This window comes from Eubalaena glacialis, chromosome 12, assembly GCF_028564815.1.
Source record: "Eubalaena glacialis isolate mEubGla1 chromosome 12, mEubGla1.1.hap2.+ XY, whole genome shotgun sequence".
Taxonomy (NCBI): domain Eukaryota; kingdom Metazoa; phylum Chordata; class Mammalia; order Artiodactyla; family Balaenidae; genus Eubalaena; species Eubalaena glacialis.
This window is the reverse complement of record NC_083727.1, coordinates 65,697,767-65,769,855: the sequence shown is the minus strand read 5'-3', so window position 1 is coordinate 65,769,855 and position 72,089 is coordinate 65,697,767. Positions and strand designations below refer to the sequence as shown.

At 36.3% G+C, this 72,089-nt stretch overlaps 2 pseudogenes; both read left to right on the top strand.

The window, feature by feature from the left end:
• Positions 1–5,455: 5,455 nt before the first annotated feature.
• On the top strand, positions 5,456–5,568 carry LOC133102731 (U2 spliceosomal RNA; annotated as a pseudogene).
• Positions 5,569–40,686: 35,118 nt separating this feature from the next.
• On the top strand, positions 40,687–56,462 carry LOC133102247 (DNA replication complex GINS protein PSF2-like; annotated as a pseudogene).
• The last annotated feature ends 15,627 nt before the right edge of the window (positions 56,463–72,089 follow it).

The following is a 72,089-nucleotide window of genomic DNA, read 5'->3' as shown; positions in this document are numbered from 1 at the left end:
CTCTCTGATTTCCACAGTCCCTTGGGACCCAGAAATGCCAGCCCCTCAGTCACCAGAGCCAGGTGATCAAGGAGCATCTCCTGAGCAGGAACAACAAAAAACAGGGCACCAGACAGAAAAATCCGGATACCTGATGCATATGAAGCTCCCCTCCAGGAGACACTGGCACTCTGGAAGAAGGCAAAGGGTGACCTTGTAGATGGCTCCGCTCTCTGTGGTCTCTGCAAAGGATTACAGTCAGCCCCTAGATGAGTGTTTAATTAGAAGCCTGCCTCTCAGGCCACAGCCATGATAATTAGCTAATGGCCTCCCTCACAGAAAGACCAAACTCTTGTTCTGTTTCCTCTGATTGTGCCCTGGGGGTGGCAGCTATTTAAGAAATCTTTCTCTATTGGTTACAATCCTGTGGGACCCACAAGCATAAGCCCCACTGGCCACCAGAGACAGGTGATGTAGAGGTGACCTGTGGCACAAAAATCGGGGCACCAGGCAGAGGTATGAACTCCGTTTGGGTGACTCCAATTATTTCTTCCTTTTACTATTGATGAGCAATTGTATTTTCAGTTTTGTTCTGTTTTGGTTTTGCCATTAAAATTTTTGCTATGAAAATTCTTACGTCTTCTGGTTCATGTTTGAAAGAGTTTCTTTAGGTCTATAATTGGGAGTAGAATTGCTTTGTTTAGGGTTAGTTCATCTTCATATTTATTAAATAATGTGCAGTTGTTTTCCAAAGTGTTTGTACTAATTTACACCTTATGAGTATCAAATTAGAGTTTGTCATTGTGCTACATTTTTTCCGACATTTGATACTGTCAAGTGTATAATATTTTTGCAAATCTAGTGGACATGAAACTGTGTCTCATTGTAGACTTATTTTACATATTCCTAAGTACTAATGAAGTTAAGCATCTTTTTATAGGCTTATGTGCCATTTAAGTTTCATCCTGTGTGAAATGACTATTCAAGATTTTTTTTAACCGGGTTCTTTGTTTTGATTATATTGATTTGAAGAAGCTCTGCATGCTAATCCTTTGTCAGTTACATAGGTTGCAAATATCTTCTCACTTCATTGTATATTATTAATTTTTATGGTGTGTTTAGATGGAAAGAATTCTTAATTTTACTGAAGTAAATTTTATCAATTTTTCCTTAATGGCTTGTGTATTTTCTGTCTTGTAAATATTTTCCTACTCAGAAAATATGAAGATGTTCTCCTACATTGTATTCAAAAAGTTTTACAATTTTTCCTTTCTGTTGAAATTTTAATCTATTTATTATATATTTTTGTGTATGGTGTGAAGTAAGAATCTCCTTTAATGCATTTACATATGATTAATCAATTCTCCCAGGACTATATATTGACTAAGAAAGGTAGAAAAACCTGAATCTGTTCACCTTTTGTTTTTATGCTTTCTTTTTAAAAATTTTTATTTTACTGTGGTAAGAACAGTGAACATGAGATCTACCCTCTTAAAATGTTAACCATATAATACAGTATTGCTTACTATAAGTCGTATACTGTACAGAAGATCTCTAGAGCCTATTCATCTTGCCTAACTGAAACATTGTGCCCCTTGGTCAGTAACTTCCCATTTCCTCTTCCATCTAGCCCTTGGCAACCAACATTCCAGTTTTTGATTCTAAGAATTTGATTATTTTAGATGTGTCATGTAAGTGGAATCATGCAGTATTTATCCTTCTGTGAATGGTTTACTTCACTTAGCATAATATCCTGAAGTATCATCCATGTTGTTGCATATTGCATAATTTCCTTCTTTTTTGAGGCTGAAAAATATTCCATTGTACGTATAGACCACATTTTCTTTATCCATTCATCCATCAATGAACAGTTAGATTGGTTCCATGCCCTGGCTGTTGTGAATAGCTCTGCGATGAACATAGGAATTCTAATATCTCTTTGTGATCCTGATTTCAATTATTTTGGATAAATACTCAGGAATGGGATTGCTGGATCAATGGCAGTTCTTCTTTTTTTTTTTCCTGGCAGTGCTGCATGGCTTATGGGATCTTAGTCCCCTGACCAGGGATTGAACCCATGTCCCCTGCAGTGGAAGCATGGAGCCCTAACCACTGGACTGCCAAGGAATTCCCATGGCAGTTCTGTTTTATGGGCCTCCATACTGTTTTTCAAAGCAGCATACTTACTGTTAAATTTATTGGGTCTTTACTGCCATTTAATTTGTAAGTAATCCAGTTCCAAATCCATCCTGAGGGTCAAGATTTTAGGGTCACTTCTGGTACAACCTGGATTTCCCCAAAAGCAAAGCCTCGGAGAAAGCTATGTGCATGAGTAGTTTACGTAGAAGTGTGATTCTGGGGAAAAGGAAGGATGGAAAGAGAGATTGAGGCAAAAAACAAAGAATATCAATTTGACTGTAGTACCAGGCTACAAATTTATTGAAAAGTCTTTTGAAAAACATCTTGGGATCATCCAGCAGGGAAAGAGGAAAGCATCTGTCAGTTGGTGATTCTCTTCTACTAGTGATTAGATTGTGAGTTCCAAGATGGTAGAGAGAGATTTGTATCTGTTTTATTCACTGTTTCACTGTTATATACCCAGTACTAAGTTGATAGAATAAATATTTATGGAATGAATGAATTTCTTTGTAATTATAATCCATTATCTCCCAGATATTGTTTCTGCCCCATTCTCCCTCTCTTCTGATCACAGAATTTTAATTATATGCAAGTTAGACCTCATTCTTCTCATATCTTCATGTCTTTCAAAAACTCTTTCACATTTATCATATTTCCTTGCCACTGCATAAAGGAAAATTTCCTCAGATACATTTTTTTTAGTTCACTAATGTACTATTCAGCTACATCATAACTGAATTTTTTTATTTCAATGATTGTATTTCATTAATAGAATCTATGATTTTTCTTCAAACCTACATGGTTATGTTACATCATCTTTTTGGTTTTTACTCATATTTTCAATTTGTTTATTTCCTTAAACAAACTAATCCAATTATATTCTATATCTGCTAAATTCTAATATTAATTTTCAGTTCTGAATCTTCTCTCTGTTTTTTTTTTTCTGCTGGCTAAAACTCATCATATATTATTTCCTTGTGTATTTTTGCTTTTTGGTTATGTGCTTCTATTTCATGTAACACCTTCTACCGAAATAACTTGAGAATTTTGTGAAGGCAAATTTCTGCAAACAAGATTTGCATTTGTTTCTGTAAGTCCACTGGTAGCATCAGTCAGCAGGAACAACTAGTTCTTTTTTTTTTTTTTTAAATATTGTTGTATAGATGATTAACAATGTTGTGTTAGCTTCAGGTGTACAGCAAAGTGATTCAGTTATACATATACATATATATAGTTCTAAGCTAAATTAAAAGACTTTCAATGTGGAGTCATATGAATAGAGGTTAGAGGTCATGTTAAGGTTATTTGAGTTCTGGTATTGATAGGGGAGAGCTCTTTTTGTTGCAACTCATTTCTAAGGTTTTAATAAGCAATCTTCTGTTTCATGCTTTTGGAAAGTAAGTTTGGTCAAGTTTACTCTTACATTGGTTATGATGCCATTTTGACTCTCAGATTTACGCAAATACTTCTTCAGTTGGACTCCATAACTTTGGCCATTTTGGACTTTGAATTCTACACCTCATTTTCCATATATGACCAGAAAAATAAAAGCTCAAGTTCACCTGTTTGGCTCCTAACAAAAAATTCAGATTTAGTAGTTGTTTACCACTTCAGGGTACTAAATTCACTAAATTTTTGGCTTCTCAATATTCTTTGACTTCTGGTCAGCTATTGATGCATCTAAAATGATTAAAATTTTTGTCAGTAGATTTAGATATTTTCAAGGAGAGATTTTAGTGATGCTATCTTGTCTGACCCACTGCTAGAAATAAAGATTAATATGTAATTCCTTATGACCTGCTAAAAATAATTAAATTAATAAATAATGATAAAATTTAACAATGAATATTCATTTATTGCATATATTCTATATACCTGGCCTATACCAGGTCCTTTATATATACCATCTCAATAAATGCCACTACCACAGAGTGAAGTAAGTCAAAAAGAGAAAAACAAATACCATATGCTAACACATATATATGGAATCTAAAAAAAAAAATGGTTCTGAAGAACCTAGGGGCAGGACAGGAATAAAGACGCAGATGTAGAGAATGGACTTGAGGACACGGGCAGGGGGAAGGGTAAGCTGGGACGAAGTGAGAGAATAGCCTTGACATATATACACTACCAAATGTAAAATAGATAGCTAGTGGGAAGCAGCCGCATAGCACAGGGAGATCAGCTCGGTGCTTTGTGACCACCTAGAGGAGTGGGATAGGGAGGGTGGGAGGGAGGTGCAAGAGGGAGGAGATATGGGGATATATGTATACGTATAGCTGATTCAATTTGTTATACAGCAGAAACTAACACAACAATGTAAAGCAATTATACTCCAAGAAAGATGTTAAAAAAATAAAATAAAATAAAAAAATAAATGCCACTACTAATCTACCAACATCAGAAGAGGGTATTTATGAGGATTCTCAGCTCTGAAAGGTATGTAATAAAATGGTGAATATCACACAGACTGCAAACAGTGAAGTCTGCCTAGAAGACTGACTTCAAAAAATGGAACTATAACTGCAGATTTATTCTTTTGGAAATGATTTATGCTTTCAAGAATACTGTTAAATATTTTCTAGGAAATATGAATTTATAAGCCATCAAGAAAGAGCATAGGCCAATTTTAGATGGACAATGAGCACATATCACTTTGATGCTGCTGTCCAATTGTTGTCCTCATCACTACTAAGCAATGACCCCAGAAATCCAATCACATTTCATTTTGCATCAGTCCACAGGACAAGTCTATTATACCCCAAGAAGTAACTCCTCAAATCTTGTTTCCCAAAACAAGTTGTAGTGAACATTCATTCATCAGTGATACCAAACTATTATACAATTCTAGGAAACTAGTTACCAAATGATGTTTCAAAGAAAAAATTAAAATAAAGTGAATAACAAATAAAAAATAAAATTCATAATCAGTTTTATAAACATTTTTTTAAATGTCAAAGCAAAATTTCATATACTTTGCAATAATTTACTATTATTCTTTATAAAGATAAATTGCCTGACATGATGGAAATAATTTAATTGGTCCTCATTACTTATCTGAAGTATAGTGTCAACAGACCCAGAAATTCAACAAAAACGATAACCCCTTCAGAAAAAAGCTTTTGAGGTACAAAACTCTATTTCATAAAAGACATATCCTTCATTCAGAAACTGAATGCTTTTATTTTAAAACTCAAAAATATCCACTGAAACTCTCAATGGAAGCATAAAATAAAAACATATTTTTGATAGTCAATAAACAGACAATGTTTAAAAATCAGGTACAAGAAGTGGTGAATTTTAAGGAAGGAACAAAACACCTTAATATTCCCTGGATATTACTTCTAGGCCTTTTGGCTAAGATCAAGTTTAGTATCTGTTCTTATCAGTTTAATATTCCCTGAATATATCAGTAAAAAAAAAAAAAAAAAATGTTCCCTGTCACATCTTACGTCACTACGAATCTTTTTAAATGAGAATTTATAAATGGTTAAATTCCATTTAAATGAAAAATTCACAAAGAATCTTATTATTGATCTTGAAAAATTAAAACAATATTATTTGTGGCACTGTTGATCTTCTTTAAATATAAGTATATATAAGATACTTAGATTGAAGCTATCAATCAGGTGCTCTAGAAATATCCTTTTTAATTTTGTCTACTTAGCATGCCTGTCTTTTTCAGAAATAGCATCTCATTTCATCTGAGTACTGCTTCTTTTTTCACTCTAAACTTAATCATCAACTTGTCACACAATTTCTCACCAACAACATTGAATATTAGAAGGTAATAGTGCAATATCTTTCAAAATCCAAAATAATATGATTTTTCTACATGAAATCCTATACCAACCCAACAATCAACCAAATCTGACCACTTCTCCCCATATCTCCCAATTCCCTACCATCCTTTCTCATTCACACTACTGAGATCTCTTCCTAACTCTTCTACCTGCCTCCGTTACAGCTCCTGTCCAGATTGTCCTTCAAAAAGGAGCCAGAGTGTTTCTTTTTTTTCAGAGTGATATTTTTGAAATACAAATCCAAACATGAACACCCTCTGCTGTATGTAATCTGATGGCTTCTCATTGTACTTAGAATAAAGAGAAAATTCCCTACCTGCCCTCTATGCTCTGCAATGGTTTGGCGCCAACCTGTCTCCTTTAATCTCAGTCTCTCCCTCCCTTCCTCTCTGCCACAGGTGTGCTGCCCTCACACCCTTAACCTTACCAAGTTTCTTCATGCTCCAAGACTTTTATACTATATTATTCAGGGAGCAAACTCTTCAGTTCCTTCTTCTAGTAGTAAATTCATACTTATCCTTCAGTTTCAGCTCAATAATCCCTTTCTCAAAAAAGGTTTCCTCCATCTTATGTATTAGGTAACTCCTCCCCCATCAGACAGCCTAATGGTATTGAGCACCTCATATGTGAGGCTCTTAAACACAGCTGCAATTTTATATTTTTTGTGTAACTAGTTGGGTATTTTTTGATACAGTATAATAAGTGCCATGAGAATAGAGGCCTTGTCAATTGTCATATTTCCGATACATAGCAGAATATCTAAATAGATATTTTTCCAAAGAAGACATACAAATGGCCAACAGGTACATCAATAGGTGCTCAACATCACTAATAATTAGGGAAACACAAATCAAAATCACAATAAAATATCACCTCTCAACTGTTTGAATGGCTATCATTAAAAAGTCTGGAGATAACAAATGTTAGTGAGGATAGGGAAAAAAGAGAACCTTTGTGCACTGTTGGTGGGACTGTAAATTGGTGCCACCAACATTATGGAGGCTCCTCAAGAAATTAAAAATAGAACCATATGATCTAGCAACTCCACTTCTGGGTATATATACCAAGGAAATGAAGACAGGGTCTCAAAAAGATATCTGCATTCCCATGTTCATTGCAGCATTATTCTCAATAGCTAAGACATGGAAACAACCTAAGTGTCTGTCAACAAATGAATGGATGAGGATGTGGTGTATATATATATACATAACCACATATAATATATAATGGAATATTACTCAGCCATGAGAAAGAAGGACATCTTGACCTTTGCAGCTACAATGGGTGGACCTTGAGGACCTTCATTACGGCAAATGAACTTAGTCAGATGGAGAAAGACAAATACTGTATGATTCGCTTACACGTGGAATCACAAAAGCCAAACTTGTAGAAACAGGGACTAGAGTGGTGGTTACCAGGGATTGGAGGGTGGGGGAAAAAGAGACATTTTGGTCAAAGAGTACAAACTTCTACTTAAAAGATGAATAAGTTCTGGTTATTTAATGTATAGCATAGGGATTATTGTTAATAATACTGTATTATATACTGGAAAGTTGCTAAGAGAGTAGACCTTATGGGGCCAGGTCTAGAAGTAGCATATATCATTTCCACCCACATTACAGTGACCCGAATGTAGGCACATCATCTCACCCAACTTCAAGAAAGTCCGGGAATATCTCTGCACCAAAACAAGAAGTAAACTTGATTATCTAGGCACGTAGCATAATTTCTACAGCTTAAGATAAACAACTTTTTATTTTGGTGTGTGTTTTTATAAGGGGCTTTTTGTGGCTTTAAATCGTACACTCTAGTTAAAATAGACTTTACAGTAAGCAGTCTTCTAGAGGATCAGAATATCTTATTGATAGGAATGTAATAATTTTTCAATAATATATGGGCTATTCTGTTTTAATACTTTATCTCTAAAGAGATACTATTTATTTTTTCTGCAAATTTACACAATAGAATTACAGAAAAAGCACATCAGATTTGAAACAGGTCCACTTCCCCTAGGCTATACAGGAAATACCCCAGGAGGAAGTAAACCCTTTTGAAAAACTACATGGAACACACTTTTTAATTGTGTTGAACAATACTATTTAAATTTTTTAAACAAATTGAAAAAGGCTTTATCTATGCACCCAGATACAGGTTACATTGATTGATCAACCACTGCCCTTCTTTTAGAAAGTAGATAAACCACAAATCATAAAATGGTTAATCAAACAATGATTTTCAATTTTGGTGGGTACTATTTACTATTTAGCATGTCCTATTTACTTTGTCCAAGTACTATTTTTGGTAGAAGTTTATATGCTAGAGGCAGTTTCTTATACCTTGTATATAAACCAAACAAAATGAAGAAGTCACCTTTCATGCTGAAAATTCTATTTGCACATTTTATACACTGATAACACAGTTATTCTAATTATAGGAACACTATTTTCTAGAATTCAGCATAAGCTTCCAAGAGGCCTAAAATATTCAGATCTTTGTCCCAACTCTCAACTTCCTTTGTCTGTGCAACTGTAGACTCACTAGAATGCCTAACTCTGAAGAATTACTTCAGCAATACCCACAGAATAATTTATGAAGTTACCATTCCTTTTGGGCCTTGTGTCTAACCAGTAAAATGATCTTCCTAGTTCTTTTTCCTCTAGGCCATTTCCTAAGGTGGCAGAATAGCTCTGTTATTGTTTTATTGTAGCTGTTTAAAAAAAATCTAGGCCCTCAGGATCTCATTCAAACTTTTGTTCCCAAGTACTTTAGATGAAATCAAATATCATGAAATATTTACAATTTGTACTCAAGCTATGAAAGAACACTTTGGGAGGGGAATAGGGATATAAAGACTGGAGATAAGAGAGCATAGCATGGTAAACACTTCTGGAAAGTTTATGCTCTGCTTGGTAGAAATTATCTGTATAGGTTAGATACTCGTTTTTGGCAGTTTCTGTTTCATGTCATGCTCTTTTTCAGGACCTGATTGCCAATGGCTGAGTGGAAGATTCCTGGTGCCAGTAGGCATTTCTGCTGTTGTTTCTGTTTGGAGGACAATTTAGGAAAAGAGAGTTGATAACAAACAGAGCAAGGCTTGTTGAATTGGAGCTGATACACATTATGTTTGTGGCTCCCTATGGAAATGCCTATGTTGAAATAATCTTTATGAGGGAGAAAAAGAGAATAGTACATTTATGCCATCCTCATGAAATAAGAATATGGTGAGCTCACTACTGCATTGTCAGATTACAGAAGAGTCCAAATATAAATAATTGCAACCACAAAAACAGAAAAAAGTACTTAGACATCATTGAGCAAGGCATATAATTTTTTTAAATGATGAGGAGTTAGAGGTCATGCCTATACGCATTCAAGAGATTTGGACAAATACTTAATGTATGCGCAAAACAGCCCTGTATAGGTATATGTAGACTGATCCTATTCCCACTCTAGCTACTAATTTTATTTTGATGTCTCTGAACGCTCATTATTTTATGGTTGATCAAACTAAGTTCCCATCAAGTTCCAAAACAAGGATTCTGTGAAAGTTTTATTTCAGCTCTTTATAGATCAGGATTATACACTAGAAATATGATGTGGGCCACAAATCCAAACCACATACGTGATTAAACTCTTTAGTAGCCTCATTAAAGAAAGTGAAAAGAAACAGGTGAAAATAATTTTATTAATATATTTTCTTTCACTTAATAGATTCAAAATATTATTATTTCAATATATAATCAATATTTTAAAGTATCAATATGATACTTTACACTCCTTTTTTTAGCATTAAGTCTTTAAAACTCTGTATTTTTTAGAGAGCACATCTCAATTCAGACTAGCCACACTTCAAGAGCTCAATAACCACACGTGGCTATTGGCTGTCATTTTAGACAGCACAACTGTATAATACCTTGATAGTTTTGAAAAAAAAAATATCATTTATCATTTCATAGCCATATGAATGGATCAAGAACATCAAATCTGGTGCTTTCATTTACACAGGTTTCAAAGTTCTCACAATTTCATCAATGGCATTTTAATATGTTTCAAGAATACACATTATATTTTATAGCTGGCCATTCCTTTCTCTTTTACTAGGAATATTTTCTGCAATATCCTGGGATCTTATAGATGTGCAGCACAATTTCCAAATGCTGTTATTTCTTCTTTTAAGAATACCAACACTTCCAACACGAGGCTTAGATGGACTAAACATTTTAATGGGATAACTTGTCTCACAAGATGTGTATATTGATAGAAAAACAACAAAAAATATGATCTAATGAAACTACTATTTAAAATTATGTTCCTGGAAGAAAACACTAGACTAGGTATTGTTTCTCTTACAACTGATATTTACCAAGAAGAAGAGGAGGAGGAGTAAAACTGGGAGGAGGATAAAAAGGAAGAACGGGAGGAAGAAGAGGAAGAGGATGGGGGCAAAGAAGAAGGAGGAGGAGGAGGAGGGAAAGAATGACAACAATGTTCAACAGCAACAAGGAGGAGGAGGGAGAAGAGGTAGAGAGGAGAAGGAAGAGAAAGAAAATCATCAAAGGCATATGCCTTTGACTAGGAATGAGTTTGACATCCTTTCACTGACAGAAAGGTGTTTCTGAAGGCACCCTATTCCTTTCATTCAACCCACAGTTACTACACATTCAACACCTTGGAGAAGGCATGGCTCTTGCTGAGAGCAATTGCCGACAAAAAGAACAGGTAGCTGGAGCTAGAAAAGACTTTGAGATCCATACAACACTGAGAAATTCCCCCTGCTGCACCCTGACAGATGTTATCTGCTTAAATACTTCCAATAAACAAGAATCGACTACCTCTGAGGCACCACATTTTATTTGTAGACTATGGCATTCATTGGAAAGTTCCCTCGTGAGGCTACGGTCGATCATTCCTGGGCTCATTGTGTTGGGCTGTCCTCTGGGGACAACATAAATCTGTCCATCTACCTTATAAGAGAATCTTGAAAATAGTTTAAAATGTTTTTCTTGTTACCAGAATCATTTTATTTATTTATTTCTTCCTTCTCATAAAACATAATTTTAGCCCCCTTGCCATGTTAATCTTTGTACTTTAAATGTGCGTTTGGTGAATTCTAGTTTTAAATGTTTTACTTAGAGCTAAATATTCTAGATACAGTCAGTGATAAATTTATTTGATCATAATTTTTCATGATCTGGGAATTATAAATCTATTAAAGTAGCCTAAGAATAGGCTTACTATTTTATTAACCACATTATAAATTCAGTTCATTCCTTAGAGATATTCATTGAAAAGCTACCATGTATTGGACTAAGTGCTGTGTTTACAAAATAAATAAAACACAGTCTCTTCTTCAAGTAGCTTCTGGTCCAATGGGACAGACAGCAGCTACTATAGACACATGGGTGGTGTAGGTACAGAGGAGGAAGGCGCAGACTAGTCTGGAAAAACATTGAACATATATTAACTGAGCAGTTAAAATCATCGTACTTTTTCATCTATAATGTCACCAAGCCAGATTGCTCTGGTACACAGTATAACTTGTACAAACTATTCACATGACTCTACATGAAGAAATTATATTTATTCTAGTGAAAATTCATCCTTTTTCATTCATTTCCAACATAGTTTGGAATGTGAATTTTGTCAGACATCTTTTCGGATTTTTCTTTATCTGCAAAGTGGGTACCATGTGTTTCACTCAAGTCATCAATACAATTCTCAAAAAGTACTGGGAGTGGCACACTACTAGTACCCCATCTTTAGGCAGAAACCAAATCGCGAATTACCACTTATTAAACCAGCTGTTCACACACGTCTGAATCTACATCATGAGTTTCTCATCCAGTTCTTACTTTATCATCTTATTCACAAGGATGGAAAAGAATGCTGTCTCCATATATTTCTGGAAATAACATAATACTCACGCCATTCCTCTGTGCACCAAGCAGTCATATGTAAAGTAGACTTGGATTTGGTTTGCCATCAGTCTTCTTAATGAATATATGCTCCATTCTGAAGAATGACTGGCAGAAACAGTGTTGGCTGGCTATGAAGCCCTAAGGCTTAACTCATAGAGGTGACAGCCCTTTGCTGTCTTCTCTATATAATTAGAAAGGCAGAAAGAAGATTTTAATATAATATATAATAGACATATAATACAATCAAGTTATATATTTATTTGTATTTATTTTAATTTTTATATATAGCATTATATTATAAAGCATTAATATAATAATTCACCTCAGTCTCCAGTGACTCCCAGCTGTGGGAACAATATCCATGTCCAAAAGAAAAAAAAATGTGTTTTCACGTCTAAAACAAGGGATTAGGAGGTATTTTCCTATCAAAAACTGTTATATAATGGTCAAATATATTCAGAATGGCTCAACTAACACAATATTTTAGAAACATGATAGGTTAAAAGACTTTTTAGACCTGGTCAGGGAGTTTCACTACAATTTATAGCATTATTTCAAAGAGAAAATGGATTCTAAAATCCCAATAATGGATTTTTCAAAATAACTCTTTAAAACACAATCCAATTACAGGATTAAATTGCCTGGAGTGTAGTTTCAGTTTCAAAAATTCCAAATGCATATGTGGGTGTGTATTATGAATACTAGTTTGCTTTATATAAATTTCTGTAAAACATAGAAATGAATGAACTTTGTACCTTTATCAGTGCACATAAATGCGTGTAAAGGTAAACGCAATTACAATTTTAAAAGATTATTATTTTAACCAAAACTACACATTTGAATTTATTTTCAATCTGATCCATAATATAAAATAAACTTTGATTATTTAGAGATTATCATTGATAAAAGATAAAAGATAATTTTCATTACACATTGGGGTATCATTACCACTACTTTCAAAAGTTCAGATTTACAAAAATAATTTCATGTCCTCCAGACATTTTAAAGATGCCCTAAGGAGTAAACTAGAGATAAATTTTAGGGCCACTTACAGTTAATAAATTCTATTAAAACCATCCAAGTTAGCACTAATTTAAACTATCTCTAGATGAGGTAAGGGATATTTTTCTGTCACATACAAAATATAACTAGGTAGTTCTAACATTTTAATAACACTCAAGATACTGAGTATAAGTATCATAAATGTATAGATTTTTTATTCTTTTGAGGAAATTTTCATAAGCAACATTAAAAAAAAGTGCTTCTTTCTACAATTATCAATAACACTGTTTACTGAATATTTCTGTACGCCTGACCCTATATAATAATATTTTTACTAATACTGTCCTAATACTAATACTAATCCTGTACTAATACTGTCCATATTATTTTTCTTATTTAATCCTTAGAACAAAACTATTGGTAAGTATCATTAGTCCCATTTTACAGATGAGAAATTGTGGCTCAGGGCACCATTTTCTAAGTTCGCATAACTAGAAGGAACAGAGTGAAGATCTGATCCTGATTCTCCTTGATTCCAAAGCCTTTGCACTTAACCACTATGATATACTACCTTTTAAAAATAACATTTGGTGAGAGAGGAAGAATTTCATTACGGTGGTTATGATAATTATTTGATTGTTACTCTGACATGGAGCTACATTATTAGAAAGGGTGTTTGTCACTTCTTTAGCACTAGGCACTTAGAATTTGATTGCTGGGGTCAAGAGGCATTTCATAGATAGAAGTTATAATCATTTAATGATTGAATCCATAGAGGACAATTATTTTGATCACTTCCCTTAGCCAATGACAGTTGTTCTTTTGCTCAGTTATTTCTATTTTTCTAAGCCCTCTAACAGGCACTTGCCCATCACTAATTCCCATTAGGAGCACTAGTGGCATTGCAGGTTTTCAAGACTTTTCAAGTCTCCCGGATTCTATGCATGACATATGGTTTCGGTAGGGAACTACTGATAGCATGGTGAAGCCTGTTATTTCTTCCACTTTTCATGGCTTTTCTCACAGCGTGCTGGCAGCTGAGCTGCGAATAGGATTTTAAGGTTCAGCATGAGATCCAGGAGCCCTGAAACAACAACAATAATAAAAGTGGGCTCTGGTTTTGTGCTGGAGGCAAGCTCTGCTTTCTGTATTCAGAACTTTTTGAAAGGGAGTACTGGAAGTCAAAGAGACAGGAAATGAAAATGTTACCCAGACCCCAGCTTCTACAAGGAAAAACTCTTGCTCCTTTAAAACTGGAATTTTTTTCTAGGTACTGATGTAAGCAAACTACAATACAGCTTTATTTCCTTTTCTCTGATGTGAAATGCCACAATCCCAGCCAAAGTTTTAAGAAATGCCATGACACACATAAAAACGGTCAGTTATGTTGCTGAAATAATCCAGGCCCATGTTTCTCTCCAAAAACACTCTGCTATATTTTACATGAGAAATGACTACAAATGTATGTGTCAGAAGTCCTCCTCAGTGTGAACCCTGGGTCTTGTGACATCGATGGATTAACACTTGTATCCTTCAGTTCTAATTGGAATAAAGTCAATGTCTGCCTTAAAAAAAAAAATGATTTCAAGAAAACCAGTGTGCTTTTAACAACAAAGGCCAAGTTCTTTATTGTTACATGAACATGAGAAGGTTCATGTGGGTCTCTGTTTATGTTGGCTGCGTGAAATGATCTTACTCATTTGTTTAAGGTGTAACACTGACACTTAGAAACAACCCAAAACAATCAAAAGCAGTAAATTCTTGATGACTGGGCCTACAGCTAAGGTAGAAACAATTTCTGATTCCTAAATATGTGTGATATAACAGAGGAGGAGAGTAGGGCTGGGCTACTAGCCATCTTCATGAGCAATAAGTAGTAATGATCCAAGAGGTAGATGACCAAGTGAAAAGACCTGGAGTCACAGGACATGAGGTCACACTATGTCTTTGCTACTTACAAGTTGTTTGATATGAGATAGGCTTCCTAAATTTTCTGAAATATAGCTTCCTCATTCATAACTTAGGGCTTAAAATTATCTATGTCATCTTGGAAAATAACTCTCCATGGGTCTCTCATATTTCTGTACATCTTTTGAGCAAAGGCAGTGGCAACATGTGTTCTGGATTACCTTTTTAGTAATGTTTGTATAGCAAATAGCATTGGAAGTTAAAAAAAAATCCTGTCTTTCTCTGGGGAAGAGGGAAGATTTGTTTGCTGTCCAGGATAATAAAGATAATGTCTCCCACCGGGGCCAGTGTTAGACAGTTTTGCCCCCAGCTTTCTTACAAAAGTTTGGTTTTTTTCTGAAACTTGCGGTTCTCCTGTAATGCAACTCACTGAGTGTGAAGATGTCACCTGGCCCTCGTTGCATTGTCCTGTAGGAACTGGGGCTCAAGAAACTGGCACAAGTCATGTTACTCTGGCAACTGCTATTGTTTGACAATTACACTGACCTTTGTCTCTGAGCCAGAAACTATGGCCAGTATCCATGAAACTATGGAAGATTAACTTGTTAGCTTGTAAGTGGAGTGAAATCTCAGACCCTTCATAGTTCTTGACATTCATAAAATTTCTGTGAACAATTAAAAATGAAAATGTTTGGAAAGATTTAAAGAAGTGTCTTACAAAATAGAAAGTATTCAATTAATCTTGGTTATCATTATTGCTATCAATATGATGATAACAGTGATTTTTATTTTGAATACATTGTTATTACAAGAAACAAATGAAATAACACACATGCATATTTAATCACTTTAGAAACTTTCTAGAAAAATAGATTGAGTTGTATGTTTATATCAAGAAACATTATTAAACATCTTTGATACAAGTTACCATATAAAGGCAATGTAAGCAATTTGCAGCCTACAGAATGAAAAAAAAATTTGTAATCTATCTATCTGATAAGGAGTTAATATTCAAAATATATAAGTAAGTCATATAACCCAATAGCAAAAAAAATCTGATTTAAAAATGAGCAGAGGACTTGAATAGACATTTTTCCAAAGAAGACATACAAATAGCCAATAGGTATATGAAAAGGTCTTCAACATCTAAAAATCTAATAATCAAAAAAAATGCCAATCAAAACCAAAATGAGATGTGACTTCATATCTGTTAGTATGACTATTATCAATAAGATAGTAACTAACAAGTGTTGGCAAAGTTGTGGAGAAAAGGGAACCCTTTTGCACTGTTGGTGAAAATGTAAACTCTGCAGCCACTATGGAAAACAATATTTTTCAAAATATTTTCAAAAAGAACTACCATATGATCCAGCAACCCCACTTCTGGATATATATCTGAAAGAAATGAAATCAGTATCTGGAAGAGATGTCTGCATCCTCATGTTCATTCTAACATTATTCGCAATAAACAAGATATGGAAACAATCTAAGTGTCCACTAATGGATGAATTAATAAAGAAAATGTGTTTGTGTGTGTGTGCATGTGTGTGTGTGAAATGGAACATTATTCATCCATACAAAAGAAGGAAATCCTGCCATCTGTGACAACATGGATGAACTTTGAAGCCATTATGATAAGTAAAATAAGTCAGACAGAAAAACAAACACTGTATGATCCCATTTATATGTGGAATCTAAAAAAGCCAAACTCGTAGAAATAGAGAGTAGCATGGTGGTTGTCATGGAGTTAGCAGGTGAGGGAAATGGGGAGATGTTGGTCAAAGGATACAAACTTCCAGCCATAAGATGGATAAGTTCTGAGGATCTAATGTATAGCATAGTGACTAATGTATAGCATGGTGACTATATATGTGTATTTATATACATATATATCAAAAAAGCATTTAAAAATTCTCTGCCCTCAAAGATCTAAGAGTCTAGTTTGAGAAACAAGACCTAAACCTATGAAAAATGATGTAATAATATAAAATTTGACCTACAATAAAGAAGAGAGTGGATATCATAAAATGATTTGTCATTAATTTGCCAAATAAGTGATATACATAGTGTTTCGGAATTTAGACAAAAGAGAAATCTGAATGCTTGCTATTCCCAAAGTCTCTCTTCATGGTAGATATTTCTTTATGTCAGGCATTTTATTGATGACCATAATCTCAGTATCTTGGCCATGGATGTTTAAAAACCTATGGTACTTGAGTCAAAGTCTTACAGGTCCTAGACAGTACCCCAAATTACTGTCTTCTTGATGGTGATATATGAACTCAATCAAATCTTCTCTCTGGAGGAGTTTTATTGTGATATTACAGAGAGAGTCACTATATCAAAGTGTGATTCAAAATAGAAAATATACATAAATAGAGAAATAAGTAGAAATAATGATTCAGAAAATCCAGAAATCAGAGGCATGATGTTGAAAAAAATAGAGTCAAGAATCAAGAACAGGGGGGACCTTCAAGATGGCAGAGGAGTAAGATGTGGAGATCACCTTCCTCCCCACAAATACATCAAAAATACATCTACATGTGGAACAACTCCTACAGAACACCTACTGAATGCTGGCAGAAGACCTCAGACTTCCCAAAAGGCAAGAAACTCCCCACGTACCTGGGTAGGGCAAAAGAAAAAACAGAGAAAAAAGAATAGGGACAGCACCTGCATCTCTGGGAGGGAGCTGTGAAGGAGGAAAAGTTTCCACACACTAGGAAGCCCCTTCACTGGTGGAGATGGGGGTGGGGGGGGGGGGGAAGCTTCGGAGCCACAGAGGAGAGCGCAGCAACAGGGGTGCAGAGGGCAAAGCAGAGAGATTCCCGCACAGAGGATCAGTGCCAACCAGCACTCACCAGCCTGAGAGGCTTGTCTGCTCACCCGCCGGGGCGGGCGGGGGCTGGGAGCTGAGGCTCGGGCTTCGGAGGTCAGACCCCACGGAGAGGACTGGGGTTGGCTACGTGAACACAGCCTGAAGGGGGCTAGTGCATCACAGATAGCCGGGAGGGAGTCCAGTCAGTCTGGAACTGCCTAAGAGGCACGAGACCATTGTTTCAGGGTGCGCAAGGAGACGGGATTCAGAGCACCACCTAAACAAGCTCCAGAGACGGGTGCAATCCGCGGCTATCAGTGCAGACACCAGAGACAGGCATGAGACGCTAAGGCTGCTGCTGCTGCCGCCACCAAGAAGCCTGTGTGCAAGCACAGGTCACTATCCACACCTCCCCTCCTGGGATCCTGTGCAGCCCACCACTGCCAGGGTCCCATGATCCAGGGACAACTTCCCCAGGAGAACACACGGCGCGCCTCAGGCTGTTGCAACGTCACGCCGGCCTCACCGGTGTTCTGTACCCCTCCCTCCCCCCGGCCTGAGTGAGGCAGAGCCCGTGAATCAGCCGTTCCTTTAACCCCCTCCAGTCTGGGCAGGGAACAGATGCCCTCAGGTGACCTACACACAGAGGCCAAAATTTAAATTTGGGGCCACATCCAAAGCTGAACACCAAGAGCTGTGCGAACAAAGAAGAGAAAGGGAAATTTCTCCCAACAGCCTCAGGAGCAGCAGATTAAATCTCCACAGTCAACCTGATGTACCCCGCACCTCTGGAATACCTGAATACACAACAAATCACCCCAAAATTGAGGCAGCGGACTTTGGGAGGAACTGTAGACTTGGGGTTTGCTTTCTGCATCTAATTTGTTTCTGGTTTTATGTTTATCTTAGTTTAGTATTTAGAGCTTATGAACATTGGTAGATATGTATATTGATTTGGTTTCGCTCTTCCTTTTTTCTTAAATATATATATATTTTTTTCCTTTTTCTCTTTCTGTGACTGTGTATGTGTATGCTTCTTTGTGTAATTTTGTCTCTATACCTTTGTTTTTACCAGTTGTCCTATGGTTCTGTCTGTCCATTTTTTGGGTTTTTTTATAGTTTTTAGTACTTGTTGTCATTGGTGGATTGCTTTTTTGATTTGGTTGCGCTCTTCTTTCTTACTTTTTTGTTTTTTATTACTTTTTTATTTTTAATAATAATTTTCTTTATTTTTTATTGTAATAACTTTATTTTATTTTTTTCTTTCTTTCTTTCTTCCTTTTTTCTCCCTTTTCTTCTGAGGCATGTGGCTGACAGGGTCTTGGTGCTCTGGCTGGGTGTCAGGCCTGAGCCTCTGAGGTGGGAGAGCTGAGTTCAAGACATTGGTCCACCAGAAACCTCCCAGCCCCATATAATATCAAACAGCGAAAGCTCTCCCAGAGATCTCCATCTCAACGCTAAGACCCAGCTACAGTCAACAACCAGCAAGCTACAGTGCTGGACAACCTATGCCAAACAACTAGCAAGACAGGAACACAACCCCACCCATTAGCAGACAGACTGCCTAAAATCATAATAAGTTCACAGACACCCCAAAACACACCACTAGACTCGGTCCTGCCGACCAGAAAGACAAGATCCAGCCTCATCCACCAGAACACAAGCACCAGTCCCCTTCACCAGGAAGCCTACACAACCCACAGAACAAACCTTACCCACTGGGGGCACACACCAAAAATAACAGGAACTATGAACCTGCAGCCTTCAAAGTAGAGACCCCCAAACACAGTAACTTAAGCAAAATGAGAAGACAGGGAAATAGACAGCAGATGAAGGAGCAAGGTAAAAACCCACCAGACTAAACAAATGAAGAGGAAATAGGCAGCCTACCTGAAAAACAATTCAAAGTAATGATAGTAAAGAGGATATAAAATCTTGGAAATAGAATGGAGAAAATACAAAAAATGTTTAACAACGACCTGGAGGAACTAAAGAACAAACAAGCAATGATGAACAACACAATAAATGAAATAAAAAATTCTCTAGAAGAATTCAATAGCAGAATAACTGAGGCAGAAGAACGGATAAGAGACCTGGAAGATAAAATAGGGGTAATAACTAATGAAGAGCAGAATAAAGAAAAAAGAATGAAAAGAATTGAGGACAGTCTCAGAGACCTCTCGGACAACATTAAACACACCAACATTTGAATTATAGGGGTCCCAGAACAAGAAGAGAAAAAAAAATGGACTGAGAAGATATTTGAAGAGATTATAGTTGGGAACTTTCCTAATATGGGAAAGGAAATAGTCAGTAAAGTTCAGGAAGCGCAGAGAGTCCCATACAGGATAAATCCAAGGAGAAACACGCCAAGACACATATCAATCAAACTATCAAAAATTAAATATAAAGAAAAAATATTAAAAGCAGCAAGGGAAAATCAACAAATAACATACAAGGGAATCCCCATAAGGTTAACAGCTGATCTGTCAGCAAAAACTCTACAAGCCAGAAGGGAGTGGCAGGACATATTTAAAGTGAAGAACGGGAAAAACCTACAACCAAGATTAATCTACTCAGCAAGAATCTCATTCAGATTCGACCGTGAAATTAAAACGTTTACAGACAAGCAAAAGCTAAGAGAATTCAGCACCACCAAACGAGCTTTACAAAAAGTGCTAAAGGAACTTCTCTAGGCAGGAAACACAAGAGAACGGAAAGACCTACAAAAACAAACCCAAAACAATTAGGAAAATGGTAATAGGAACATACATATTGATAACTACCTTAAATGTAAATGGATTAAATGCGCCAAGCAAAAGACATAGACTGGCTGAATGGATACAAAAACAAGACCCATATACATGCTGTCTACAAGAGATCCACTTCAGACCTAGGGATACATACAGACTGAAAGTGAGGGGATGGAAAAAGATATTCCATGCAAATGGAAATCAACAGAAAGCTGGAGTAGCAATTCTCATATCAGACAAAATAGACTTTAAAATAAAGACTATTACAAGAGACAAAGAAGGACACTACATAATGATCAAGAGATCAATCCAAGAAGAAGATATAACAATTGTAAATATTTATGGACCCAACATACGAGCACTTCAATACATAAGGCAAATGTTAACAGCCATGAAAGGGGAAATCAACAGTAACACAATAATAGTAGGGGACTTTAAGACCCCACTTCCACCAATGGACAGATCATCCAAAATGAAAATAAATAAGGAAACACAAGCTTTAAATGATACAGTAAACAAGATGGACTTAATTGATATTTATAGGACATTCCATCCAAAAATAACAGAATACACTTTCTTCTCAAGTGCTCATGGAACATTCTCCAGGATAGATGATATCCTGGGTCAAAAATCAAGCCTTGGTAAATTTAAGAAAATTGAAATCGTATCAAGTATCTTTTCCGACCACAACACTATGAGACTAGATATCAATTACAGGAAAAAAACTTTAAAAAATACAAACACATGGAGGCTAAACATTACACTACTGAATAACCAAGAGATCACTGAAGAAATCAAAGAAGAAATCAAAAAATACCTAGAAACAAATGACAATGAAAACACGATGGCCCAAAACCGATGGGATGCAGCAAAAGCAGTTCTAAAATGGAAGTTTATAGCAATAGCATCCTACCTCAAGAAACAAGAAACAGCTCAAATAAACAACCTAACCTTACACCTAAAGCAATTAGAGAAAGAAGAACAAAAAAACCCCAACGTTGGCAGAAGGAAAGAAATCATAAAGTTCAGATCAGAAATAAATGAAAAAGAAAGGAAGAAAATGATAGCAAAACTGGTTCTTTGAGAAGATAAACAAAATTGATAAACCATTAGCCAGACTCATCAAGAAAAAAAAGGGACAAGACTCAAATCAACAGAATTAGAAATCAAAAAGGAGAAGTAATAACTGACACTGCAGAAATACAAAGGATCATGAGAGATGACTACAAGCAACTATATGCCAACAAAATGGACAACCTGGAAGAAATGGACAAATTCTTAGAAAAGCACAATCTTCTGAGACTGAACCAGGAAGAAACAGAAAATATAAGCAGACCAATCACAAGCACTGAAATTGAGACTGTGATTAAAAATCTTGCAACAAACAAAAGCCCAGGACAAGATGGCTTCACAGGCGAATTCTATCAAACATTTAGAGAAGCGCTAACACCTATCCTTCTCAAACTCTTCCAAAATATAGCAAAGGGAGGAACACTCCCAAACTCATTCTACGAGGCCACCATCACCCTGATGCCAAAACTAGACAAAGATGTCACAAAAAAAGAAACTACAGGCCAATATCACTGATGAACATAGATGCAAAAATCCTCAACAAAATACTAGCAAACAGAATCCAACAGTATATTAAAAGGATCATACACCATGATCAAGTGGGTTTTATCCTAGGAGTGCAAGGATTCTTCAATATAGGCAAATCAATCAATGTGATAATCCATATTAACAAATTGAAGGAGAAAAACCATATGATCATCTCAATAGATGGAGAAAAAGCTTTTGACAAAATTCAGCACCCATTTATGATAAAAACCCTCCAGAAAGTGGGCATAGAGGGAACTTACCTCAACATAGTAAAGGTCATATATGACAAACCCACAGCCAACATCATTCCCAATGGTGGAAAACTATAACCATTTCCACTAAGGTCAGGAACAAGACAAGGTTGCCCACTCTCACCACTATTATTCAACATAGTTTTGGAAGTTACAGCCACAGCAATCAGAGACAAAAAAGAAATAAAAGGAATACAAATCAGAAAAGAAGAAGTAAAGCTGTCACTGTTTGGAGATGACATAATACTATACATAGAGGAACCTAAAGATGCTACCAGAAAGCTACTAGAGCTAATCAATGAATTTGGTAAAGTAGCAGGATGCAAAATTAATGCATAGAAATCTCTTGCATTCCTATACACTAGTGCTGAAAAATCTGAAAGAGAAATTAAGGAAACACTCCCATTTACCACTGCAACAAAAAGAATAAAATACCTAGGAATAAACCTGCCTAAGGAGACAAAAGAACTGTATGCAGAAAACTATAAGACACTGATGAAAGAAATTAAAGATGATATAAACAGATGGAGAGATATACCATGTTCTTGGATTGGAAGAATCAACATTGTGAAAATGACTATACTACCCAAAGCAATCTACAGATTCAATGCAATCCCTATCAAACTACCAATAGCATTTTTCACAGAACTAGAACAAAAATTTTCACAATTTGTATGGAAACACAAAAGACCCCGAATAGCCAAAGCAATCTTGAGAAAGAAAAACGGAGCTGGAGGAATCAGGCTCCCTGACTTCAGACTATACTAGAAAGTTACAGTAATCAGGACAGTATGGTACTGGCACAAAAACAGAAATATAGATCAATGAACAGGATAGAAAGCCCAGAGATAAACCCATGCACATATGGTCACCTTATTTTTGATAAAGGAGGCAAGAATATACAATGGAGAAAAGACAGCCTCTTCAATAAGTGCTGCTGGGAAAGCTGGACAGCTACATGTAAAAGAATGAAATTAGAACACTCCATAACACCATACACAAAAATAAACTCAAAATGAATTAAAGACCTAAATGTAAGGGCAGACACTATAAAACTCTTAGAGGAAAGCATAGGCAGAACACTCTATGACATAAATCACAGCAAGATCCTTTTTGACCCACCTCCTAGAGAAATGGAAGTAAAAACAAAAATAAACAATGGGACCTAATGAAACTTAAAAGCTTTTGTACAGCAAAGGAAAACATAAAGAAGACGAAAAGACAACCCTCAGAATGGGAGAAAATATTTGCAAACGAAGCAACTGACAAAGGATTAATCTCCCAAATATACAAGCGGCTCATGCAGCCTAATATCAAAAATACAAACAACCCAATCCAAAAATGGGCAGAAGACCTAAATAGACATTTCTCCAAAGAAGATATACAGATTGCCAACAGACACATGAAAGGATGCTTAACATCACTAATCATTAGAGAAATGCAAATCAAAACTACAATGAGGTATCACCTCACACTGGTCAGAATGGCCATCATCAAAATATCTACATGCAATAAATGCTGGAGAGGGTGTGGAGAAAAGGGAAACCTCTTGCACTGTTGGTGGGAATGTAAATTGATACAGCCACTATGGAGAACAGTATGGAGGTTCCTTAAAAAACTAAAAATAGAACTACCATATGACCCAGCAATCCCACTACTGGGCATATACCCTGAGAAAACCGTAATTCAAAGAGTCATGTACCACAATGTTCATTGCAGCTCTATTTACAATTGCCAGGACATGGAAGCAACCTAAGTGTCCATTGACAGATGAATGGATAAAGAAGATGTGGCACATATATACAATGGAATATTACTCAGCCATATAAAGAAACAAAATTGAGTTATTTGTAGTGAGGTGGATGGACCTAGAGACTGTCATACAGAGTGAAGAATGTCAGAAAGAGAAAAACAAATACCGTATGCTATCATATATATATATATGGAATCTAAAAAAAAAAAATGGTTCTGAAGAACCTAGGTGCAGGACAGGAATAAAGATGCAGACGTAGAAAGTGGACTTGAGGACACAGGGAGGGGGAAGGGTAAGCTGGGTGAAGTGAGAGAGTGGCATGGACATATATACACTGCCAAATGTAAAACAGATAGCTAGTGGGAAGCAGCTGCATGCCACAGGGAGATCAGCTTGGTGCTTTGTGTCCACCTAGAGGGGTGGGATAGGGAGGGTGGGAGGGAGATGCAAGAGGCGGGAGATATGTGGATATATGTATATGTATAGCTGATTCACTTTGTTATATAGCAGTAACTAACACACCATTGTAAAGCAATTATATTCCAATAACCATGTTAAAAAAAAAAAAAGAGTCAAGAAGAAATGGAGGCAAGACAATGGTGGGACATTAAATCAGGACACCGCTTTTTCAGGACACAAATCAACAACATTGCTGCTTTGTTATCTGAGATCTTTCCAGGCTGAGTTGCTGCCGTTATATCCGGAAAGTATCAGTTATCAATGAGCTCTTGTTCTGAATCTGCTGGGATTTCTTTGTGCCTCCAATACCTGTCCATTCGCTCTTATAAAGTCATCATTAATGAAAGTAATTACTGAATTACCAGCCTGTAGCAATCTGAAAAAGTCTAACACATGGGTGCTGGGAATAGCAAAGCCCTCAAAAAGACTTCCCATGCAGGACATAAGCCCCAAATAAGCAAAAACATGCCCAGAGGACAGTGAGGAGACTCATTTGTCTGGAGCAGAGCTTCAGAAGAGATACAACTCTGTACCAAGGTAATGAAGAGCTTTGAGAGCAAGGCTAATAATTCCGAATATTTTTCAATTTATAATTAAGAATATGAGATATGTTCTACTTTTTATGCAGAAAAAAAGAAAAGATCAAAGTCTGTTTTTCAATAGGAGTCATGAGGGCACTAACTTCGTGCAGATCCATGAGTGAAAGCGATGATGCTGACAAGCTACTGCAAACCCTGAAAAGCAGGGGTGTAGCCCAGGTTCACTCCACACTAAAAGCAGTGTCTTCTTTCCCTCCCTATTTTCCCTTCTCCTAAGTTTTATATCTATTTGCGTCTTCCTGCCTCTGCATACTCTCACTCGTACATGCTCCCCATCCCCTCCCACCCTCAAATGTAGGAATGAAGGCACTTTCAATTTAAGTTCCCTAGTGTTCATTTATATAACGCTAACAATTTTATATTTCTTTCTTTTAAACTCATTTATATTGAGTTGCTTTTTAATTTTATGTGTCCTAGATCAAAGCTTCTGCTATAAAAGTTTCCGTGGCTCCCGCAGGCTTACCTGAGCACTCTAATTTTTAAAAGGAACCTCCATATTTCCATCGTTGCTTTGCTTTAATATAATTTCCCCATCTATCTTGGCTGCTAATCTATAAACTGTTTTAGGTTAAAATTGTTTTTTAATCATCTCTATTTTCTCAGAGACTGGCACAGTGCCTGCCATGTTAAAGGTACTAAATAATTGTTGAATAAATGAAGTAAATCCTTCACCTCTAGTTTAGCATAAAATTTAAGATATTCACATGTAGAAATCTATAAGAGGCTATGTCATTTGCCAGAATCAATAATCATCATCATTTTTGTTTCTGTCACATTAAATGAGATTGCACTGTCTAGTATTGTTCCTTCTTGATTTATATCTTCCCACACGTCATTGTCTCATAGCAGCTAGAGCAGTACAAGAGATTTATGTCTTTTCCAAAGGCATAAAAATTAATCTGATTTTTAATTATTTTTCCCAATAGTATAGAAGCTTCAATTTAGTTTCTACTTAGGATTAATATTGATTTAAGTTACTTTAGTAGTTTCACCTTTTTTAAAAAGAAGCCATGTCACAGCCAACCTCATAAGATTATGGCCTAGTGCTCATTAATATTAATCACAAGCATTAAATTTGATTTCCTCTTTGGGGTTAGGAAGGTATAGGTATAAGCAGAGGAAACAAGTCCTTCTTCCCTGAATTAAATTGAGATCACTACCTAGTGGTCAGAATGGCCCACATTCAATCGCGACGTACTTTCTATTCTATTCCTAACAAACAAATTCTATGGGTGCTCAATCTTACTGTTTACCATGGAGTGTAGTTGGATGCCTTATGCAAATCTTTGGAAGGGCTAGGATGGTTTTAGTACAAGAATAAGGACACCTTGCTATCTTTTTATATGGAAAACCAGCCTGACGCTCATTGTTCAACTGGGCAGTAGAAGATGCAGAAGACTTCAATCTTCCATAAGGTGAACAAGGCAATTCCTGGGGACACAAATGGCAAACCTGTAGCATTCATGCCACCAGTCCTCTGTTCTGCATCTATGACCAACAAGCTCTTCTTTCCTGCGTCTGGACTTAGTTCAAAACCCTCCACAAACAATAACTCCAGGCACTATGACTAGTCACCAGAATTAGAACAAGTACATAAACCTCTTTACATACCTGCCCTACAGCATCATATGTGCAAAATCTCACTCAACAAAGATTAAAACTCTCCCACTTTAACTCTAGGCTATAGGACATTATCACTGGATGTGACCATGTCTCTGATTTGCTCATGCAGTAGTGTATCATCGTAATCACTTACCTTATTTCCTTGATCTCAATATATATGTGTTCAGACTTTAATGTTTCTGAAATTGAGGTTTGTATATATAACATGATAGTGTTTGTTGTGTATGATTATATTGTATTCTGTTTTTGTTTTGTTTGATTTGATGTGATTTCACTTGAAAATGTGTTATTATGTTAATGATCATTTATATAATAGAATAATATCAAATTTGTGAGTTTTCAATCCTTTTTTTAGGGTAGATAATTTGTTGTGATATTTCATCAGAAGTATACATTTTGAAATACATAATGTCAGACATTAACTCACAAGAAAATAAGCTTTATTATAATTAACCAATCAGATTTCAGGAGCATCGTGATGATTTCCAATTTTGTTTGCCTCTGACAGACATTATAACTTAGCAACTAAACCAAAGTAGAAATTGATGTGGCATAACTCTGTAAACGTAGGTCAATCGCAAAGTCACAGAGCTCATAGTTTAACATATAATGAACTATAATATTATCTCTAGCATAAAAATAACTAATAATAAGAAGGTATGTGACAAAAGTAGAACATATGAAGTAGGTTTTACGAAATAATAGAGGTAAGTAACTTTGGAAGAATACAACTTGCCTCATTTTTACATTTGCCTAAGGCCTTGCTAGCAGGAGAGGTACCTACGTTTGGGGAATATATAGACCTTTTCTGCTTTTATCAATAGGTGTATAGAAATATATACATAAATACATATATATACATATATGTGTCACTTTGCTGAATAAAATGTGCATTTTTTATAGTATTCTAAACAAAGACTATAAGCTAAATCTCTTGTCCACATAATTATTGTTTTATTTGAAGTGATAGAAAAGTTAAGTTTATTCTTTCCCGCAGAGAAGTTTTCAATCAAATCAGCCTGGAATATTTATAGAAAGGGAGAAATCCATATAGCTATAGTACATCCTCTGGCTACTAAGAATAAATTAGATAATGCATTTGAAAAAATAGAGGGGAAGTATGCAGGCTAGACTAGATATCCTGTAAAATCTTCCTACAACAAAGCACTGAGAAACTCTAAATAAAACATTACAAAATATTATTGCAAATGCATATTTGTACTCACAAAACAGAAACTCCATAGGCACCAAACATATAAAGTGTAAAGCACACTGATAAACAGTCTTTCAAGTCACAGTGACCAAGGAGGGCTTGTTGATATCAAAAATTTAGAGCTTTGGGTTTCATGGCTGGTTGGGTCAGGAGATAAGCCCTTGGATCCCATAATTTAGGGAACTGTGACGGAGACTTCTGTATGAAGTCAGGACACTTGAAAGTATACACCTTTAGGAAAAGAGAATATTGGATAAAATATCACTCATGAGCAAAGGGAGATTTATTTTCTCTATCTGAGAAAGCCTCTGAAAATTTATTACCACAGTTTTGCTCTCACACAGATGCTAGCTTTTAATATATTCTACCTGAATGTTGGTCTTAGATATCTCAAGAGAAACATTAAATTAAATTAAATTGATCCTGGATTGGTAAAGTTTCTATATACATGACAGAAAGAAGTTCACATTCTTCCTGGATGGATATACCCTCACAACAAGCCTTGGTATTCCCAAACATAAACTCAGTCAAACCTGAATTCACAACCCAAAATTGCAAAATACCTAAGAAAACAAGTCACCATAAAGTAGAGGTGGGAAAAATCAATTAAATAAAAGCAGATTTTCACTCCCCATGACTGAAGATATTAGAATTCCTATATCTTGAATATAAAATCATGTTTAATATGTTTAATAGAAAGAAAATATGTATTTTAAATGAGCAAGAAAGAAGATAGCACTGAAAAAATAGGCAATTTTTCAAAAAACCAAGTAGAAATCCTACAAATTAAAAAATTCAACATAGAAAAATGCAGTGGATCAGATAAATAACCATTTAGACTAAAGCTAAAGACAATTTGTGATCTGGAAAAGAGATCTGAGGAAATCAACTAGAATACAACATAGAAAGACTAAGAGGTAAAAGATTTGAAAATATATTAATGAACTAAAGAGACAAAATAAAATATAACAAAAATCAAATAGGAATTAAAAATAATTGAATAGAAAAATAAAGGAGATATATATTCAATGCTATAATGCTTAAAGCCTTACAATACTTGATGTAAGATATGAATACTCAGAGTCAGAACATATGTAAAGTAGAATTAAGTAGAAAAAAGAAAATAGAAAATTATAATGAGACCTGTCACAGTAACACTGTAGACCACCAAAGACAAAAAGAAGAGCTCAAAGCTTCCAAAACGAAAAAAGCTTCCCTTCAAAGACAATGAAAATTATTTTCAAGGTGTTAAGAGGAAATAATCATCAACCAGCTATGTTTCATTTTCATTAAAGGATAAGTGCTAAATATATAGGATTTCAAAAAATCGATATTTTTATCACTAATGTATCATTAATAAAAGCTATAATTTAGGAAGGAAAATAATTGTGGAAGGGATGTCTTAGAGTAGAAAGACAAGCAAATAAATTGGGGTATCAAAACTAATATCAACAACATGTAAAACAATGATAATATGTACTTTGCGATGTTAAAACAGATAAAACTACTATACTGGACAACAATGTAAGATGAAGAAGATATTTAATCAAAGAGAAGACGTTTCATGCCTTTGGATCATTCAAGGGGAAGCTCCAGTAATTGATTTACCTTAAGCATTATTAAAGTAAGATTTGTGTATTAATATTTTTAGGTAATTACCCTATAAAAATAGTCTGTATAATTCTACACCAGTGCATGAAAAAAATGGAACTAAAAATTCAGTTAATTCATAAAGAGGAAAAACAGGTGAAATGCAAAAGAAGCAGAGAACAAAGCAGGACAAATAAAAAACATAAAATACTATAGTAGAAATGAATTCACACATATCATTGAGCTCAATAAATAGAAGGGTTTAAAATAGACACACTCAAGATAATATATTATGGTTGAAAGTAAAATAACGAAAGTAGATCTAAAAGGAAAAAACAAAAGAAAAATTATTTTAGCATATTATTACCATATAAATATACTTTAAGGAAAAATGCATTATTAATCACAAATAGGATAAATATATAATGATAAAATTTGAGTTTAATAGAAAAACAGACATTGTAACATTGATGCATGAAATAATATAACTGAAGTATGTATAAATAAAAAGTTGACATAATTACAAGAAGAAATAGAAAAATTCATCCTATATAATTAAAATTTAACTCTTTCAGGTAATTGATAGGCCAAGCAGAAAACAAATTTATAAGGCAATAGAAGATTTAAGTCGCACTGTTAGTAAACTTGACTTAGTGAATCTACAACCCCAAATCCAACAATTCTCCCATCTGTAAACACACACGGAGCATTTTTTTTAAATGACCAAATATCCTAGACCTACCCTTTCCAATATGATAGCTACTAGCCACAGGTGGATATTTAAATTTAAATATAAATTGATTAAAATTATATAAAATAAAAAATTAAGTGCTTCAGTCACATTAGTCACATTTCAAGGGCTCAATAACCACATGTGGCTATTGGCCACTATACAGGGCAGCAAAGACACAGAATATTGACATCACTGCAGACAGTTCCACTGTACAACACTGCTCTGGAAAAATATTAAAATATTTCTGCAATGCTAACCAGAGGAAATTACTGCAAGTTCAAATAAATATCAACTTTGAAGAAGCACGTGTCCTGTTATATCCAAGCCAATTTAAAAAAATAATATCTTTAGTGTAGAAGTTATTTTGTGGGTTTCAAATGAAACAAAAAATAAATGAGAGAATTGAGAAAAGTATTGCATTATGCATAAAATCCAATAAACAAATGATCAAATGATTAAGTAAGTCACAAAGGATTAGAGAGAAATGGTAAAGAGACACTCACCAACTAGCATTGCTTAAAGAAGAAAAAGCATGATCTTAACCTGTTGGACTTTGGGAAGTCCAAATAAACAGGAGGCCTGTTCTAGATATTCTTGGCTAAAATATACAGATCAGATCACTTTTCTATTCTTTAACAGTATCCTATACCCAGAAATAAACCCACACATATATGTTCAACTGATCTTCAACATGGATGCCAAGAATATCCCAACGGGGAAAAGATAGTGTCTTCAACAAATAATGTTAGAAAAACTAGATATCCACATGCAAAAGAATGAAATTGGACCATACACAAAAATCAACTCAAAATGGATTAGAGAGTTAAACATTAGACCTGAAACTATAAAGCTCCTAAAAGGAAACATAGGGGAAAAGCTTCATGACAATGGTTTTGGCGATAATTTCATGACACCAAAATCACAGGCAACAAATGCAAAAATGGACTACATCAAACTAGAAAGCTTCTGCAAAGCAAAGCAAACAGTCAAAAGAGGGAGAGGCAAATTAGGGAATAGGAGAAAATATTTGCAAACCATATGTCTGATAAGGGGTAATTTTCCAAAACATATAAGGAACACCTTCAACTCAATAGCAAACTAATACTTGATTAATAAATGAGGTAAGTACTTAAATGGACATTTCTCCTAAGAAGACATATGAATTGCTAGAAGGTATATAAAAAGATGTTCAACATCACTAAGCATCAGGGAATACAAATCAAAACTACAAAGAGATATCCCTCATGCCGGTCAGGATAGCCATTATTAGGAAAAAAAAAAGAAAAAAAGACAAGTGTTAGTGAGGATGTGGAGAATTTTGAACCTTTGCACACTGTTGGTGGGAATGCAAAATGGTGCAGTCACTATGGAAAACAGTATGGAGCTTCCTCAAAAACTTAAAAATAGAACTCCTATGTAATCCAGCAATCCAACTCCTGGGTATATATTCAAGGGAGTTAAAATCAAGATATTGAAGACACATTAGTACTCCCATATTCACTGAAGCACTATTTACAACACTTAACAGGTGGAAACAACCTAAATGTCCATCAATGGATAAATGGATTTTAAAAATATGGTATATATGTACAAAGGAATATTATTCAGCCTTTAAAAAGAAGGAAATCCTGCAATATGTGATAACAACAATGTGGATGAACCTTGGGGACACCATGCTAAGTGAAATAAGCCAGTTACAGAAGGACAAATACTGCATTATTTCACTTATATGAAGTATCTAAAGTGGTCGAATTCATAGAAGCAAAGAATAAAATGATGGTTGCTAGAGATTGGGGGGGAAGAGCCCATGGGGAGTTGCTAATCAAGAGGTATAAAATTTCAGTTATGTAAGATGAATAAGTTCTAGAGATCTGCTGTACAGCATCGTGCCTATAGATAACAATGCTGTATTATACACTTAAAAATCTGTTAAGGGGATAGATCTCATATTAAGTGTTTTATGCAATAAACAATAATTAAAAAATACTACAGATGAATCAAATATACAGTGAACCAATGTAGCCTAAACTAAAGCTGATCCCAATTCCATGGTTTGGCCACAGACTGTGGTCCTCTTAAAGGCTGAATACACATCTGGATGATATCTCATCTAACTCTTCACCTTATTAACTCCTGAACTCCTCTTTCAGGTCTCAGAAAAAATAATTAAAAATTTCTCTGCATCCCTAGGTCCTAGAACAGGGTCTGCCACATAGTTGGGGCTCGGAGAATAATGGTTGAGTATAGAAAGGTATAGATGAATGGGTAGAAGATTCCAAATCTAACATGATACCATGTTCTATTTTCAGTGTCAAAGTATAAGAGGTTATAGGTGGTAGAAGGTGATGAATTTCTGGACATAACCAATCATACTTTCATGTCTCCTCCTGGGGGAATTCTCATTCCCTTTCCTCTCTAGACACCCAGAGTCCTGGAATTAACCCCTATTGAACTAGAGAAACTTTAGCTGCATATCCAATGCAACCACTATGTTTTTCAACAGAAAACTGCATTCTATTTTTAAACAAGAAAGATAGTTGCCTATTGAGACTCTCTTCATCACAAGTAAGAGAAATCCAACTAAAACAAGCTTAAACTAAAATGCTAATATATTTACAAATATTCAGGTCTTATGCATGGAGAATAGGAGTGCAGTTGATTAACAGGGTTTCCAGTACCACCAGAGCTACCTTTCCTTTTGCTTCGTTCCCTCTGTCTTGTTTGCCATAGCATGTTTACCTAGGGGAGAATTTGGCCAAGCTTCAGTGATGTGCCCTTGGCCAACTTTGGTGAATTGCCAATGCCTGCGCCAATTAATTGTGGCCAAAAGAGAGTGTGTGTGGTGGAGGGGGGCGGCGGGGAGGGCGGATGATCTGTAAGGAAAAGGAAGCTCCTCTGCAACTATGTTGAATGGGAGGGGGAGTTTGCCTGGAAACGGGACAGGACAGAACACTGGGCAGACAAAAGCAATAGGTGCCTAACATCTGCTTGGAGGTGTTGTCTGACTATTCTTCTAGGTGCATTGATATAGAGACAAACTGAGCCTGGATAAAACAGTCCATATGCATTTTGCACTGTATCTTCACATTAAAAACAACTAAAACGACATTTTGCAATATGCATTGAAAAGTGTTTGGTTCTGACACATGTAGGAATACCTCTTACATTACTCAAATATTCCACATGTCCAGAGTTTCCCTAACTGCTTTGACCTGCTTCAGTATTTTCACATTTGACAGCTATGCAATGTTGTAGAATCAGCTTGGTATTTGTACTGGGTTCCTAAAATCCATTCATCTAGCATTGATATTACGAGCCCCAGCCTTCAACATTGTGGTGATCTACCAAAATTCCTGCTTCAAATTTCCATAAAGCTATAAGAAAGGGAGTTGGAGTTATATAACTGCCGCAAAGACCATTGCTACAACCACAGGGTTCATATCAAGTGCCCCAGGGCATAAATAATGAAATTAAAGCAGATAATATGAAAAAATAATAAATTCAATAAATAAAGTATGCATGGGCCAGAACAATACTAAGGACAATCTGTAAAATGCTTTTAACAACCATGACTCTTGGATGCAAACAGAATCTGATTTGTCTGAAAGATATTTTTTTCCCTGTAATGATGAAGCAACACTGAGTAAATCCTCGCTTACTCACTCAATATTTTTTGTATAAGTAGAACATTTAAAGAACATTGCTTTCCAGATATAATATGCAAGGAAATGCTTGCATCATAGGAGCATGTCCTTAGTGACCTGGGGATATTTATTCACTTCAAAAATAAATTTACTACAGTAAGGAATAGGTCCCAAATTATTCAATAAAAAGGAAATTATCTTCACTAAATTTTTTGATCAATATATACCCTTTGCTTATTCCTCATTATAATGCTGTCAATATTCAGAGGGAAAAGATGAACACAAAACAAACTGCAGGATCTGCAGCTTCAGGAGGATATTTGCCATTTGGAGACAATGCATCACTCATAGTAGATTGGTATGTTTCCCTCTAGTGGTTAAAAGGCATTTAACTCTATCAACCAAGTCACCTTTTGAGAAACAAATCGGGAATCAAGAACAAGGCAGCATTTAGCGAGGCAAAAATTAACATGGGCCTTAAATTAAATGATGTGCAAGTAGAATCAAGTCTGGTTATTATGAAAAAACTAATTCATAGTTTAAATACCTGATCAATTTCCACAGGATGAACAAGGACTCGGGCTGATGAGAGAGGCTGATGATGAGTAAGGAAATGAAAAATCAGAAGGGGAAACAATTAAAATACTTAGTACAACCAATTCATTTCAGTGTGGCACGAGATTAGTAAGGAAGCAAGATTAGCAATTTTTAATAACATGTTGCATTACTTATTTAAAAATCCCTATTAAAATAATTTCATTTTTGAAAATCAGAATTCATATACTGGCTTCATTCCAATGATGACTGATTGCATTTCTCTTGGGACCCTGTCGCCTTAGGGTGGGCAGGGTTATACTTCACAAGGAAGAGAAGCGGTGACACTCTAATCACAGCAATCACTTGCCGAAACATATCACCAGGCCTAAAATATTCCACTAGGTGAGACAAAGTAGTAGTTTGTGACACTGGTTGCATTTAACTCTTTAAAATGCAAGACAATTACACAAAAGACTGTCTCTCCCTTCTTCTAAATACTATGAGCCTTTTAGGATATTGACAATCAACTCAACAGCAAATGCCACACCAGCTCCAAATATGCACGCTAGGGTTTCTTGAGCAATCAAACTTGCTGAAATTAAGGGTCAAAAGATCAGCACTGTAACTTTAGGCAACCCAGGGGAAGACAACAATCTTCCACCTTTGTTGTATTCTGTGAACTGGCCATGATCACAGAATGTGAAAAACAGCTATCAGATCACAGGATCATTTCTGCACCAGAAAGCACCTGCAGTTATTATGTACAAAAGAGGCTCACAATGCCAGGCTTTCAGAAGTATATAAAGCTAGCTGGCCTTCCAATTTCTCCTAGGGAAATATGTGCACGATATAGAGCAAAGAAAATGCCCATGATACAGACACACACATACAAATCCTTCCCAACTCAACTATTCAGAGTTTGGTTTACACTGTGAATTATTGAAGGAGCGTGAAAAAGAGAAGCTAAAAACAGAAGCTTGAAATTATCAGCTCATCACCCATAAGGAGGCTAGAGATCCCAAGGAGGAAGGCTGAACAAAAATGAAACAATTATTCTACAAATCCTCTTTGTGTTTAACAGGTTATAAACAACGCGGCCAATAAATTTATCTTGCCTTTCTAAGACAAATTAACAGAGGGAAATAGAACTGCATTAAATTGTTGATCATTTACTTCATATATTTAGCCATTGTCCACAATGAGCTGTAGAAAAAATACAAGGGGTCCCAGCCTTCTAGAAAATGGAATCAATAAGACAGATACACAAATATGCTATTTTAATTTATATTTTGTTTCTCTTTAGCAGCAACTGTACAAAGCTACAGGAGATTAAACAGAGATTTCTTGGTTCTTTTAGAAACCTTAGAGAAGGTTATCAGTTGTGAAATCCAAGCTATGAAAATTCAAAATACACCTCTTTTTCCATATTGTGGTCAGCTAAAATAGATTAGTCACAAAATACGTTAATTACTGAGTCATGTCAGAACAAGGCAAAGGTGTGTATAAAATCTTAATCAAATCTTGTGCAAAAGGTAATGTGTAAAAGGCTTCGACCAATAATATAGCACCTTAACAAGTTGAAGTTATTTTGACCTTATTTTGATTTATTTCTTATTTTCCATCAAGTTTAGGGAAATTTATAAAATCTGAAACTTTTTTTTTGAACTCTTTAGCATAGATGAGGTTACAGGATGGGAAGAAATTCATGTAATGCATTCTGATATCTATTTAATAAGCTATTTCAGTGATCTGAAATATCATCTGGCCTTTCTAGTTGACGTGACATTAAAAATGAAGCTTGTGTTTTGCATGCAGCATGCTTAATTTAGTCATTGCCATTGCATAGAATTTGATGGGTATATATAAACAGAAGTCATCAGTGTGTACATCGTAATTATCCTGGGAGAAATCCTATACTATGCTTGAAAAATGGAGCTTTAAATCTCTATTTTGATTGTAATATTGAGGTCTCTCTTTTGACTGCAATATTGAGCCAAGCCAGATCTGGAGCTTAAGTTTCTTGACATAGTCCTGTTAAAATGAAAAAAATAAAATAAATAAGGAGATCTTGGTAAAATGCTATCTCACTGGAAGACAGAAGATGGGTGATGAGAAAGGAGGAAGCTGTGGGAAAGGGAAGGTAAAGATGAAAGAAATAAAAGGCCAGCAAATGAAAAATGGAAAATGGATGGCAGGCTCACAGCACTTCTAGAATATCCTTCATGAAAAGAAAAGACCAATTGTCAAGAATACATATTAGAACTGTATCATGTTTTTTTCTCCCACAGTATACTAATTTCATTTTTTGAAGGATGTGGGAGGACCTTCTCTCTCTTCACATCCTAGAAATTATTCTATACTGAGAGCTGCCTTACGGACAAACAAAGGCATACAAAGAAGCAGGGGCATTAGTATTTCCCAGGATGTACACGGGATGATGCCTCATAGAGGTAAGGAGTGTCCTGGCCAGGAGCCAGGATGACAAGCTCCAGCCACCAAGCAGTGAGTCAAGTGCAAGACAACCACACAGACAAATGCAGAAGCCAACCAATTATTTTTGCTAAACAGAAATGTTTATGCCACAGTAACCAGTTAGCTTATTTTCCCCCTGCTAGATGGCTATTTCCTGGGCAATTCCCTGGGTGGGGTGGGGGCACTGAAATGCCTTCTATCATAGAATGGAAAAGTGAGATTGAAGGTTTTTAAGTGCTCTTATATGAAGTCAAAAAGAGAAAGCAGAAGAGCCTTCCTTTCTAATTGCGGCAAGAGGCTGCTTTTGGCCCCTGCCTTTTTATGTTGAGATTGGAAGGACTCTAAAGGATTTTCAGTATGTCAAATGTACCTCTAAAATGTCCCCCAGCACTGATGTGCTGATTAATTCTTCACAAGTACCAGTAAATAGCATGATGATTATGAAAGTGAGGAAGCATTTATTTACTTATCTCTATGACTTCTAATGGAACTTAGGTTGTGGAGTATTGTACTGTTTAATAGGATATCTATTTTAAAATATTACCCAATCTTCTCATCAATATGTTTTTTCTTTCATACATTCTAAAGCACTCTCTCTTCCTCTCCCTCTCTTCTTTCCCTCCTTTTCCTCCTCCTTCTCCTTCCCTTTCTTCTTCTTCTTTCTCTCTCTCTCTCATTCCCTCCCTTTTTCTCTTTCTACCTTTCTCCCTCTCCCTTTCCCTCTCCCTCTCTTATACAGCAGCACAGGTAGAGAATCAAAATGTCATCCCAACTAAGTAGATGACATACCAGTGAACCATACACCAGACACAAGACATGGGCATGCTCCTGCTTTATCTACACTTTCATCATCAAAACTGAAGAATTCAATAAACTGGAAAAAATGCTTTTGAAAGTTTATAAAGAAAAGCTATTCCTCACATTTTACAGGATTGGCCTAAAATAGCTACATTAGGTACCCATATTAAGTACATAGTCCACCTAATTAACAATGCACACCTCAACTACCCTAAATATAATTTAGAGAAATTCATTTATCCACGGTTTTACTAGTGAATTCAGAAACCTCCCCATAAGTTCCTTCTAACACAAATTTGGGAAGCACTGTGGCCTTTACCTATAAACCTAATACAGTGTTGCAATATTTTACTACAAGTCTGAGAAGGCGGCTCTAATTGATGAAGTACAGTTCCTAGACTATGTAATCGGGCCACAGATCAATTTTCTGTCCAAAAGATAACAGGACATAAAGAACACACAAAAACAAGATGGCTCTTTCCAAGGAAAGGGATCAATACTACAGTCTACTTCCTCCCACCCCATCTTATTTCTGAACCACTGCAGAAGAATAGAAATTCCTAATGATGTTTCTGCCCATAGCATCCTCACGGCTTGGGTATAAGGTGCACTAGAACAGGCTACATTTAGAGCAGAGAGGGTTTCCCAGGCTGTGAGGAGATCACAGATGGGCATTACCTGGGAGGCAGAAGCAGCATTATTAGCTCAGTGGGTAAAGAGAGGTGGCATTTCAATTCAAGAACAATGAAAAGGGAAATCCCAGCCTCCTTCAAGATTCTACATGGGCAGTTAACATTCCGGAAGGGTCAAGGATGCTAAACCCAAAGTCTCCTGTATCCACGCAGCAAAAGGAACAAAGCATTAAGAGCCATAAGAGAAGTCAATAGGCCAGGCTGACTACAGTCCTCATGGAGATCTCGGTGTCCCTATACAATCTGCGTACCCAATGTTGGATTATACGTGCTATCTATTTTCTGTGAATTAAACCTCTTAGTATAACTTTCTGGCAGAACTATATGTCCTACAATTCACATATTTCCCAGAGCGCTGCAAGGTAGCAAGAGTTGAATATGTCACCCAGCAATATTGCTGTAAACTAATGACCTGGGGGAATTCATGAAAGATTGCATAGATTACTATGCCTCAACAATAAAGTAATGAGACCGGTCTCTACAAAGCATACATAAAAATCCCATCTATCTGGATCTATCTGGTGTGTATTGACTTATGCACACATTTTAGAAGATGCATGCAAATCTTACCTGGCTCAATTCTTTCCTCTTTACAAAGCCTTCCCTTACAACAGAGCTGAACATCATGTTTCTCTCCTCTGGACTTATTTTGCATGCCACTCATTTAGAAGCTAGTATTTATGCAGCTACTAGCTGTTATCTTGTTATGTGCGTATGTATTACCCATTCACAACTGCCTTCCCATTATTAATCTATTATTGCATAAAAAATTACCCCAAAACCTAGCAGCTTAAAACAATATTTATTATTTCACCCAGTTTTTGAGAGTCAGGCATCTGGTCATGGCTTAGCTGGGTGGCTAACTCAGCGTGGCACATGGCGGTTCTGCAGAGCTGTCAGTCAGGGATCTAGTCATCGGAAGTCATTACCTGGGCTGGTTTAGTTCCTCACTAGCCGGAGACCTCAATTCTTCACCATGTGGACCACTGCATATGGTGGCTCATGACAAAAGGAGCTTCATCTAGAGCAAGCTGCTGAAAGAGGGAGAGAGGGGGGTATAACCAAGAGGGAAGCCATGGTTTGTTTTATAACGCAGTCTCAGAAAAGACAGGATCATCACTTCTACCATAGTCTATTATTTACATAAACCATGTGGGAAGAGATTACACAACTGTGTGAATCCAGGCGACAGGGATTGTTGGGAACCATTTAGCAATCAGCTACCACAAAAACGGTTTCTTTCTACCACTCCCCCTGTCAGAGATTCTAACATGAGGCCTTACTTGGAATGAGTCAATTAATATTTGTTATATACATGATTATCCCCCACATCCTCAAAATATATTATTCAGTTACTCTTTTATTCTTCACCAAGTGTCACTGCATTTAAGCACATTGATAATATAACATAATAATATTCTCAATCTGTTTATTAACAATTACAATAATTTGACTAGAACTGAAATGATAGAGGTACATTTTTACCATGAACAAATGACTTTTAGTTAAATTATTCAGTCTCATTTTGTCTTTATTTCTCAATATTTATTCCTACAAGAAATATTTATTGACCATTTACTAGCTGCCAGGGACATGAAACTACTATACACTTTGATGAATATTATGGTAAGGAAAATAAAGAGTCATGTGGACTCATGAATCAGAGAATACTTTTCTCTGTAATATTTAGCAAAATTGAAAAATATGAAATGTAAGATAAAAAACAAGCCTATAAATATGCTATCATTTCAAAGAAAATTAAATTATGTTTCTACAAGCTTGCGATGGTGTTGATTGTACTAAAATTCTTGACAATTGGATCTCCTAGTAGAAACATAGATACAAGTTCCCACATATACTATTATTAAAAGGGAAAAAAATGAGCATAGAGTAACATGAAGAAGCTGTACTAGCAGATGCTGTTCATAATCCTCCAACTATTCATCTCATTTTCTTTCATAAGAGATCTCAATACTGCTCAGATTTCTACCTTTCTCCACACAATTCAGAGCCTTAAGGATTGTACTGATAAGTTTTATTTGAGTGCTTAGTTCAAATTATCAGTTTTCCATTTAGCCTGAAAATTTCATGGATACAGTGGTAAGGTTGGTCTTAGGAAAAATTTGGAATTAAGTGTGACCCTTACCCTCTGTAGTGGATTAAACAGAGGTCTCCAGAAGATATGTTTATGTCCTCATCCCTGGCATCAGTAAATGTGACATTATTTGGAAAAAGACCTTGCCAATGTAATAATTAGGTTTAAGATGTTGAGGTGAGATCATCCTGGATAACTGAGCCCAAAATCCAATGACAGTTTCCTTATAAGAGACACAAAGGAGAGACACACAGAGAAAAAAGGAAAAGTTATGTGAAGATAGAGGCAGAGACTGAAGTTATGAAGCCATGGAAGTTAAGAAACTCCTGGAGCCACCAGAAGCTGGAAGAGGTAAGAAAAGTTTCTCTCCTGGAGACTTCAGGAGAGAACAAAGCTCTGTGATAACAGAACACAAATCTACCAGTTTCAGACTTCTGGCCTCCAGAATGGTGAGAAAACAAATTTCAGTTGTTTTAAGCCAAGCAGTTTGTGGTATTTGTTACAGCAGCCCTAGGAAATTAATACACCTTCCAACCTAAATAGTGTCCCAACATTAATTTACATGTTTTTTTTTGCAGTAAGCTCAGCCTTTCCTAAAGCCAACACCAAGAAATGCCAACACCTGCACTAACCCGTCTCCATGCCAACAACTGCACTAATCCTTCCAACACCAACACCTGCACCACTCAGGATTCTCTTCTCCAACAGGCGTGAGCCAGCCCATCAGCAAACTAATTCAAGCAATTGGTTAATGGGTATAGCTACATCAATTGATTCATTACTGTGCTACCTTTTTCAGATGACATAATTAGAAATGAGACCTTTCTAACAGTCCCATTTTCATTGTATTAACAGACTCAGAGCCAGGTCAGTGTTTAATGAACTCAGCTCTCACCACTTTGCAGAAGATGAATGAAAGAAAATATTTCAGTAACAGAAACATATTGTCTGGACTTCCCTGGTGGCACAGTGGTTAAGAATCTGCCTGCCAATGCAGGGGACACGGGTTGGAGCCCTGGTCCAAGAAGATCCCACATGCCGCGGAGCAAATAAGCCCGTGTGCCACAACTACTGAGCCTGCGCTCTAGAGCCTGTGAGCCACAACTACTGAGCCCACGTGCCACAACTGTGGAAGCCCGAGCGCCTAGAGCCTGTACTCCGCAACGAAAGAAGCCACCGCAATGTGAAGCCCGCGCACCTCAACGAAGAGTAGCCCCTGCTCGTCGCAACTAGAGAAAGCCCGCGCACAGCAGTGAAGACCAAACACAGCCAAAAGTAAATAAATAAATAAAAATTTATTTTAAAAAAAACATATTGTCTGAAAGGAAGTTGTGACAAGAGTAGAGAATGAGAAAAACAAGGCAGATATTGATTGAAAGCTTGCAAAGTAGTGTTTTCCAGAGTGTGGTTCAAAGAACAATAGTTTTAGAAAAAGTTCTCCAGGAAAAGTGGTTGTATGGTCAATTAACTTAATCTGTAATACTCTACTTTGAAAGTAAAAATATATAATGATTTCAAAATGTTATGTTGTTTAAAAATAAGAGGAAAAATAGAGAGAGAGAGAGAGAGAGACTCAGCTTGATCATCCCAGTACATATAGTGGTTACTAGTTTGGGTCATTGTACCAAAGTAGAAAAAATTTGGAGTAACACAGACAAATCTGTTTCTAATCCACTACTTAACTAGTTAAGTAATCTTCAGCAAATTACTTAGCAGTTTTAGTTTCCTCACACGAAATATGCCTATTAAGTTATCTTGTGATCATTTGTTATAATTCATGTGAAACACCTGTACTTCTTAAATGAGATGTTTCCTATAGCCATAAATTCTCAGTAAATGGTTACTATTATATTTTGTTATTTTTGTGGTTATTATGGTGGTCAGTACCACCACATGGTAGCCAGCATCCCCACTGCCACCCATTACATGCACGGAAATGCAATTATCTGCAAGAATATTGCTTCAAAATAAAAAAAATAAAAATAATCCCAGCAGAGATAGCAAAGTATAGAGGGTTATTGGTTCAGCAGTGGAAAACTCCTCAGAAAACTGAAGGAATTTATTAACATATCTAAAGAAAGCATCAATCTATCAAATAAGGCACTGTGCAGCCTGGAAAGCAGGAAAAGGAGTAAGATTAAGATAAAGCTTGGCACTGATGTCCAAAGGTCCTCAAATACTCTGGTGCTTGAGGCAAAGTCAACCTGACTGTTGAAATGACTGTGGAGTCATAGCCTTAAAATTGTCCTAAAATGACTTAAAATGTCTTTGTCCTTTTGACAAAATGGTCCTTAGTTGTAAATGTTTGTATCAAGCTACCAACCTACCTTATCCTGGTACCATTAAATACTGGATTTATCTAACTTCCTGTACTGAGTTGAATGGTGTGCCCCCAAATTTCATATCCACTTGGAGTCTGTGAAGGTGATCTTATGTGAAAATAGGGTCTTTGCTGATGTAATCAAGTTAAAATAAGGTTATCTGGATTAGGCTGGGCCCTAACTCCAATAGGATTGGTTTCCTTTAAGAAAAGGGAAATTTGGACACAGAAACACATGGGAGAACTCCATATGACAATGGGGCAGATGTCAGTGATGCATCTACAAGCCAAGGAACAGCAATAATTGCCAAACCCGAGAAACTAGGAAGAGGCCAAAAAACAAAAAACAAACAAACAAAAAAAACAACTTTTCCTGGAGCCTACAGGGTGTATAGCCCTGCCTACACCTTGATTTCAAATTTCTAGACTACAAAACTAACTAGACTAAATTTGTGATAATCTGTTACAGGAGCCCTGAGAAAGCACATCCTGTTCATCAAGTAGTTCTCTGGACAAGTTTCCCAAGTAAGTAAGCATATACACGGAAATATTAATACTTAAGTACACATAAATTTTTCCAGTTCCTGTCTCTATGATAACTACTTTGTATTTGCAAATTGGTATTATAGCTTTTATCCATCAACCTTATGAACTTTTTAAACACAATCTGCCACTGAAAGATAAGCCTGCTCTTATAGGATGTGGATAATAACAGGTTTCTGAAGGTACTATCCTATGGCAGGAGATAATGTTTGAAGCCCCTCTTTAGAGCCTCTAGGGCTTGTGGTCTTGCTCTTGCTGATCCCAGCTCTCTGCTTGACACCAAATGCCCCTCCTGATACCTTTGCTGGCAGAGCAGCAAAGAATTTTTCTTTAATAATATTTTATTGCTACTTTCCCACTCAGAACTCCCAGATGGGTTTAATTACCACTGATGTACTGAAAAAGTGCTAAGTGACAAACAAGTCACAAAAATAGTAACACAAACAAATAAATGTTAACATTGGTAAACTTAATCAGACATTTGAGAATATAAGATTTCTTTTTCTAAAAGCCTATGCTTTATATCTCCAAGAAATAATGTACATTTTGATATTTTGGACATAGCTGAGATGATGAAATTAAGAAACAGTTATAATCATACCAACATTTCAGTGGACAACTTTCAGATGAAACACACCAGAATAATACAAATATATTAGAATTTTGCCATAAATTTCCCAAAGAATCACTCTCACAGTATTATTATATGGAAAATATTTTTCATTAATTAATGTATTCATTCAATCAATTAAGAGACATTTCTTGAGCACTTATGATGGGCCAAGAAATACGCTAAGTGCTGGAAATACAAAAATAAATAGGATATATGATCCATGCCTTCAAAGAACTTATTCTCATAGGGGAGACAGACACAAACAGATAATTACAGTAGATTGATTTGAGTGCTATTATAAAGGTATAAACAAAGTCCTGTTACTTCCCTGAAACAGAGAGCTAATAACTTCTTGAGGGAGGCAGGAACTGCTCATTTAGTTTCCTGGCAACATTATGCTAAACAGCAAGTATAATAGGGCCTATTGACCAACATATCTATACATTCTAACTAATTTATTTAAATCAATATTAGTCATAGCCTTTCGAATGAATCAAGTTCTGAGCATTTGTTTTTTAATTAAAAAGTAAATACCAGTAAAATTCACATCAATTAAACCAAACTTCAGGGCTTCCCTCATGGTGCAGTGGTTAAGAATCTGCCTGCCAATGCAGGGGACACGGGTTTGATCCCTGGTCTGGGAAGATCCCACATGCCGCAGAGCAACTAAGCCCATGCGTCACAACTACTGAACCTGTGCTCTCTAGCTGGCGAGCCACAACTACTGAAGCCTGCACTCCTAGAGCCTGTTCTCTGCAAGAAGAGAAGCCACTGCAGTGAGAAGCCTGCTCACTGCAATGAAGAGTAGCCCCCACTCGCCGCAACTAAAAAAAAAGAAAGCCCATGTGCAGCAACGAAGACCCAACACAGCCAAAAATAAATAAATAAATAAATGTATTTATTTAAAAAAAATAAATAAACTTCATTTCCATGCTCATCATTTTCTAAGAAAATCTCTGATAACTCAGTTGATTTATCTCATCAGTAAATATTTTGCCCTGCACACACATAGATTTCCTTTACCAAATAAGTTAAAAAGTGAAGTAAAGGACTTCCAGTTTCAGTCCTGATGTGTAAAAAGCTTAAAAGTTATAACTGCCATTCTCATAGCAAGTAAAATCTGAAAAAAACAAAAATCAACAACTCTTCTTGAAACTATAAAAGAACTGAGGCAAACCACCATCCACCCCAAAATCTGGAGAGACAGGTGAATAATAGCCAAGATCGGTTTACTTGGAGCAGAAACTATAAAATGCTAGGAATACTTAAAGGTAATTTTGACAAATTGCTGAGATTAAGTGTCAAACTGAGAAACTACTAGGGGCCACAGTCACAGGAAGCAAACATATGTGTGTGTGGGTTTTACCTTCAGGAATCTCACCAGGTTCTCATAGTAGTAGATAGACAAATCTACTATTTTAAAAGACTTCAATACCCCTCTTATCAGTAATTGATAGATTAGACAGGCAGAAAATCAGTAAAGACATAGTAGATCTAAAAAAAACACTCAGTTAACTTGATCTAATAGACACTTATAGAATACTCCATCCCACAAGAGTAGAATACATATTTGTTTTCACCTTACATGGAACATTCACCAATATAGACCACAGGCTTGGGCACAAAACAGACCTTAACAATTTAAAAGAAGAGAAATCATAAAAATTGTGTTTTCAGCCACTTGAAATTAAAAGAGAAGTCAATAGCAGAAAAATAGCTTAAAAAATCTCAAAATATTTGGAGATTAAACAACAACACACTTCTAAATAATATAAGGGTCAAAGAAGAAGTCTCAAGAGAAATTTTTAAATACTTTAATTAAATCAAAATGAAAGTAATACTTATCAAAATTTGTGAAATGCAGCATAAGCAGAATTTAGAGTGAAATAAATGGTAGTAAATGCATATACTAGAAAGCAAGAAAAATATAAAAGTATTAAACCTTAGGAAACTAGAAATAGAAGAGCAACTTAAGCCTTCTTAAAGCAAGCAGAAGAAAAGAAGAAAAATAAAAACTGTGCAGAAATCAATAAAATTGAAAACGAGAAAACAATTAAAAAAATAACAAACCCAAAGTGTGGTTCTTTGAAAAGTTCAGTAAAATTGGTAAACCTCTGTTATGGACTGAACTGTCTGTCCTCCAACCTCCACCCCCTGCCAAAATTCATATAGTGAAGTCCTAACTCCCAGTACCTCAGAATGTAAACTAATGTGGAAATAGGGTCATTGCATGAGGTCATACTGGAGTAGGGTGAGCTCCAATACAATAAGACTGATGTCCTTATAAATAGGCAAAACTTGCCCACATACATTTATACAGAGAAAATGACCCAGGAAGTTATGCTGCCACATGCCAAGGAACTACCAGAGGCTAAGAGAGAGGCCAGGAGCAAACCCTTCCTTAGCACTTTTAGAAAGAGCATGGCTCTACTGCATATCAATTTCAGATTTGGGGCTCCAGAACTGTGAGACAATACATTTAAATTGTTCTAAGTCATGCCAAGTTTGTGGTACTTTGTTACAGGGAAACTAATGCAACCTCTAGCAAGGCTAACAAAGAAAAAAAGAAGACAAAAATTGTTAATATCAGAAATGAAAGAGCAGTGATCACTACTGACCCCATTAACATTAAAAGGATAGTAAAGGAATACTATGAACAACTCGATGCCTACAAACATAACTTAAATATAATAGATCAGTTATTTGACAGGCACAATCAACCAATACATCCACAAGGAGAAAGAGATAAACTAAATAGGCCTACATCTATTAAGGAAATTGGATTGATAATTAATAACCTTCCATAAAAGAAAGCAACACACCAGATGGTTTCACTAGCAGATTCTACCATACATTTAAGGAAGAAGTTGTCAATTCCCCACAGTTTCATCTAGAAAATAGGAACTGAGGGAACACTTCCTAATTCATTCTGAGACCAGCATTACCCTAATACAAAAACCAGATAAAGACAAAACAAGAAAAGAAAACTACAAGTCAATATCTCTTATGAACATAGATGCAAAAACCTTTAACAAAATATTAACAAAAATAATCCCACAATGGATAAAAACAATTATACACCACAACCAAGAAGGAATTATTCCAGGTATATGAGGCTGATTCACCCTTGGAAATCAAATAATGTAATCTACATCAACATGCTAAAAAAAATCATATGAACATATCAATTGATACAGACAAAGCATTTGACAGCATCCAACACCTAATCATGATGAAAACTCTCAGCAAAGTAGGAATAGAAAGAATAGAGTGAAACTTCCTTAACTTGATGAAGAACATTTATTAAAAAAAACAAACAAACAAAATCCAGCTAACATCATCATACTTAATGGTAAGAGACTGGATGTTTTTCCTCTAAATTTGGGAACAAGGTAAGGATGTCCTTTCTTTCAAATTTTATTCAACATCATACTAGAAGCCCTAGCAAGTGCATTAAGACAAGAAATTGAAATAACAATCTATAAAAATTGGAAAGGAAGAAATAAAATGGTCTCTGTGCACAGATGACATGATTGTCTATATAGAAAATTCCAAGGAGTGAACAAAACAAAACTTGGAACTAATAAGCTTACAGAATACAAGATTAATATACAAAATACTGGGAAAAATATTTGCAAAACAACACATATCTGATAAAGGACTTATATCCGAACTATACAAAGAATTCTAAAACTCTACAATAAAAAAATACAAACTAATTTTAAAATGGGCAATAAATCTGAATAGATATCTCACCAAAGAAGATCTACAGATGGCAAATAAGCATATGAAAGCTGTTCAACATTATTTGTCATAACCTTCTGAAAAAGAATCAGGCAGTTGCAAATTAAATTAAGCAATTGCAAATTAAAACAACAATGAGCTATCACTACACACTTACCAGAATGGCTACAATTTAAAAAACTGACAATACCAACTGCTGACTAGGCTATGGAACAGGGACTTTCATTCTTTGCTAGTGGGGATGCAAAATGCTATAGCTACTATGGGAGATAGTTTGGAAGTTTCTTACAAAACAACACATTGTCTTACCACATGTTCTAGTAGTCACACTCTTAGATATTTACTTAACTGATCTGAAAACGAATGTCCACCAAAAAACATGTATGTGAAGGTTTATAGTAGCTTTATTCATAATTTCAAAAGCTGGAGGCAACCAATGTCTCCTTCAGCAGGTCAACGGGTAAACAAACTATGTATATCTATACAGCGGAATATTATTCAACAATTAAATATAGAGTTATCAAGCCATGAAAGTATGCAGAGGAAACTTAAATGTATATTGCTAAGTGAAAGAAGCCAGTCTGAAAAAATTTCATATTGATGATTCCAATTCTATGACATTCTGGAAAAAGCAAAATTATAGACAGTGAGATCGATGATTGCCAGGAGTTTGGTGGAGAGGTGTTGAATAAATAAAGCACAGAGGATTTTTTAGGGTGGTGAAAGTATTCTCTGTGATTTGTCAAGTTCCGTAGAACTTTATAGACAAAAAGTGAACATTAACATTTCAAAAATCCTTTAGGAGATTGGGGGATCTTAGAAAGGACTGCAGACTGTTATCAGATAATCTTACATTTTTACAAAATATGAACAAATCACACTAAGGGAGTTGGGGGCAGGGGAAGGTGATGACCTACATAACTGGAAATGAGTGGATTCTTTGACTGAAGGCAAAAGGGACAATAACACTGTCTTCCATCTGATAAAGTTGTTTTCCATGGAGGCGCAAGTTGACAATTATAATGCTGCTATACATGTATCCTGGAATTGAACAATTATGTCAATGAATGGTGGATGATGAGAGTCAGATTTCTCACTGTTCAAGTAGGAGTTTACATATAAGCAAGGAAGGAGGTTAGAATGATCCATGTGGTAACAGACAGAAGACATCAGGATGAACCCATATTTAGCTTGATATAGATACAGATGATTACATATAGAAATACTTACAGATATATGTACATACACAGGTTAGTATACACACATATATTTCTTTTTTCTGTCAACAAAGAAGGCCTAAAGCAATGACATCACAATAGCAATGAGCATACCTAACATACAGATCTTGGTTTCAAAAACCTTCCTCCAGCAAAAGGAACCAGCGAAACTTGCATAAATAGCAGATTCCAGGACTGGGGCAGGAAATATACAAGATGAGTCTGGAATATCTTGTAGAGCCCAAAAGTAAGTAAGTCCTCAGAAAAACTTCACGATGATGGGGGCATGTCAAAGGGATATAGGAATCGACTGAAAGAGCTTCCAGTAGCCCCAGAAGGAACAACTTGATAAACAAAATATTTAAAGTAGTATAAATGCATATCCATGAGGCTATACTGATATTAATAAGTAATTGAATAAGTAAATGGAAGGGAAAGAAGAAACAAATTTTCCATGCAGAAGAATTACAGATAATTTATGAGATACTCTGCCCTAGAGGAAGGGCACATAACTTTCTGCCCCTTCAGTGTGGACTGGGCATAATGACTTCCTTTCAATGAGTACAGTAGGGAAAGAGGGGTTACTAACTTCACAGTGGAGAAACCTGACAAACACTACCTCAGCCAGGTGATCAAGGTCAACATCAGTAGTGATAAATCGTGTTGATAGTATGTATTATTGATATAATATGATGAAAATGGCACTTTACCTCTGTGGTCTTCCTCCTAAAAGCCCATAACTCCAATCTCATCATTAGAAAAACATCAGACAAATTCCAGTAGAAGGGCATTCTACAGAATGCCTGACCAATACTCCACAAAACTGTCAAGGTCATCAAAACTAGCAAATTCTGAGGAACTGTCACGGCCAAAAGGAGTCTAAAGAGACATGACAGCTAAATGCACTGTAGTATCCTGGATGGTGCCCTGGAACAGAAAAAGAACCTTAGGTAAAACTAAGGGACTCCAAATGATATGGCCTTTAGTTAACAATAAGGTCAATATTGGTTCATTAGGTGTAACAAATGTATCATGATAACATAAGATGTTAATAATATGTGAAACTGTATATGGGGTGCATGGGAATTCTCTGTACTATCTTCTCAATTTTTCTTTAAATCTAAACTGTCATAAAAAATAAAGTCTACTGGGCTTCCCTGGTGGCGCAGTGGTTGAGAGTCTGCCTGCCAATGCAGGGGACACGGGTTCGAGCCCTGGTCTGGGAGGATCCCACATGCCGCGGAGCAACTAGGCCCGTGAGCCACAACTACTGAGCCTGCGCGTCTGGAGCCTGTGCTCCGCAACAAGAGAGGCCGCAATAGTGAGAGGCCCGCGCACCGCGATGAAGAGTGGCCCCCGCTTGTCGCAACTAGAGAAAGCCCTCGCACAGAAACGAAGACCCAACACAGGCAAAAATAAATAAATAAATAAAATCAACTATGCTTCAGTAAAAAAAGAATAAAAATAAAAATAAAGTCTACTAAAAAAAAGAAAGAAACCCACTCCCAATCATAAGAAAAGACACTACAATCATTCTAATTTTAAAAAAGTGAAACAAGGATTATACCACATGCTTTTGAGTTCTCATTGCTTTTCTACTTTGGGGAGTTCCCCCCCTCCAAATACTCCAGCAATACAGGAACATTCTCAACTGTTCCAGTCAAAAATAGTAACTTTCAAAGATGGTGAAAATCAGTCACTTGCAGTCAGCTTGACTGTCAACATAACAAGAAAACACAGCAGGTTAGAATTAGAATCTCTCTTCCTCCACCTTGAGTGTGTGAAAAATATACCCATCTTTATTTTCCATAGTAATCTTGGGTGTTCTTATCTAGACATGTGTTAGCTGTGTAAGATAAATGAAGGGTGGCAGAAAATAAAGGCTTTAAGTTTAGTTGCACATCAAATAGTCCCCAGACATAGTCATTAATAACAAGATGCCTGAAGTTTAATCAACCATAAGTTGCACTTCTATTTTTTTTTTCATTGTAAGGATATTTTTTACAAAATCTACTTAGAATAAGAAGAAATGGTTAAAAAATAAGATCAGTTTAAAACATTTAAGAGAAAAAGACAAAAAAAATATGTGGCTTCACACTTAACATCAATTGTTTGTTTAAAAACAATGTTAATAAGTTATTAATTATGAGTAACTGATAGAGTGATAAAATAAGCTATTAAAGAAATTTATTGCATATTAATCTTTAGATAAAATACAAAATATTTTCAGCAATCCATTTTCTTATTATTCTAATAACATACAAGCTAAGAGGCTTTTCAGGAGCCATAACTGTATAGATATTCAATTACATTATTTTAAAGAGGAAGCTGAGGTAAATTGCTCCTTATCTCTCCTTTCTCTGACTGCATCCAAAGTCCATGCATTTTGAGGCCCAATTCTCCATCCACTTAATCCACAATTATTTGTTTAAATGCTCTAGCATTAATTGAATTCCTAAGCTCTTACAGCTTGTAGCAGTCATCCTGGAAATTGCTATGCCTTATTAGGTATTATATTGTATAGCACTATTTTAATTTTTAGAAATTATATCACTTTTTAGCCAATTGTAAACTCTCAGAAGATCAGAACCATGTGAAATACTTCTTTGATCTAGCTTCCATTACCTAATAAAGTGCCAAACACATACTGGGCATTAAAGAAATACTTTCTGATTAATGAAATGATGCGATCTAATCTACTCATTGAAGGAAGAATTTGTAAACATCAATGTTTAGTAATATATTGGCTTTATCTAAAAATAAATCATGGTTGAAAATGTTTTGCTAAGTTCTGTAATGGAATATCTTCTCTCTTTATTTCAGCAAAAATCAAATCATGTTTGAATATTTTCTTATCATTTTAACATACAAAAGTTTATCATATAAATAAGATGTTGCATTTAAAGAACATACTTCTTTTTGATGAACAAGTTAAATATTAACAAAAACAACTATGTAACAGACAATAAATAAAGCCTTTATATAGACTATGTTCTCTGACAATTATGCAATAAAATTAGAAATCAATAGTAAAAGGAGTAAAAATATTTATGTCTCTGATCACCACTTTCCAGTAAAGGTAGACTATTTTTACCAAATCTCCTACTAAAAACAACTAAAAATAAAGGATAAAGTAAAAGAATAACCTTCATAAAGGCAGCACAAATCTGATGAAATATTGAGGAATTCCCAGCCTGCAATCTAAGAACAGGAGAGAAAAGGAAGATTCTAATCCACCCTGCCATAAGGCATTTGCTCTGGCTAAACCTAGCTATGGCCTGGAAGGACCCCAAAAAGCCTAGGGACACCCATGGCGAGGACTTTGATTCGTGAGCCTACCATGTTGATTTGTGACACTAAAGGCTACACGGTTAGAGTAAGGTGAACCTAAAGTAAACCCTCTGTCACTTTGCAAGGGAGTAGGGAAGGAATCCATCCTTGAGTGCCTGTAAACACATGTAACCGTCATAGTGTTATACAGCTCCACTTGTCTTTGTTGGGAATGTCCCCAAATAATCACAAACTGTAATTTAGTTTAACATGATCCTGAACTGTTAGTGCCAGTGAGCTCTGGGAAGGAATGAATGTATGCCTTCTGGAGGACACCATCTCTATTTTGCCCTTTCTTGTGAGAATGCTCCCAAGAAAAATTTTATGATAAACTCAAACTGAAAAATAACCAAGCTGGCAAGATAATACGGCAACATGTATAAAGTCTATCAGAAACAACAGAAAACAGAAGCAGAACAAAAAACTTCAGATAATTAACTTAGATGCAGATCATTAAAAAAAAAAAAAAGAAAGAAACAGAAAAAAAAGAAAAATAGACTTACTTCATTATTAGAATAAAAATAAGCTTGGCGGAATCAGCATGTAATAGGAAATTATTTTTAAAATTAATACATACAGTATTGAGAGATCATTACAGTAATTGGGGTGAAAAATATAGCAACTGAAATTTGAAACTCAGTGAATGAGTGTGGCAGCAGATTAGCCACAAAAAAAGAGAATTAGTAAAATGGAAGTGGAGCCAAAAGAATTCTGAAAGTAACGCAGAGAGAAAAATAATGGTAGAAAACATAAGAAAGAGTTTAAGAGGTACAGATGAAGAGTTAGAAGGTCTAAAATACATTTAATTTGCATTCTAAGGTATGGGAGTACAAGTTCGGTGTACAAGAGTAGAGAGGACCAAGGGCACAGAGAGAAAAGCTCTGAGCCAAGAAGCAAGGCTTTGTATTTACTCCCAGTATCAGGGGGCATGACTGACTTGTGACTCAATGAAACAAACTCCTGATGTTTTCACCTCATCCAAAGCCTTATCTAGGGTAGCAAGGTCATTATTACTGACCCCATCAATTTTGAGGTCTCCTATCTCAGCAGTCACATTGCTTTCTGGGTTGGCTCATGAGGTCTGTATGACTGATTTGGGCTTGCACAGTGGCAACTATTTTTAGGAGTCCATCTTTTTTTTTTTAATTGAAGTGTAGTTAATTTACAATGTTGTGTTAGTTTTAAGTGTACAGCAAAGTTATTGTTTTATATATATATAAATATATATATATATAAATATATAAATATATATATAAATATAAATATATATAAATATATAATATATTTTATATAAATACATATAATATATATATAAATATATGTATAATATATATACATATATTCTTCTTCAGATTTAAGACTTAGGAATCCATCTTAACTCTTGGCATCTGCTGTTATTACAAGAAAATAGCTCAAGTTTTCTCGGTAGGAAGAGTGACTTCGCTATTTTTCCCTTCATATAAGAGTTTTTTATCCCAGGAAAGTCTAGCCTTGCAATATTCACATGATTTCTTTTGTTTTTCTAGCGCCATTTTAACACTTTCTTTCTGTTACTCTTGTCCACTAAACTTTAAGTTGGGCTGTCTCTACTCTAGGAAGTTTTCCAGGTTTGCAAGGCTGATTGAATTAGTTTATCTACATTCCTTTGAGTCAGTTTCTTATTTTCTGATGGGTCACCTTTATCAGCATTATTAACTCAATCTGCACCGTAAGAGGCCAAATACCAGCCAATGCCCCATCTATAATTTCCCATGGGAATTGATCTGTCTCATGGATTTCTTCTGAAAGTGCCAAAGCTCTCTTACAGCAGCCAAGATCCACTGCAAAAAAAAACCCTGATGCCAAATGAATTTAAGGTCGGCATCATAGACTGTAGGAGGGGCTGAGCTGTAAGAAGGCTAGGCTGTTACCATCCTTCTTAACAAGCCTTATGTGCCTGGTCCCCTCATCTCCCAAGCAAACCAGCCAAGATTCAAATGATTTGCTTGGTTTTGCAACAGAGGTCATGAATATCCCTTGTTTCACCTGTGTGGGTGCACATCTCTATAACTGTTTTCTTAAGAGGGTCAGAAACATCTGCCCTCTGCCACCCTCAAACAAATCTTAGTATCAGTTGTTACAATGGGGAAGACCTGAGGCTGACTGCCAGATTGGTAAGGAAGTCCTCCCCCAACCCCAGCTGAGAAGACAGTTGGCAACACCCAGACAGTGTCTGGGCATCTGTATTTGAACCTTCTTCCTGGTACTCATCTTGCAACCACCTCTCCACTTCTTCCTCATCAACAGGCAATAAAGCAGAGGACCATTTATTGCCCAGTTGACCATACGATTTTGTCAACATGTCACTACTGAGTCCCATGAATTTTATTCAAATCCCATTAGTTAGCCCACAAGGTCCATGTCTTTCCTCTTCCGAAAGGCAAGATCCTTGTAAGCATATCACCTATGTTGCCAAAAACCATCAACAAATCTCTGAGAGGTCAGCTAGTCTGCCAAGCTTCATGGATGCTGGCAGATGACACAAGGCAGAGATCAAAGGTGAGTTTATTGCAAATGCAGTACCAAAGTATAAGCATTTATACCACTTTTCTGAGCTCCAGTTCTTACAAGGTGACATGAATTGGGTCATATGGTGACATGAATTGGGCCTTGTACGACAGGAGAAGGGCTCCGAGCTTAGGGAACCTAAATATTTTATACTGGATAGTGAGCATAGATGCCCTTTCTTCTAGAAAGAGATGACCATCTCTATCTTCCAGGGCTGTAAGCAAACCTGTTACTTGCTTCAGAGGGAGACATTAACTCTACCATCCAAGTCTATTCTCTATAAAAATATCATTTAAAAGATCATCTGGGGAGGGCTTCCCTGGTGGCACAGTGGTTGAGAATCTGCCTGCCAATGCAGGGGACACGGGTTCGAGCCCTAGTCCGGGAAGATCCCACATGCCGCAGAGCACCTAAGCCCATGGGCCACAACTACTGAGCCTGAGCTCTAGAGCCTGCGAACCACAACTACTGAGCCCGCATGCCTAGAGCCCGTGCTCTGCAACAAGAGAAGCCACCGCAATGAGAAGCCCGCGCCCCGCAACAAAGAGTAGTCCCCATTCGCAGCAACTAGAGAAAGCCCACGCGCAGCAACGAAGACCCAACACAGCCAAAAAATAAATAAATAGATAAAAGATCATCTGGAACAAAGGGCAGTCAGTGCCCCTGCTTGCAAGATGTATAGAAAAAAAACAAAAAAGAGAGACCCATGTAGAATTATCTCCCAATATATCACAAGCTAAAGAAGAAAATTTCAGGAATAAATTGTTTTACTCCATTAATTTTTACCACCAGAGAGCTGTTGTACCACTCTTTCTGTTAGAATTATTTGGTGGTACCCTGAATCACATGCACTAAACTATAACATGCAATGTGCAAATATGTTTTTTCATATTTTTTTCAAAAAAAAAAGCTTGAAGCCCCTTTTGGAACAAAGGTTCTTCAGAGGTGGCTAAATAGTATCCATTATCTAAATCAAATATTTTAAAAAGGGAAGGGAAGGAGGAAGTAGAAGAATAGTATAATGAGGTGGGGGGTGGGGCGGGCCCTGCGCTGTGGCGGGAAAGTGGCGGGAAAGCTCCTCCCGGAGCCTGAGGCGCTGGAGGCGCCACCGCGGACGCAGCCGACGTAGAGTTTCTGGCCGAGAAGCTGGTCACCATTATCCCGAACTTCAGTCCGGACAAGATCTACTAACTGGGGGCGACCTGGGGCTCTTCCACCCTGACTCACCTGCGGAGGTGGCCCTGTGGCTGGCAATCGACCTGACACCAAGATGGATGTGTTGGCTGCTTCCTCGCGAGTGGAGGGAGGTGGGAAAGTTGGAGAAGATGAGGGATCAAGGAAGGAAAGGAAGAAACGTTTCCCCCTACGCCTAGCCCTTAGTCCAGGGAACTTACCAAACTCCTGTGAAATCAGGCTTCGGACAACATCCCCGAGGCGAATGAGATCGGGACCCCGATGGAGGACGCGCGGGACAGTCGCGTAGCCAAGCTCCCGTGTGTGCTGACGCCCTCGCGACACAGCAGGCGGCCCGCGCCAGGCTGGATAACTCGACCTCGATGGAGGTCAACACCCGTGGGGCTTTCCTCCCACCAGCGCTCGCTCCCGTGGACAAACTCCGCACAGACCTGGCAGCCTTCACACAGCGCCCAGTCTCGAGACTTCCAGGCAGAGACGAGTTTGTGGAGGCCCGTGTCTGGGGCCGGAGGCCCGCCAGCGGTGTGTGAGCGCTCAGGACGCGATCCGGGGACGCCCATTCCTGGGAGTTCTTGAACCGCTTTAGAACGTCTGAAAAAAAAGTGCAGTGGAGCAAGGAATGGATTTATAACATTGTTAGACAGCAACGGGCTTGTGCTTAGTCCTGGTGACTTTCTGTAGTTCCACATCTGTATCTTGGAGCCAGCTGTCCTTCCACGAAGGAAAGAAAAAAAGCTTTGGCAAGATAAGCGGTTTTCCCTGGCGGAACCTCCGGTCTCCTGATCAGAACTGCCATGCGCAGGTGAGTGTCCGCTGACTTCACGTGTTGCTTTTAAAAGATGGAGGCATAGCAGGAGTGCGGAAGTGGCTAGGCCTTTTTTTTTCTTTTTCTTTTTTTTTTTCTCTTTTTTGTTTCCTTCTTGATCCCGATCTCTTGGGCTAAATTTAGAGTCTCCTACAAAGGTTGTTCATCCAGAGAAGGAGAGCCGTTGAGTGGGTAGTGACGGTGACCCATGTTTATCATCTAAGCCCTGATACACAATAAAGATGGAATCAAGCCAAATCTCTGTTGGGTTTTCCTGCCTAACTACCACGTGAAAGGAGCAAGCCAGGGGGCTAGAATGACTTGTTAGACCAAACTGAGAGGTTTAGCAGGCAGCTGGAAACTGTAGACCAACACTCTGGATGTCTCTTGTTCTCTTTGCTACTTTTGGGTAAGGTCTAAAGGGTTGCTTAGCATCAAGAGGAAAGTCAGGGAAAAATTAATTCCATGTTATCAAGTGTGTGAGTGAAGACATGATGCCAGGGGGAAAAGTGGGACCTGTGACATGGTTCTTGATGGACTGAGGCGAAAGACTGTTATAGGCAGCAGAGGCTAAGTTTGGGCAATTTTTTTTTTTTTTTTTTTTTTTTTTTTTTGCCCTAGGAGGAAAAGTTTCATCTGTAGTATTTTGGAATTGCTAAGTTCCTTACAGAAAGTATATTACTGAGAGAGGAAATGATTGTCTAGTAATGCAGTGAGTAGGTTCAGTAACCAGCTGGTTTTGGACAGTAGCACCATTGGTGAAAAGCAGAAGCATGCCATCTCGAGGGTTTTTTAAAGAGCCTATGTGCATGTCAGCTGAGCCTAAAGAATATCTACTGGGATTTTCCCTTCAGTGTTTAAAGTCCAAGCTTACTCAAGCTACACGAGCACTATTTCTCCGTTCCAGATTGGTACCCAGATGTTCCTCTTACAAGCAGCTGATGGTTATTATTTGAACACTGAAGGGCCAGACATGAAGGGATTAGGACCTACAAGACCTGGTCTCCACCATGTAAGAGATGACAGGACTTGCCTTTTCATCTCACCCTTATGTGGAATCCTTCAGATTTAACCTGGGGAATCTTCTAGAGTGAAACCACAAGTTTTTGTGGAGGTTTAGGAGACCTGCATGTCTCAGATCTCACCCTGAAGCACTTTTCTTACAATCTGTCTGAGGTACAATCGAATCTGTCTTTACACTTTACCTGTAAATCTCTGTAATTGTTGAGCTTTTATTTTTATTTTTGACTTCATTATAACATAAAAAAAGATTTTTCTCTTAAAAAATAGTATTATGAAATGACTGCAAGTAAAAATGTTAAATGACATAGAGATATGAATGATGGAAGAAAATGAACTCTCAATTAGATTGGCACAATGGAGTGAGAACCAGAAATCACAGAGCAAGAATATGTTTTGGCTTTGCAGCTAAAGTAGATTTTGGCAGAATTAGATTTATTACTCTGAAGTGTTCCTGTCTTTTGAAAATAAATATTGAGGATGATTCTGTAGTGTGGACTGATATAAAGGAAGTCAAATAAATTGGGAAAAAGTAGAGATATCTCAATTTTAAGTTTAAGAGAGGCAGTATTAAAATAGTGCAAACAAACAAAGGGACAATGTGCATATTGTAAGGCTTGTCTTCTTTGGGGAAAAGAATATGTGAAAAGAAAGGTGAATAAAAACCTCTCTCTTTACTACTGGACATTTTAAAAACTAAATAACTTTATGTGACTAAAATAACCTTAACAAAGAGACTCATATACTTAAAATTTGCATGAATTTAGATTAACCTGGCAACTTTATATTCAGAAAAGTATTAAGGGGCATCACTCTGGTTGTATTCTTTTTTTCCCTTTATTTATTTATTTTTTAATTGAAGTATAGTTGATTTACAATGTTGTATTAGTTTCAGGTGAACAGCAAAGTGATTCATTTATATATATATATATGTATATATATATATATAAATCTATTATTTTCAGATTCTTTTCCATTATAGGTTATTACAAGATATTAAATATAGTTCCCTGTGCTATACAGTACGTCCTTGTTGTTTACCTATTTTATATAGAGTAGTGTGTATATGTCAATCCCAAACTCCTAATTTATCCCTCCCCCTTTCCCTTTCCCCTTTGATAACCATAAGTTTGTCTTCTATGTCTGAGTGTCTGTTTCTGTTTTGTAAATAAGGTCATTTGTATCATTTTTATAGATTCCACATATAAGTGATATCATATGATATTTGTCTTTGTCTGACTTACTTCACTTGGTTTATCTTCGTATCTGAGTTCTGAGTAATGTGAAATGACAGAGAGACAGAGACAAAGAAAAAAGACGGAGGAAGAAGAGGAGGGGGAAGTGGAAGAGGGGAAGGAAGGAAGGGAAAAAGAAGACAAACAGAATAAAGGAATGAAAGAAGGACGGAAGGGAAGGGGAGAGAGAGAGAGCCCTCGTTTAGTGCCAAAACAAATGACCTATAATGGTGTTGCAGTTAATCAAGTTGGATCAAAAAAATTAAGTTTGTTGGTAGAGTTTATAAGCTTCAGAACACTAATATATGATCTGTTTGGTTGCTTTGACTATTAAAAAATAGAAACAGTCTGTAATTGTACATCAGTAACACAAAAATGGAGGCAGGTTCAAAGCCAGCTGTGATTACAGTCAACGCCTAAGTCCACTCACTTCCAGGTCCTCTCCATCCAACCTCAACATCTACTCCTCAGACTAGAACAGCAGGGAAAAGTCTTGTTAATATTTGTATTGAATCGTTTTTAGACTTCTAAAAATATAAATATTAACAGGTTGGAATCAAGTGAATTACTCAATTACATATCAACAGTTTCCAAAGTATATTCATTACGTTCTAGAATTGTAGTCGATTTATTTACTTATTTTTTCAAGAATATTTGGCTCAATAATTTAAAATTAAGTTGTTTTTATTCTTGCACTCTCTTTTGGGGAGGAAGGCTATAAAAGTGTACCGAATGTCAGTCGCTTCCATAAAAATAATTTTAGAAAATAGCTTTTTCATCAGTGTTATTAGAACATTAAAAGATTTATTTATAGAGCTAAAGTTTACTCCAATGTTCATCTTCCCTTTATCTATCTTATAAAAGCAGTGTCCTCTCCGAAAGGCTGTGTTACTATTACTATCAGAAACAGTGGGTTGAAAGTTGGACTGTTACATTTGATATTCCTTTACTGACTACACCTTTGAATTTTGTAGTGCTAGTCAAATGATATACTATATAAACTGTTAGACATCAAATCCCTTTAATAACTTGAGAGTCTTGTCAGAATTCAGACATTTTGTGTTATTGCCTCCTATTCAAAGGAAAATTATTTGCACCATTTTGGTGTATTGATTTGGCTTTTTTGTTATTACCTGGAGAAGCTCTATTATTGAACTGAAAGAAATATTCAACAGTCACTTTGCTCTGACTCTCAGCAAGAAGGAATTGTTTTAATATGACTACAAATTGAAGAGTAACATTAAATATTCCATCCCTTCCTTGGTCAGCTCCAGTTATGCTTTTTAATTTGAAACTATCTTCTAAGAAGTTACAAACAAAACATCAAATACCTGGGAAGTTGCAAGGACCTTCACTTTCCATTTTAAAATTAACGATTTTTATAAAACATTTCATGACAAACGACATCAACTCAAATATCATGTTGCTTCTCATAAGATTTTCTTTTGCATTATTGAGTATTGGGTAAATAAGCCTGAGAATGTTAGCAAATTTGAACACATTTGTTTGATTCCATGTGCTGCTCTGCAGTGGTTCCCCTGAAAATAGAAACGATTACTCCACATTCTCCTTCAATTAGGGCGAATCTCCGCTTGGCCATACTTCATAGAAACATCGCATTTTATTTTCTGCCTACTAAAAGCTGACTATTGCAGGCTCTCCACACTAAACTAAAGGTGATAGTTTTAAGATTGTCTCTTTTGTATCCCACTAAATGTTTCCAACTGTTCCCTTCACTAATATTTAAACAGCCTAGTATAAAAACAGAAAGAAGAAATAGAAATGTCCTTTCCAGGGTCATGAAGCTCTAGTCACCTTTGAAATAGATTGGCAGGAAGTAGGCAACTCTGTCCCCTCATCTTTCTATCAATCTACCAAACAGCATGGCAGCAGTCACTTGCACCCTAGGAAGAAATCAAGGCCCTGAACAACTGCTTGGTCATTGTATTATTTAGCTTTGCCTATGTCAGTTCAAAGTGTTTTCATCCTTCAGTGTTTTCTCAACCTGGCAGAAAAATGGATAATGGATGATGATGTGGATGACAAAGTGGGTGGATTCTGAAACTGATGAAGAGGAGAGAGAATTTGATAAGGAAAGTACTTCTGAGTCCACAGCATTATGTATAATCTCAAATAAACACACACACACACACACACACACACATGGGGAGCCCCTTTGTTGCTGCACTGCTGCTTAATGCTCTCTTAATGCTCATGCCATCTTAGCTCTCTGCTTACACAAGATGGTAAAACATGCAGACACACAAAGTGTGTTAATAATAAGGATTATTGCTGTTTCTCCAGTAAATGTTTAAGGTAGATTGACAAATCCTTGCATTTTCAATTTCCAATTTATTTGAATCTCTTAGATCACTATGAGAAATTATTACTATTAATAATAATTCCTATTCTGTATAAAAAGAACAAATTTGGATAAGAAGTAACTTAAATGTACGTCCATCTGGTGTGTTATCATGATAGGATGTATTACACATTGACCTACAAATGAGAATAACATCTTAGATTGTGTATTACGACAAACCCACGAGAAGTAATCAGAAGAAAAAGAAAAGGGTGAGAGCATGGTGTCAGGAGAGCAAATGGAACCGAATGTGTTTAGTTGATGAAGTAAATATATTTTGTTCATCTCTCACTTGCTCTGTATTCTTTCCCTCTAATTCTTCCCCATCACCACATTTTCCTTTACCTTTTCTTTCTCTATTGTTTGAGTCACTGTTATCTTCATGGTTTTCCCAAATATCACTGACCTGAAGTAGGTATTTGTTGATAGTATTTTTATTTTTGGAATGGGTGATTTGTTTCCTTGCCTCTAACCTGCATTTACCCATTTTTCTTTGAACATTTTTATTGAACACCTGTGATGTACCCAGTCCAGTGCTAAGAGGACAAGACAGTACAACACAGTCCCATGTACCTTATAACAGGACATGTGCCCTATTAGGTGGACACTCAAGTCTCACTCTGCTTATTTCCTCCTTTGGTTTCCACTCAAACAAGTCCTATTGTCTTTCTCAATTTTGCCTGGTTCATGTTTGTTACTGTTTCAACTCTCAGTTTAAACATCACTTTCTCCAAGAGGACTTTCTTAAACCTCTAGAGTAGATTAGATATGTTAGCTATTTGCTCCCATAAAAACTTGTCTGTACAAGGTTTGTCACTAAAAGCTGTCTTGGTGTTCAATATATTTTTGTTGTTTTAACGTAACTCAAGAAATATGAACTGAAAATAGTAAAGGTCATATTGTTTTTCATCATAGTTTTATTTTCATCTTACAAAGAATGCATCAAACATAGTTTAGAGCTAAGAAAGATAAGTATATATGTACAAAGGAGGTCAAGATCCTATTAAATATAGTATATTAAACCCTCATCTCCTGCACCCCTCTCATTTTTTGGCTCATCAAATACACAACCACAGTGCAGAAATTTTAAAGAAGATAAAACACATGAAAATCCATTATGGTGTTTTTTTCACTTTTTGTTGGAACATATAAATGAAAACGATCACAATTTCTGAGGCTAAAAAGTAGATGTGCAACAAAGTTGAGCAACGCATGCATTGATTTTACTTAACAAGTTGGACAATCAACTTTCTCCAACCAGAGAGTTATGGAATTATTGCAAAAAGTTCCATAAATCTCACATGTACCAATCTCTGTGTTTAACCCAGGTAAACATTGTGGTCTTTGCCAGCCATCCAACACAAAGCAGATTCCAACCTTTGTCTAACTCATACAGCAGGGTCAAAGGCCATGCTGGTGATCGGAACCTTGAACAAGAGATGTGGCTTCTGTGTTCAATGGTTATTGATATGCTACCTAAGTGTAAATTTGGTGCTAGTGGGAATATTATCTCAAGCTATTTCTAATTATTATTCCTGCTTATTCTGCCCCCCAAAACAGTGATGTGTGCCTCCAATTTGGAATAGATTTTCTGTCTGTCCTTCCTACCTCAAAGAATTCTTAGACCCTATTTATAGAGTCATTTTTCTCCTTAGATCATGTTTCTAAGGAGAATGAAGGGAAAAGGCAAATAACCCCCCGTGTCATTTGCTACATAATTGCTAGTATGACAGGTAAGGGGAAGAAAATACTAATTTAATTTTTTATTCTTCTTCTGTCTTCTGGGATAAAAAAAGATTTATAAAATAAAGCACTAATAATATAACAGTATCACTCCTCCAATTAATGGCAATAATACACTGTGAGATTAAATCATTTTCATTTTTCTGCAAGTCAGATGAAAGATGCATAGTGCTCATGTGAAGCAACATAAAGCTTCATCTATTTTTGAAGCCATAACACTTTGTAAAAATGACTGCTTTACTGTTAAAGTGAGAAATAGCCTTTTAGCTATGTATGATAAGCAGACATTACTGAGAGAAAGAAAATAATTTCTAATTTTGAATAAATATTTTGTGTATTATACTCATTTCCCAGCAATACAAAGAAATATTACCCTGGATTAGAATATGAAGAAAAAGATTAGTTTTCTTATGTGAGTCACTAAAATAACCAAATTATTCTGTAATTATAATTTCTCTATGCTTTAGTGAACATAGATTTTTAATTAAATCAACACTTAAGATAATTTTCTAGTACATAAATTTTGTGGTTTTCAAAAATATCTAATGAGAATTTCAGTCTAAACAAAATAAAGATTGCAGAAGGTGATGTATGTTCATCTTCAACTAAATTTTTCAGTTCTTTCTCTTGGGGCCTCTTAATTTTTCATATTTGCTAAAGGAGGTTTTAGTAGTAACCCATCATTCACAACTTAAATTTCTTTAGACATTGTTTTATACTTTAGTATAAGGTGTGGTTAGTGAGGAAATTCTATCTCCTTTGTCAAAAGTTTTTCTTAGATTTTTTTCTGTGAGAGTCTTCTACTTATTATAGATATTTTAAGTTTTGAAATAAAATGTTGACCCTTAAAAAAATTGGCATATAAATTCAATATCCTCCTATAGTTCATGAACTTATGACTCATTTCCTGATAAATATGATACTTCATAATTAAGACAGTGTTTACCTCACAAAAAATACTCCAAATCTTGATCACTGGGGAAAAACAGTCATCCAATAAGTGATTCCAAAAAATTTTTATTTTTATGTTTCAGGCAGATGTATGTTTCACAATTACAATACTTGTCATAGATGGTACTTCAAATAAATAAAAGCCAGTAAATACAGGGTCACAGATTAAAGGAATACGGAGGGTTGGCATTCTTATGTTTCTGTCCTGCCAAGATCTTTAATCAGAAAAGGACATGGGAGGTCATTTCCTTATCATACAGAATCAGGAACAAGCCTCTTGTAGCAGCAGTGCAAAACTTTTATGGAAATGTTACTTGTGCATATCAATGCATAGCTGACATTATTTCTGTTATCAGAGACTAAGCAAAACTCTGTGATTGCCCTATAACTATAAAATGTTAAAAGAAAAAGTGAGAGCTTTGTTTCATAGTTTGCTAGTGTTGGCAAAAATAAAATGTTACTTCCACAGCATAAAATTGACAGTTCTTCCCCTTCTAAAAGTGCAGACTCTTATTAACATTTTGTGTGTAAAACGTGCAAAATTTAAGAGTGCTTTGAAAATTTATGTCTGTAGATAGGTTAAGTATATAAATAATTGCAAATTGCACAAATTGCATAATAGACAATACAGCTTCAGGTGGCATTTGTCATTTATATCTGTGATGTGACCATCTCAAAAGTGAGTGACATACATATTTCCTTTGTCTAACTTTTCCATTTCTCGCCCATGTCCTCATCTAGGATTATAATCTTCCCTACTCAGAATGGCAGATACCAATTTCAGGTTATTTTGTCTACTTTTCTAATGGAAAAGTGGAAGAAATTATGATTAATCTTGGAACCAGATTATAGATTTGGTTGCATTTCTGACATTTTTCTAGCAACTGATTTGGACCAAATCTTCAGGGTCATTCTGGTTTTACCCAAACCTGATCTGGACCCTTTCAAGTGGGAGAACCTCCAAGTGGGGGAACTCTGATACTCTACTAGACACACATCCTCCTTGGATAAGCCATTGGAGGATGGCATCCAGGAAAAAAATCCTTTCAAATCATAGTTACATGAGGACATTTGTTTTCTGAGGCTTAAAATGGGAAATAAAAACTCTAAAGCTTAGCATTTTCTTAGTGGATAACATATTTAAAAATATGTTTAACAGAATAGGCCACTTTAAAGGAAAATGCTATCACTATAGATGTAAGATAGTAGTCTTATATTCTTAATTATATATTAATCTCAAAGAATACAAAGCAAAGTATTTTAAACTACTAAACCTGTATATTACAATCTTCTCTTTTTATGCTTTCTTTCCTCTCCTTTGACTCTCACATACTAAAAAGACCCGGTAAGGAAGCTGGGAATCCTTTAGGATTATAACCTGCCATTAGAAACTGTCTCAATACACATACTTTAGTAAATATGTAGAATCACAACATGCGACTCTTCAATTTTATATCTATAAATAAATCACCATTCTGACTGCAGCCAAGAGTAAAGAAAAAGAAAAAAAGTTTAGTTTTTCAAACAACTTTTCTTTTTCATTACAAGGCCAATAGATGTAGGTGGGAAGCTAATTTGGCTTTTCAGTTTCCTGATTGCTCTAGATCTATCAGCTATTCACCTTCATGTTAGTGACTTCATTAAATTCTGATTTAGAAGCTAATTTGAAAGAAGCCTGACCTTTGAAATACTGAGGGTGACAAGAGGGCAAAGGAAGGAGGTGGAGAAGATACTGCTGAGCAGATCTCAAATCATATTTATGTTTTAAAAGCTGCCTTATGAGCTATTCACCACTCACAATTTAGCATTTTAATCCGAATTTTCACTTGAAAGTAGCCCCTGCTGACTCAAAAGTGTTATAACATGCAGTGGCCAGGTGGGGGAGAAATGCAGCCTTATCCCTTTGAAACCTGGCTGCCCAAGATCAATAGGAGCTCACAGGTGGCCAGACTTCAAACAGGAGCTACCAGTTGCTGTTTCGGTCCAGTCCCTGTAGCAGTTATTTCCACACCCCCGGACAGTGGCTTGGAATTGGCTTTCCTGTTAGACTTTCACTTAAGAGAGTAAATGAAGAGCATTAGAGGCAGATCTTGATTAAAAGAATTTTAAAAGAAGCTAACATCTTGAGAGGACCAGCCACCTTTTAAAAGCACCTATTAATGCAATTGCTGGGTAGAAGGGAAGGTAAGCCTGCGGGGGAGATTTTTAAAAGCAACTCACTTACAGGGTTGCCTCTGACATTTTAGCAACTAAGCTACATCCCTTCAATGAGCTACAATGGTTGTAAGTAAATTTTTATGCAACATTTTGTAGCTGGGTGTCTATTCAGCAGTGGAGTTAGAGTGAAAAAATGCCCACAGCTGCCAAGTCCAGGTGGAAAAGAACACAGTGAGGTTAGTTGAAAAATAGCAATGATCAACTTTTTAGCCATTAAACATATTTCTGTACAAACAACACACAAGAATGTAGTTGAGAACATGGACATTTGCTGAAATATACATTTTTGCTTTATTTTAATTTTTGTTTTTATAGAAAAATAAAAGTATAAAGGTACAGTTTATATAAAATACATATAACAGGATATATATCTTATATACTTCATTTTGTACTAACAAGATTCTGAAATAATAAGTAATGTTTCTCTTGTCACAAATAGATCATGTACATCACAATAACTTTATAAATATTATAAAAACTGGAGGAATTCTTTATACTCCAGAAAAAATGGTTCTTAGTCTTGGCCACATATTGAAATCATCAAGATCATCTGGCATGCTTTAAGGAAAAAAAGATGTCAGGGGGCCCATCTGGAGATTTTAATTTAATCAGTCTAGAGTGGGCCTGGGCATAGTAATTTGGAAAGTTCCCCAGGTGATTCTCCTGTGCACTAACAGTGAGAAATGCTGGCCTAGAACAGAGCCTCTCAAATTCTTATGTGTGTATAACCACCTGGGAATCTTGTTAAATTAAATATGCTATTTCAGTTGGTCTGGGGTGGGGTCTGAGATTCTGCAACAAGCTCCCAGGTGATGCCAAGCTGCTGGACTGGTCCCCAGACCACTCTCTGAGGAGAAAGATTTTAGATATTCTCAGCTCAAGAGAAGGACAGGAGTTGAAATCATTAAAGCATTTGGGTTGAAACTCCCTCTATTTTCATAATCCCCAATCTAACCAGACACCCACTCCCCACGTGCCCCCAGTTGCCTCAATTCCATGTGCCAGTATTTCTCAGTTTTCAGGGTAGACTTGTTCCTGAAGATCATTAAAGCTGGTTTCTGGAGTAATTTCTAGAAGGCTGTGCTAAGATTTTAAAATGTAGTCCCTAATAGAAATTGCATACTGGGATATTTCAAATGAAGAAACTGCTTACTACAGGCAACTAAAGAAGCAGTTCTGCATTATTAAACTTCTACTGTCGGTATGTTGAGCTTGATGCCAGCAAGAATGCTAAGTGAGGCTGTTACTCTGGACCATATTCATGACTTTTATTCAAGGAAAGATTAAGCTGAGTGAAGAGCCATCTAAACCTGGTTATCCATACTGGCAGGGAGGTCAAGCAGTTCTATATTCACAGCAGGGGATGTTTCACCCTGAGTGACCTGCATGGGTCCCAGGCTGCTGGCTGTGCAAGTGCTCTAGCCCTGCTATGGAAGTTTCAAGTTCCTGACACAGAGCATCAAACGCACCTTTGAACTTATCTTCCTTTACCCATAGATCTTTTCAATAAACTACTGTATTTGAAAAGTATAAGCAAGAATTCTATACACTGTCCTGAAGACTTCTTGTGTTCTCTGACAATGTGATGTTTTAGAAAGATCCTGGGCTTTTAAATATGAAAAAGTTAAGTTTGGATGTGAGCTCCAACAGAATTTATGACTCTTTGGGAGTATTAGTACAACATCTTTAAGGCTCTCAGTTATCTATTGAGAATCCTCCTTTCCTGCAATGCCCTGGCTACCCAGGAGCCTCAATCTTGAGTTCTGAAGTTGTAGCTTTTGTAATTAATAAAGTCACGGTTTTCCAAGGTCAAACAGTGCACTAGAGTAAGTGAGTTTAGGAAAGCTTTCAATGCCTGCCACAAATCATGACCGGACATAAACACTTAGATCCTTTCATCAAGGGATGGTCAATAGATTAGATTTATTTCAGGTACCTCTTCCACCCTGCCATTTAGCCTTGCTTTTGACAACCTTGTCTGTCCCTAAAATGTCTTCCTTACTCTGAATCCTGGTGATAAGAATTGGAATTTATTCCCTCCCAAGAGAACTTGAGAAATCTTATGCAAATTTACCCACCTGCCCTCTAAATCCTAATAAGAAAAATTAGGAGAGCTATTGCTAAGATACACAAAGAAACAAGGTTTGGTACGTTTTGCCCCTAGGCAGCATCTCACTGGGCATTCATTCATCATTTAATCACTTACTCAGCTAACATGTGGTAGACAATCTTCCAGGAAGTGAAGATTTAGAATTTAAAAATATAGACAAAACCCTTGTCCTTTAACTACAGATTCTCTAGATTTGGGGGAAAAAACCTATCATATTATAACAGCTGTATTTTGTTGCCGATTTACCATTTATGAGGTATCATGTTAAGGGTCTTTATAGATCTGTCTATGTAATCCTCCCAACAGTCTTTTGAGAAGTGCATGGATGACAGCAAATGTAAGCAGGCACCAGAATCACCTGCAGTGCTTGTTAAACTACAGCTTGCTTACCCCTCATTCCCAGAGTTTCTGACTCAGTGCTGGGGGCAGGGTAGTAGAATTTTCATTTTTAAGAAATTCCGAAGTGATATTGATGCTACTAGTCTGGAAACCACACTCTCAGAATTGCTGGATTAGAGAAAAATTTATAACAAATAAATATAGTTAACATTAATGATTACATAGTGCATGCAAAGCACTGTTTTAAACTTTTTAAAAATAAATTTATTTATTTATTTTTGGCCGCGTTGGGTCTTTGTTGCTGCGCGCGGGCTTTCTCTAGTTGCGGTGAGCGGGGGCTACTCTTCGTTATGGTGCGTGGGCTTCTCACTGTGGTGGCTTCTCTTGGTTGCAGAGCACGGGCTCTAGAGCGCAGGCTCAGTAGTTGTGGCGCACGGGCTTAGTTGCTCCGCGGCATGTGGGATCTTCCTGGATCAGGGCTCAAACCTGTGTCCCCTGCATTGGCAGGCGGATTCTTAAACACTGCGCCACCAGGGAAGTCCCTGTTTTAAACATTTTATGTAAATTATCTCATTTAATTCTTACAACAACCCTGTAAGATAAAAATTATTAATATCAGCCCGATTTCACAGATGAGGAGACTGAGGAACAGGCCAGTTAAGTGACTTTCCCAAAATCACATGCTTTGCAAGTCTGTTACTCTGTTGGAATATAAACCCAGCATGAACTCTAAACTCTCCCCACTGCTCATGGTTGGGTGCCTCCCTGTGCTAGTTATACTTAAGGTATGGATTCAGTGATGAACAAGACTGACAAAATCTCTGGTTTCATGGAAAGAAGGACTGGACTTGCTTTAGTTTGGAATGTGAAATATCAATTGAAGCATGAAGAATGAGAAGGAGATGCCTACCCAAAAAGCCAAGGGAAGGACTGCATAGGCAGAGAGAACAAAAGCAAAGGGTCTGAGCTGACTCACAGTGGCATCTGAATACTGGAAAGCCATTGTGTGTAGGAAGAGTGGTACAGAATGGGGTCAGAGAGAGATGCATGGGCCGGATGGCATAGAGCCTTGCAGGTCATTGTAAAAAGGTTAAACTTATTTTGAGGGCTGTGAGAAGTTGCTGAAGGGTTTTAAGAAGTAGCATGATCTAAATTTTGCCTTTAAAAAGATTATGTTTGTGGCTGCAATGAGAAGAATAAGCTACTGGAAGGCAAGTTTAGAACAGGAAGATCAGTCAGGAGACTACTGGAAGAGTCAGGATGAAAGGTGATAGAGCTTGGATGATGTATCAGAGGAATCACAGAACACCTCGCACAACGTACATGCTTAATAAATGGCAGCAGTGATTATCATAATTAGTCCAAGGAGGATCTGTTTGTCCCCTCTATAATGTTCTTGTCAGACCATCGTTAGGGACCACAGCTACCATTGCTCCCTTACCTGACGCGCTTGGGTTGGTCCTTACTTTCCCAAAGAGCAGGAAGCTTTTCTCCAACTAAAACCAGATTGTCCAGAATTGTAATAACTTTTCTGAAAAAGCATTTTAGACACTGCATTACTCAATCTCATTATTTGATACTAACTATAGCATTTTAAAGATTCTGATATTAGCATAAATTAGTAAGTATAATTAGATGAAATCATTTTTTTCCTGATCTTTGCTCTCAGACATAAAGTTAGTGGTATTTGTGAATAAAAGTGGTAATGGATTTAAGTTACTCTATTTCCTAAATTCCAAGAGGTTCCTAGTTCTTTTAATAACATTTTAAAGTGTTTGGGATTGGGAACCTTTCACAGTTGATGTGCACAATGAATGGGATAGCATTTTATTTTTTCCTGAAAAATTGTTACGAAATAGACAGCTAACACATTCTTACAATCATGAAATAATGGTGATTTTAAATAATACATACATAAATAAGAAAAAACCCTCATAATCCCAAACCATTGTTGATTAGTATATGACAGCTTTCTCAGCAACAGCGAGGCAGTATTGAACATGACTTTTTACTTTGCAACATACAATGAATATAACAGATACAAGTTATATATTGTAGAAGTTGATAATATTGAAACGTATCTCTAAATGAAAGTCCTCCAATACTATGAAAAATTTGCCTCTCATGTAATTTACGAAAAAAACTTCAGGTTTTTAATTTAAACTGTGGTCTCAATAAAGACTTCACTGAGAGAGGCTGTTGTCCAAATTTGCTAAGAGAATTAGCACAACAGAATGTTGAAATAATGTGATTAACTCCTGGCTTAGAGAGAGACCCTCAGAAGGACTGTATCAATGTCCAGATTTTTCTCAATGTAAGGCTCATGGGCAGGTACTTCATGGAAACCATTATCATATCCTTTAGGGATTAAGAGCTAAGAAGGTCAGGCAAATTAAATAATACATATTATTCTATATTATAGTGGAGAACTGTTGTGTAGTATAATAAAGCTATGGGAAAGAACACAGGTAAAATGATGCCCTGTTTTTAATAAAATCTGTATGGAAGAAGACTGCCAACCTACAAATGATTAGCATAACAATACCAAACAATTGTCATAGAAGTACAAGTACATCATGTTTTCTCATTAAATATATTTTTAAAAATTTTATTGGGGTATAATTTACAATGTTGTGTTAGTTTCAGATGTACAGCAAAGTGAATCTGTTATACATATACATATACCACTCTTTCTTAGCTTCTTTTCCCAGATAGGCCATTACAGAGTATTGAGTAGAGTTCCCTGTGCTATACAGTAGGTTCTTATTAGTTATCTATTTTATATATAGTAGTGTGCATGTGTCGAGTTATCCCTCCCCCCATTAAATGTTTTTAAAAATTGACCTGTGAAATGGTCTTTGAAAAAGGTAGAAATTTCCACATTGATTTCCATTATAATATCAGATATAGTTTTTTTCCTATCACTTTAGTTATCTTCTGTCACTTTAGCTTACTTTCTTTGCTATCTAGTTTCTTTCAAACAATTAAGTATATAAATACTTTACATGGAATACTTATCACAAATTATTTTTAATACAGATGGGTGCCACTAATTAAATTTCTCTAGTCACTTCTAATATTCAAAGACACTCTTAAATGAGCTAGCTAATAAATGTGATATCTGAAGGCAGAGAGCCTCTAACAAAATGACTTAAGTTGTATGTGGTAAAAGAGAGCAGTTCTTTCCTCTCATATTCAATGTTCTAGCCATGAGCAGGAATCATGAAAATTACTCCATTAGTGTCAATGGTTGAAAAATAATGTCACCTCTTTATGCTTATATGAAGCACTGAATATTATTCAGAAATCTTGCCTGTAAACTCATTCTTTCTGAGAGATATTGCACATGGTTGCTCTTTATTTCCCTTTCCAATTGTATAGTTTAACATAAATGATGGATTCATTACATAGTATGTTTCAT